Source organism: Microtus oregoni, unplaced genomic scaffold (genome assembly GCF_018167655.1).
Source record: "Microtus oregoni isolate MIOR12 unplaced genomic scaffold, Mior012 000024F_ref0000369, whole genome shotgun sequence".
NCBI classification, from domain to species: domain Eukaryota; kingdom Metazoa; phylum Chordata; class Mammalia; order Rodentia; family Cricetidae; genus Microtus; species Microtus oregoni.
Genome location: NW_024543083.1, coordinates 11,563,879 through 11,635,451, shown reverse-complemented (window position 1 = coordinate 11,635,451; position 71,573 = coordinate 11,563,879). Strand labels below are relative to the sequence as shown.

The 71,573-nt window shown below is 43.9% G+C and overlaps 2 protein-coding genes across 2 annotated transcripts; one reads left to right on the top strand and one right to left on the bottom strand.

The window, feature by feature from the left end:
* Positions 1-11,328: 11,328 nt before the first annotated feature.
* Slc25a15 (solute carrier family 25 member 15) lies at positions 11,329-33,256 on the bottom strand. The gene is made up of 7 exons (XM_041673888.1): positions 33,133-33,256; positions 30,386-30,500; positions 24,891-25,149; positions 19,325-19,462; positions 16,975-17,144; positions 15,512-15,670; positions 11,329-14,255 (listed from the first exon to the last, which is right to left on the bottom strand). The coding sequence occupies exons 2-7, from the start codon at positions 30,438-30,440 to the stop codon at positions 14,131-14,133; spliced, it is 906 nt and encodes a 301-aa protein (XP_041529822.1). The 5' UTR covers positions 30,441-30,500; positions 33,133-33,256; the 3' UTR covers positions 11,329-14,130.
* Positions 33,257-45,178: 11,922 nt separating this feature from the next.
* Positions 45,179-59,137, top strand: Mrps31 (mitochondrial ribosomal protein S31). The gene is made up of 7 exons (XM_041673825.1): positions 45,179-45,430; positions 47,360-47,647; positions 49,769-49,927; positions 51,196-51,336; positions 53,918-53,991; positions 56,912-57,055; positions 58,836-59,137. Exons 1-7 carry the CDS (start codon positions 45,306-45,308, stop codon positions 59,063-59,065), a joined length of 1,161 nt encoding a protein of 386 aa, XP_041529759.1. The 5' UTR covers positions 45,179-45,305; the 3' UTR covers positions 59,066-59,137.
* The last annotated feature ends 12,436 nt before the right edge of the window (positions 59,138-71,573 follow it).

Here is a 71,573-nt window from a genome sequence, read left to right as displayed (position 1 = left end):
GTTAGTAGCGGTAGAGATGATTCACCTCAACAATAATTTCATGACGGTTGCCAAGAATCCTCCTTCCGGCAACTGCTCATCATCGTTCTTTGCTTTGTTGGAATAAAGTAGGACTAACGCTGAGTAACGAGGCCATTCTGTGGTTCTCGAGTCGAGTTGAAGGAGTGTCTGTCGCAATCCATCCATTAGGCCCAGAGAAGTCACCGAGTTTAAAAATAAGTCAAAAGTTTAAAAATAAAAATAGCTTAAGTTTTAAACTTTAAGTCAAGGCCTTAAAATGAAAAAAAAATTTATTTTTTTCTATTTTTGAGACAGTTTCTCTGTGTAATCCTGGCTTCCCTGGAACACACTGTGTAGACCATTCTGGCCTCAAACTCACATAGATCTGCCTCCTGAAAGCTGGGATTAAAGGCGTGCACCACCACTGCCTGGCTAAAATTAAAAATCTAACTGTAAATATCCTTGTATTCTAGTAAATTTGCAAACCAGCAGAGCATCCGTGTACAGCCTTCCCCTGGCTCCCGCCAGCACTAACAGCTGCACAGCACGTTTGTCGACACTGACAGGATACTTTAAAACTGTAAACCTTATTTAATTGTGCAAGTGTCCCCCCTAGTGTCTTTCACCCACGTTGTTGGCTATCTTGATTTGTTTCATAATTTCCTAGTATTATAAATCCTGTCTAAGGAGATCCTGAAACCTGTCTTCATTAAAATTCCTAGGACTTTCCTTTTTTGGTTTTGTTTGTTTGTTTGTTTGGTTAGTTTTTTTTGTTTGGTTTCTTGGTTTTTTGGACACAGGCTTTTGTGTGTTTTTCAGTGATCTTGAATTCAGAGTGTGGCCAAAGGTAACCTTGCTCGCCTGCTCCTCTTGCCTTCACCTCCAGAGAGCTGAGAGTACAGCCGTGTGCTGTTGTGCCTTAATATGCAGAACTAGAGGTGCAGGGCTCTGTGCCCGTTACCTACTTAGTCTACCAACTGAACTTCATTTCTCCCCGAACTCTCTCTTTAATGACCTCGACACTTTAAATTCATTTAATTCTTTTATTTGTGCATATGAATGACCCACAGACTCATTAGAATTCAGGCCTTCTGGGCAGCATGAGAAGTGGCCATGCATTGGAGGACAAACATGGGAGGGTATGAGGGAGGAAAGGGGGGTAAGTGGTGTAATTATATTTTAATTAAACTTTAAAAAACTAATATTGAAGACTTACATTTAAATTTTTCTGTAACACTGACTTTAAATTCTGTAGACACTTATATACATCAGTGTTGGTGCATATATAATTATCAGTTTATTGCTGAGAATGTTGATGACCACATCTTTATCAAAGTTATATAAAAGCATTTATGCCAACTCTTATTTTCTAAAACTATTTCTAATTTCTAGAATTTTTAAGACAAGGCATTAAGGAATACATAGTTCAGAGCTGCTGCCTACATGTCCCTCAACTGGTGAACTGATGATAAAAATGTCGTGCATATACACTGTAGATTTCTACCCACTGTTAAGGACGATGAAATCATGAAATTCGCAAGTAAAAGGATGGAACTAGAAAACACACCGAGTGACTCAGAAAGACACGCACCTCATGTTCTCTGTCATTTGAAGATCCTAGTTTGACATCTTTAGATGTGAGTGCATAACCGGAAATCATCTGCAGAAGGCAGGAAAGTAAGAAGGAACCACAGTGTGCTAGAAGAGGCTCCAAAGGGGAGGATCGTGTGGCAAAGGTGTTATGGGAGGGGAAACAGGGAAAATGGGAGGGTGGAATTCATCTGGGGAGGGGAGAGTCGGGCAAGAGAGAGGCAGGAGGGGCAAGGACCACTAAGAATGATGGGGAAAGCCACAGGGGACCATTGTTCTATGTTTACTTAAAACAACACATGTAATTTTTTAATGTATGTATATTCACATGTAAATATTTACATGAGTCTGTGCTTTTTGGGGTGATCATGCTCCCCTCAGATGCTGCAGACTACCTAACAAAACCCCAGTGCCAGGTGTGGGAAACCTCTGACTTGTTGGTGGCGTTCAAGGTTTCCAGAACAATATAGGCTGTTGCTATTACCCTTGATTGCCTACCAGAGCTAGAAGGGAAGACCTCATTGTTGAGGTCTTCATCTAACATAAGAATTTGGAGGAATCAGGATGGAACCTGATGAGGAAGCCTCCTCCCTGGGGACCAGTTCTCACAGTATCTGTAGGTGCAATGAAAGCCGCCAAGGGAGAAAAGCAGACAATAGCTACCCAACTGTAATGCCTGAGCAAGGCAAGATACACTCAGCGGTGTGTAATAGTGGCACATGTATCTTGAGGGAAAACAACAGCCATCTAGTTGGACCTAAGGCCTGCTCAACAGGAAGGAATCCATGCTTGGTACTATTAAACAGAGCTAGCTAGCCATGGCTGGCGAGGTCTTGGTACTATTAAACAGAGCTAGCTAGCCGTGGCTGGCGAGGTCTTGGTACTATTAAACAGAGCTAGCTAGCCGTGGCTGGCGAGGTCTTGGTACTATTAAACAGAGCTAGCTAGCCGTGGCTGGCGAGGTCTTGGTACTATTAAACAGAGCTAGCTAGCCATGGCTGGTGAGGTCTTGGACTCCACTACTAAAACTCTCCTAAACCAGTATTATAATTCCCCGCTGTGTTCCCAAGATCACCCATTATCAAAGCAACCTCTTTTTGCAGGAGAAAGAGATTATCCAACATGGTCAAAATACAAAGAACAACTGATTCAACCACAGGACAAGGCTCAAGGAGCATCAGGGAAGAGTCTGGAAAGGTTGTAAAAGCCAGAAATCCAAGTTTTCTGCTGCAGGATACCATTTTTCGTATATGATGGGGGATGCCCTGTGAAATTTCAACCACCTTGTTCCCTAAACACGACCTGCACAATGGCAACACAAGTGGGCTTGCAGTGTGGACCAGGGAAGGAACTAATGGCTACTAAGAGAGGGAGAATCAGTATTTCTCTAAGGATAAGTCCGCTGATAAAATTTTCAATCCCAGGTGATCATCTCTAAACACATATACATATGAGTAATACTAAATGGACTCAGCAGTATGTGCATACATGCTTGCTGCTATCGTGTTCTTTCTGTATCTGGCAGAGTATGATGATTATGAGAAAGAACCCCACTGTATCTAGTATAGTGTGATTGTTTAATGGGAAAATCCCACTCCTCACTGAGCAATTTACGTGCAGATCATAATGTAGATGATTTTTATAAGAGCAATGATGCTTAGATAAATGATTTAATTGAACTCACTGAGTCAACCTGAAAGATACAGGTGGTTAAGACAGTGGAGATGATTAGGCTTAGGCTTAGGCTGCCATGCCAATTGCTACAATGAGAGATTAAAAAAAAGAGACAGAAATAAGAGTAGTAGCAGTTATCCTCCTCTTTGCTAGGTGTGAGATTTGCTAAGGATGGAAAATAAGAACAAGGAAGTTTCATGCATTATAGACTCATGAATTCTGCCTGTGGGGAAAAACCAGGATGATGATCAAAGAAGCCATTATGTCCCTACACCAAGGTTAGGTCTGAGTTCCTTGGTCACGTAGCTTACAGGAGTAATTAGGTTTTGGTATGTATCCTGAAAAAACAAAGTTGTGAAAGGAAATTAAATGACCCTATTGTGTGTAAAGAGTAAAGAAAAGAATAGATGGTTAGCTAGACCACTTGTTTACAGTTTTTTAGAGTAGAAATAGAATAGGAGTTTGCTAATCTGAAACAAGGAACTGGCTGAGATATATTTGGCTTGCTTAAAACGTTTTAAATCAACAATAAGAGAATCATTGTTTTGGGGTGAAGATGTTATGGTAGGAAAATTAATACAAAGGAAGATGTTCAACCACTTGTGGACTTCTAAGAAAAACATGTATCTCATGATCACAACGTGATTTCTTTCTGTGTAAAGGTTTTGTTTTTTCTTGCATAGAAATTTTTGTCTTAAGTGGTATAAAAGGGCTAAGAGGAAAAGAGTCAAAAGAGGAAAAGAAGAAAGAGAGAAATAAAATGAAGAAATAAGCTTTGCCCCTCAGATCAGTCTCCTGTGTGTTCAGCAGCACCGACTCCACACTTCCTCTCCAGTTTCTCTGACCTATTGAAGCTGGATGTCAGCAGCACCTTGAAAAAGAAAGCTTATAATATGGAGCTTATGGTGTCATAAGTTTGAGCCCATGGTGTTAAAGCAAAGGCATGACGGGAGGAACAGCCGAGAGCGTACATCTTCCTCAACAATCACAAGGCGGAGAGAGAACACTGGAAATGAGGAGTGTCTTTTGAAGTCTCAAAGCCCACCTCCAGCGACCTGTCTCCAACAAGGCCACACCTCTTAATCCTTACCAACAGTTGCAGCCATAGGATCCGAGTATTCAACTATATGGAGGTCTCATGGTCTGAGTTAATGAGGACGACTGGCCAGGTCTCTCTCTCTCTTCGCGTTATGAGAATGAATGATGGCAGATACCCGATGATAGCACTGCTTGGAGGAGTGCACAGGATAAGGCGAAGAGGAAGGCCCAAAAATCGCCGGGCAGACAGTCTAAAGGAAGACCATGGAGCCTTGGATGTGACAACAACACAAGCATCTAGGACTGCCCAGAACAGGAACAACTGGAGAGCCACCATAAACAGGCTGCCCGTACATGCTTAAGTGTGGCCAGGGCATCAATGATGGTGAATGATTCAAGTATACGAGTCTATGGGGACCATTCTCATTCAAACCACCTCAAGAAAAACATCCTGTTAGATTCAGAAGAAAAAATAGAAGCCAGATGATCACTGCTCTGAGATACTGTCCTGTGATCTTTGCTCTCCGTAGGTTCTTGACTCCTTTGCCTATGCTCTTTAAAGGGAACAGCATCTGTTCCTAATTTCCTGCTATATGGAACGAAGCTCATTTTATTTCCCAGTTCACAGCAATCTCAAGACAACCGGAATCTTTGTCTTAGGGTTGCCATAGCATGGAATTCTATTCACATATTGGCTTGTCTCTCCACAACAGATAAAGACCTTGGGGTGAGGGACTGAGCAAGAATCTTCCATTTCACTCTCTGGAGCAGTGTTGGCCTGTATTATTATCTCATTCTCAGGAAGAGAATTTGAAAAGTGAAAGTTGTTAGGGGAAGGTCTGGTGGGTGGGGCTGGGGAGCTGAGAGGGTTGACTCGAGGTGTTAGGGCAGGCACTTAAACAGAAAGGTTTGTCTTAGCTCAGCTGAAGAGAGAACCGACATGCCTCTTCCTTCCTCCAGGAACACCCAGAGCCTCGACCCTGGACACAAGAACCATTAGGTTGGCAGATGTAGTACTAACCTTATTCCTGGCCGTGAACTGACTGATTTCATTGACTTAACAAGCATAATTGGGGGAAATTAAGAAAAAAGAATGAAAAAGAAAAGTTGCTACCCTGAAGGGCAGCAGGAGGGAAGATTGGCATCAGGAACTGGAGGGGTCTTCCCCCTCGCAGGCCCCCGTAGATGGAGTGGCGGCTAAGCTGTGTAGTCTCTACAGTCACAACAAGGGAAAATGGAGCATGGCCTTTCAGGTCTTCCCTGTTTTTCATGGTTTTTCAGTCCTCCCTGTTGGTGTCTGTTTGGGGGCAGAGTTGACCACTGGCTGTTTTTACCTGCCTTATTCTTTAAGGTTTGAAGTATTTTCCAAGTTCAATCAGCGCTTTGTTATAACTGGATTGAGGTATGGTTTCTCAAAACAAGGATGTATGTAACAAATGTTCAGGGTCTGGGATCTGTCCCCAGCACCTCTCAGAAAGAAGAAAACAAGTTGCAGAAACTACCATAACATATGAACAAACTAGATATGAAAATATAGTTTAAACAAAAGTAACTAGTACCATTGCATCGATATCAGTAGAAAAGACAGTAGAAAAATTTATATAGAATAAGTTAAAAGTAACTAATACAAAAAAACCCCAAAGAAATAACACATAGGACCAGCACGATGGATGGGGGGTTCGAGGTGCTTTTGCCCCCTGTCTGATGCCTTGAGGTTGTTTTGAATGATCCACAGAATGGAAGGAGGGAGTCAGTTCTCAGAAGTTGTCCTCTCCCTTCCACACGCATGTCTTGATATGAGCATGCCTACATACACACATAACATGCACATACATGAAGAAGACAAAAAATTTAAAAGAAACCCATACACAGCATCGAAGGCTGACGGCTTTGCCCGCTCTTTTTAAGAGGTATTTCCCCAGCCTGTCTCACAGTGCGGAGTATTTTGATCATGGGTCACAGGAAGCACAGCCTGGAGTTTCCTTTCCAACTCGCAGCAATCATAACACTTCATTGTCATTTCTTGAAGCCAACAATTCCATTGTTTCTGTGGTTTGGGACAGAATGCTGCATGCAGTTTTATTTTTCATTTTGCTAGGAATCTATAATTATTCTAGGTTTCATAGGAGTTGTATTATTTTAATAAGAATATATATTGCAAAAAATTAAATACGTCTCTTTGAGTGGTTGCTACATAGCAATTTAAAATTATTAATCATTTGTTTATTTAATAGGATTATTCTTTGAGACTTTCATATGTTGTATTTTGTTTATTATTTCTCAAGGATATCATACAGAGGGTCCCCCTAGCTCTTTCCCGTGGGACCTCTCAGCTTTCCCTTCTAGCCCATATCCATTTCTTCCTGTCTGCCCCTGACCTGCAGCTCTTTCTACCAAGGACTCCTAGTGGCCACGCTGGGCAGAGAGGAAGGAAGAACCTATTCCCCATCCTCCTCTCTCCTCCATTTTGGTCTCTCCAGATGACTCTTAGTCCCACAGTAGCTTGCTGACCAAAAGATAGAAAACATATGGAGGACATTTAAACCTTATTGCCGACCTTTATCATCACTACGTCCTTCGATTTGCCATAAAAATGTGTTTCTTGGTCACAGAAGCTTCTTTTTGTAGTAAACTATGGTCAATGAACAGACATAACTGGTTGCTGATATTAAGTAACTATGAGCACATACACACACACTTATACACACACACACAAGAGAGTATGTGCATATACTTTTGTGAAAACAGCTCATGTTTTCACTCTGATAACCTGAGGACATGGCCTAACTTTCTGCCATGTGCCCCACAATTTATTGTATGTAATTCTTTGATATTGCCTAACTTTATTCTTTGTGTCTATTTTTTGTTTGTTCACAGAAATAAAAAGGAGTCTCTGAGCACTTGACAGTCCCTTAAACTAGATGGCAACATTTGGTGAGATGACTTTTTCCCCCTCTGAATGGAAAACCATTTTACTGTACTCATGACAATGCACAGCACACACGACAACCTTTCAGCATCTGTGTGGGATGTTTTTGATTGGGGACTAGATGCAAAATGACGGGCCCGATTAAAAGACACTTGATTATAGTCCGTTTGAGAACTTCAGAGTCCAGCAACCCTAACTCATAGCTAAACTGTTTGAATGCCTGTGTGTTTTGCTCACAATGATCCAGGAGATAAGAATCTTATTCAGAAGCAGAGAGGTGGGAGTAGTGGGCAGCAGAAGAACTCAGTAAAGAAGAGTACCCCAGAGTTTTGCTCTACGTAAGCCTGGCTCCCAACCCAGAATCATAGTGTGCCAGCAACAGAAGCAAAACTCGGGGTACTCTTCTTTATTGAGAGTCCTCTGCCGCCCTCTCCGCCCACCTCTCTGCTTCCGAATAAGACTTAATCTTCTTCTTTTTTTTTTTTTTTTTGATTTTTCGAGACAGGGTTTCTCCGTAGCTTTTGGTTCCTGTCCTGGAACTAGCTCTTGTAGACCAGGCTGGCCTCGAACTCACAGAGATCCGCCTGCCTCTGCCTCCCGAGTGCTGGGATTAAAGGCGTGCGCCACCACCGCCCGGCAAGACTTAATCTTCTATATCTAAATAAATCTTATACATTGTTCCTGAAAAGATAAGAAGCACAAATTGCCAAAGAAGGCTGGCTTTTCATGTAAATTGAGTTTAAAATAAATTCCATCACAAAAGACTTTTTTTGTATCACACTAGGTTTAGAACTGAAGTTCTTAAATCTTGATATATTAAAGTTTCTTTTGCAAGCCCATGTATTTCATTCACATGTATATTCATGTCTAGGAACAAAGGGCAATACTTCCCATGCCTAAATTCATGTCAGTTTTTATATAGTGTTTTTACTTATTCTTTGAGAATTGCATACATGCATACAACACACCCTCTTGGTTCTATATATTCTGATTTAACTATAATATACCACAGTAAGTTTCTTTTCTGGTCCTGTGTATGAGGCGAGCCACGTGCTTCTTGTATCTTCATGTGTGTGTTTTTCCTTAATTTGGGAAATTTTTCTTCTATGATCTCCATCTGTGCCTGTAACTCATAGTTTTGGTCTTTTTATGGAGTCCTAAAGTTCTTCATATTCCTTTAGGTTTTGAATTTTTTTATATTCTTTGCTTGAGTGATCCAGTTTGTCTACTTTACTCTCAAGTCTTGATATTCTATCCTCTCTTTGACCCATTTTACTAGTGTGGCTTTTCCTTAAGCTTTCCAACTGGGTTATTTAGGTTTTTTATTCCATCATTTCAGCTTGTGTTTTCTTCAATATTTCTATTTTTTTTTTACTCTGTTCACTTTTCCTTGTCATTTCATTCAGCCATGTTTGTGTTTTCTTAGCCTTCACTTGGGAGTTTAAGTTTATTGAGAAATTTATGACCTCTTTAACTTCCATGAGTTCCTTGCTCATGATCATTGTTATTTTAAAGCCTGTGTCCTGAGTCAGCCTAAGAAATTCCCCCTAGAGAACATATTTCTTTCATACTTGTTGTGTTTTTTGCAAGGTGACCTGGGCACATGGATTTCTTTCTTTGGTTGTTTATTAGATGCGGAATTCTAGTCTGCTCTATATAGTGGAAACTTAACTTTGTTGTTGCCACATGCTTGGACGATTTGACATCAGATATAAAGAGTTGGTCAGGTCAGCTCTCTGGTTCTCAGTGTTGATTTTTATTCTTTGTGTACAGGTGTTTTGCATGCCTGTATATGTGTACCATGTGCATGCAGTGCCCAGAGAAGCCAACAATTAATACTCTGTCATGTAGAGCTGGCAAAGATTCTCTCCTATCCTATGGCTTCCTCTTCACCTGGTTGACTATTTCTTTAGCTGTGCAGAAGCTTTTTTAGTTTCATGAGGTCCCATTTGTCAACCTTAATTTCTGGACAAACCATCATGTTCAGAAAGTTCTTTCCTACACTTAGATAATGTGGGGAACAGTCTGTTTTCTTCTAGTACTTGGAGCATTTTAGGCTTCATGTTTAAGTCTTTGATCCACTTGGTGTTAGTTTTGTGTAAGGTGATAATACAGGTCTAATTTCATTCTTCTCTATGTGGACATATAGTTTACCCAGCACCATTTGGTAAAGAAGCTTTTCTCCATAGTAAATGGCTGAAGTTACATACCGAGTCTTTGATCTTGTTACATTAGCCTACATGTCTGTACCATTTTTTTTATTACTACAGTTCTGTAATATATTTAAAATCTGGAATGTAACCCCTCTGCGTTGTTATCTTTCCCCAGAATGGTTTGACTATGCCAACTTTGTGATTCCATATGAATATTAGGGGTTTTTCTATTTCTGTGAAGAATGAGATGGGACTTTTGGTCAGGATTGCACTAAATCTATACATAGTTTTTGGTAAAATGGTCATTTTCCTAATATTAATTCTACCGATTCATAAGCACAAGATGTCTCTCCATTTTCTAGCGTTCTCTCTCTGAGTCTTAAATTTTTCATTGTAGAGGTCCTTTACTTCCTTGGTTAGGTTTGTTTGTAGATATTCCCTTTGAGGATTGCGGCTGGAAGTTAGTCTATTATCTCCTTTTCTCTGTATTTGCTGGTGATGCGTAGACAGGCTATTCACTTGTGCAGGTTGTTTCAGTACCCTGCCACATTGCTAAGTTTGTTTTCATCTTGCCCTATTTGTATCACCTTAATTTCCTTCTCTTGCCTTATTGCTCTAGCTAGTATTTCTAGCACAATATTGAAAGGGAGTGGGGGTAGTAAACATCATTTTCTCATTCCTGACTTTGGTGGGATTGTTTCTATCTTTTCTCCACTGTGTGTGGGAGTCTCGTATATAGCTTTTATTATGTTGAATTATGTTCCTTCTAGCCCTACATTCTCTAGGGCTTTTTTTTTTTTTTTTACCACGAATGCATGTTTTTGTCAAAGGCTTTTTCTGTATCTATTATGCCCATGTGATTTTTTTTCTTTTTAAGTCCATTTATATGGTTCATTGCATTTTTTTGACTTCATATTGAATCATCCTTGCGTTTCAGGGATAAAGCTAACTTGGTCATGGTAGATAGTATTTTCAATATGTGTATTCTGTTTGCCAGTATTTATTGAGCATTTTGAATCTATAGCTCTAATTCTCTTTTTTGCTGTCATTTCCTGGTTTTAGAATTACAGTGGAGTGCACCTTCTGTTTCTTTCTTGTCATATAGGAAGGACTGGCTATAGATCTTCTTTGAATATCTGGTAGAATTCTGATGTGTATCCTCTGGCCCTGGACTATTTTAAACTGGAATTTTTTATATTATTTCAATCTCATTTGTTATGGGTCCGATTAGGTTGTTGGCTGTTTGTTTTCACTTTGGTGGTTTAGCTGAATCTAGAAATTCATCCATTTCTTTTAGGTTTTCCACGTTAAGGGAATACAAGGTTTTAAAATATTTCTTATAAAATTTTGAATTTCTTTGGTTTCTCTTGTAATATATCCCTGTTCATTTCTGACTATGTTGGGTTTTATCTTTCTTTTAATTACTCGGGCCAAGCAAAGGTCTGCCAATCTTCTCAAATAAGCAGCTCTTAGATTAATTGATTCTGTGTATTGTTATATGGTATGTTTAGAATTAATTGATTCTGTGTATTGTTATGTGGTATGTTTAGAATTAATTGATTCTGTGTATATTGTTATATGGTATGTTTAGAATTTTTTTCATTTTTTAACAGTACAAATATCTGAAAAATACCTATAATACACATAAGTCACTATATATGTTATATTATGAATATGTGTACATATATAGATGGGAATATATGTGAGGATATATACTATATACATACATTATATATATTCTTTCTATATAAATACTATAGAAAGAATATATATGAGTTGTCCTTAAATTTTTTTAACACCAAGAGAAAGCAACATACTCTTGAAGCCGTCTTTGTGTCTTGACCATATCATTATAAACTGTAAAGTACTGCATATTTAATTGATGTGATTGCTTAATATGTTTCGACAGGAATAAGGGAAGAAATTTTAAACTCGCTGGAATCATTAGTTCTTTGTACCAGTTTTATTACAAAACTAACCTTTTTCTTTAACCCTGTCTTTTTAAGAATCTTCCTAAGTACTATGATGACTGCTCTTTTTTTCTTTTGGTTTCATACAGCTTTTATATGAACAAAACAGGTAGGGCTACATTGTAATCCAGCGGAAACAGCCTAATGTCCCATGTATGTATTATGACAAGGTTTATGCCAGCTGTGCTAAATTCAACTTACAGAAACAAAACAAAATCTTTGAGTCATCATTTCAATGCATCAGTCATCGTAATGCGGATTTAAAATCTTTTAGAATCTGTTTGCATTTATCATTAATATGAAATACACATACAATACACATTACAGTTTGAGGGCCTGCCTACATTTTCCAAGGGTGAGTCCATTATCCTCATAGCAGGAACACAGTGCCACGTAGGCAGGCATGACTATGGAGCCAAGAGCTTTGCATCCTGACCCACAGTCAGCAGGGAGAGTCACCGGGCCAGCCGGGAACGGGCTTTTGAAACCTCCCTTCCTCCAGAAAGGCCACACTTCCTAATCCTTCTAATCCCGTAGTGAAGAGCTCCCTCCCTGGTGACTAAGCATCAAATAGATGAGCCCCATGGGGGCCATTCTCATTCAACCACCACGCTTGCAGAGCACAGGAGCAATCTAGCTGGATGTTTCAAAACTACAGAGTACAACATTTGTCAACTGGCCTACAGTAAAATTATTTTACATCAGGAAACCTTGCTGGCAAGACAATACTTGTTCCAATGCAAATTGGTCCTTAATACAAATAAAATGTATTTAAATGAAGCTCACCATAGACTCAACGTTAGTTTTATTTAATAATGATAAAGTACTCATTTCTTTAAACAAACTATCTCAAGTTCTGGTTTTGTCTTAAATACAATTGTACCCAAACATTAAACCACAAATTAAACCATAATAATAATAATAATAAAAATTCTCCTTAGGTCTTCTTTTTCACTTCCCCTTGTTTCTATAGAAGAGGCCACAAATCTTTAATGGGCAGATTGCAAGAAGACATACAGGGATAACAGACCCCAGGCACCCAAAAGGAAGACCATGGCTTTGGTCAGTCCTCTTCCTGCAGGAAGCCAATCCTATTTTGCTTCAATCCAGACCTGTACAGATGAAGCACCACTCAGTGGCCACTGGTCACGCAAGAACAGAGGGAACTAAAGCAGAAAGGCGGTTTCTCATAAAAAGCCAGCCCAGGGATGCTGAGAGGCACCCCTCTCTTTTTGGGACACTTTGCTTCCCCAACCTTGTGCTCCTGGCACTGTGGCAAGGGAGCATTAGCAAACCTACCACCTTCACCTTTATAGGCAGAGCAGAGACAAATCCTACCGACAGCCCCTCTGCTCTTGGAGTATTGCAAACGATGTGATTTTGGTCGCTACATATATACTACCTAGTTTAATAAAAATGTCTTTATTATGTCCAACACTTTCCAAATTTACACATCATCTAGTCATTGCTGGGTGTGCATGGCTTCAATCCCAGCACTCAGGAGGCAAAGCCAGGCGGATTTCTGAGTTTGAGGTCAGCCTGGTCTACAGAGTGAGTTCCAGGACTGGCTCTATAGCTACTAAGAAACCCTGTCTCAAAAAAAAACCAAAAAAATTATTGACTGTCAGCTCTAAATGTAGAGGCAAATCAAGGAGTTCCGGGCCCCAAGGTAAACTTCAGGAGGGTGAGCACTGACATGGTTATGAGGTGGTGCCCAGTGAGCTCCTCTAGACTTCCTGTGAGTAGGATCAGGGATGAAAGCAGGGAGCCTAGACTGCTCTGCTTCCTTAAGGACCTCTGATTGGTGGAGCAGAAAGACAGTGGGTTTAGGGTGGCTTCATATCCAGGACCAAAAGAGCAGCCTGGCTGGGCGGTAGTGGTGCACGCCTTTAAAGCCAGCACAGAGGCAGGCAGGCGGATCTCTGTGAGTACAAGACCTAGCTCCAGGACAGGCTCCAAAGCTACAAAGAAACCCTGTCTTGAAAAAAAAAAGGAAAAAAAAGAGCAGCCTGGATTCCTGCTGAGAGCAGGTAAAAGCCGCTGTCAGTTTTCCTAAGAGCATGGCAGGGCTTCCCTTGTCTCTCAGGAGTCTTGTACAAGGAAGTGAGAAGGGAGGGGTGAGTACTCTGCTGCCCTCCAGGAGCTACACTCCAGGCCACTCCCACCAACCCCAGAGTGCATACTAAACCCGCCTAGAAAACTGAGTTGAGCATCATGAAAAAAAAAAAAAATCCAGGATATCCTCCCTGAAATTTCGTCAAGAATGTAGAAGCCACAAGTATGCATCTAAAAATATAGATGGATGTTTTAGCTTTGATGTAACCTCTTAGTGCACAGGCTCAGCGGCCTTTGGCCCCACATCTAGGATGGGTTAAGCAATCATTTACAACAATCTGCATAGAAATTGGTCTCCATTTACAACTAGACAGGGAACAAAACTGTGTTTTCCTCAACTTAGATACATCTAAATTGCCCGCGTACCTCTGATCTCTGCGGAAGTTCTGTCCTGAGAAGAACAGTCTGCATAAGGCCACCAGCTAGCTGCCCTGCACATTCCAAGGGCAAGAGCAGCGACTTTTTTCTTTTGGCACAATAATGGGCAGAAATTATACTGTATAGGGTCTTCCACAAAGTCTAAGACTTTGAACAGAAGAAGGGAAGACAAGGACAAAAGTCCCAATTAATCAACAATTCCACATTGTTCTTGTACTCGTGAAACCCTGAGTTAATAACAGTCGCTGAACGCCTGCCTCGAATCCAAGCCCACCAGGACACTTCAGTATGCTTCCAATTGGTTCATCATCAACTTCCTGCTATATTCATAGGCCAAAAACAGTGCCCCATTGGCAGGGAAGGCTCGAAGCATAGTGGGTTTTAGTCCAGAATACAAAGCTGTTATTCCTGGAAGACAAAAGGGCAATCAAAGATCATGACAGCACTTGCTTGAGGACACATGTGCAACTGCACAGAAATTGTCTGTGCCCACAAACTCGGACACAGTACTCAAACCCCTGTGATGAAGGGACTTGCTCTCAAGTTCCCCTCAACAGACTACAGGAACAAGGTAAGTAGCAAGCCCCTGGCAAAGCTGATTGATGCTCAAATAACAAACCAACTGCTTTGCCTGGAGGACTCCTCCAGAAAGGACAGAGCACAGCTAAGGACTAACATGGCCAGGTGGAGGCAATCGAAGAGCCAGAGGGACCAGCACGAGAAGCCAGAGATGTAGTCACCCTGCTCAGAATGGCCATGGGGGAGACCTAGATAAGGGACTGAACTAGAGTGTGCCAGGAGAAGTGGGGACACACAAGACACCTGCATTCTGGGTGGGCTGTGAGTTTAACATGTCTGTGTCACTGCGCTCTCTTAAAACCCAAGCACAGTTCATAACTCAAGGTACTTTTTGCTTTGATTTGCAGATAATGACATTTTTTACTTCATCTATTTCGCTTTTTAAATTTTTATCTCTAAAAATAATTTAAAAATTTTAGATTACAATTATAAATCATTTCTCTTCCCTTTCCCCCACTCAAGCCTTCTCATAACCCTAGTTTTAAGATGCCTATATGGTGGGATGATGTCATACGAACATGCCTTACAGTCTGTATCCTGCATAACTCTAAACCTGATGGCAAATCATCTCTAGGGGCTGCTCAGATCATTTCTTGTTCCAGAAGTCTTATGGCTAAAGAAGTTGTTGCATTCTTTTAAATGTAATAAGAATGTAATACACACACACACACACACACACACACACACACACATACATACAGGGTTTTTTGTGAAACAGCAGCCCTGGCTGTCCTGGAACTCACTCTGTAGTGGTCCTGTTGGTCTTTTCACATTTGGATTCCATAAATGAGGTGATGCTGCTCACTTCACAGCACCCTTCCCTCGAGACAAATGTTTGTATCTTAAAAATCCCCAAGGTATTTAGAATACAAAGAATCCTGCCAGATACCTGGCCCAGAAATTAAGAAAAAGAACTTTAAACATTTCTGAGAACAATACAAATAAGCTACAGCAAAAGGTTTGGAAATAGAAAACTAGCATCAGGAAAATGACGAGGCAAGAGAAAGGAGAAGTCACAGGTCTAATTAACCCTGGACAGATACACTTCAAAAAGATCAACCACTGTGCACACACCCCAGCCTCACCTTCGTTCTTCACAATACTCAGGAAGGTTCTGACTAACCCCGTCTGCTTTCCAGTCATAGAAAGAACTTGAATTCTAGATTTGATACAGTCGATCGGATAGACGGCAAGCCATAGGCAAACTCCACCAAATCCACCACTTAGCATCAATGGGACAGGACCTAGGGAGAGAAAGCATTTCCAGAAACACATAGACCAACTCCTTGAAAAATGTTCAAGGTTCTGGCTAAGAAGTTGGAATATCCCTGGGCTTCATCAAGACCAGCTGGGCATTCAGGTATTGAGCCCCCACCCCAACCTCGTCCTCCCGTTGGGGTTGGCCCACCCACAGCCAGCAGGTCTCATATAACAGAGATGAGAAAACAGCCACTGAGATAGAGTCCATGTCTTTTTCAACTTTAACCCAACAGCCCACATCTTTTTCCACTGTGACCAAAAAGGAAAAAATAAAGATCTTTGTATGTTCCTGAAACAACTGGTGATTTGTTATCACATTTTAAAATGTGCATCAAGCAGGTGCAACCGGGATTGCTCCCATTCATGACACTGATAAGTGCTGCAGGAGCTCCTTCCGCTCCTTCAGCCAATAGCAGTTGGGATACCAGCCCACTGGGGCGTGGTCTCTTTCTCTTTAAAAAGCAGCAGCAGCCATCCTCTCGCTGTCTTGCTCCCAACTCCAGTTCCCACAACTAGACTCCTTTCCTGGCTGTCGTGTAGGACAGTGTTCTGTAAATTTTTTCCCCTCAAATAAATAACCTTTTTAATAATAAGTCCAAACTGGTGTGAGATTGTTTCACACATTATCTGGCGCCCAACGTTTGGTTTTAGAACCACCCCATCACTCCCCTACCCCCCATCCCCCAGCTAGGCTGCCTGCTGCCAACTTGGCTTGGCACAAGCCCTCCCTCAGCCATGGCCCTTGCGTGGAGTCAGCAGTTAAAAACTCCACACCTCCCAGGATCCACGGGCTGGACAGTCTGAGTGGGTTTTAATGGATAATGAGGAAATAATGTTTAGGAAACAAACTTATTTGTGATTTGATGTCAGAACCAGGGTCTGGCAGACAGTCTTATTTTGTAATTGCAATGACAGGCAATTAATTAACCAATTAAAAAAGAAAACGAGTTTCTAAAGCTTATTGCGAGATTATTGATAGTGACAACCATTTCTTCCTCTAATGGACCCAGAACAGTTGGTGTCACCCAGAAGGGAAGGAGCTGCTCTAACAAGGCTAATGCGGCAAAGATGTTTGTGATGTAAAGCTTCAGGGCTTGTCTTTAAGGAAATTTCCCTCGGGAGAGGATGCTAGCCAACACCTGCTGCCATTACTTTCTAGTGTCCAGGAACTCCCGAGTGCTGGGTGGACTCCCGGGAAGTGCACACTGAACACATACCCCGTGGAAACGAGGAAACCCAGGAGGTTGACTCTACTAAACCCAAACGTCATCAATGCGAATACATTTACCTAGTTCATCTTTTGATTTCCCTGATGCGAAAAACGATCTGCTCAGTTCATAGCCACCGAAGAACAAGAAGTAGCCTGGTACTTCTCGAAGTAAAGTGCTTGAGAGTCCGTGGTAGAAGCCCAAGGGGCCATCCTTCCTAAAGATTTCCTTCACGACTGACCAAACTGTGCTGGGGGAGACAAAGCAGGAGGCACAGTCAGTGCAGGTGAGGAGGTGCGTGCATGCAATCAGATGTCTTTTCTAAGGATGACGTACGTGACCTGCCCAAACCAGCTGCTTCCTTACTTGTGCCTAACCAGGCCTGCTAACTAGGCCTGTAAGTTATACTGTCTGAGATGTAAAAGGGTTACTTCCTGTTTTTTCAACATAAGTAAAAACGAATTACAATAAGGAGCCATGCAGGCCTCGAAACAGCTAACAATACTATACTTGCTTAGTGCCTTGCCCCCTGGAGCCCCGCCTCTTCAACTTGTTGGTGTATTCGTTACTTGTTGTAATAAACACCTGGCAACGTGAAAACTGAAGGGAAACAGGGCTTGTTTTTGGCTCATGGTTCAGGGTACAGCCCATGGTGGGGGCAGAGTAGTGCAGCAGGAGCCTGGGGCAGCTGATCACAGCGCACCTGACATCAGGGGGCAGCGACAATGAGTGCTGGCACTCAGCTGGCTTCGTCCTGTTATGCAGGCTAGGACCCAGGCTCGGGTCATGCTGCCACCACTTTTTAGGTGTAGACGAGTCTTCCTACCTCAGCTGACTGAATAAAGGTGTGCCCAGGTACTTGCCTCCTAGGTAATCTAGGTGTCCCCATGCTGGCAGTCAACAGTGGCCATCACTGTGTGCTTAGGATAATTTGTTGAGGTGGTGTAGAGACATGAGTATCACTTGAAGGCAAGACACCTAGAACTAGTCTCTCAGGCCAAAGTGGTCCGGAGGAGCTAACTCCCTTTAGCAGGTGAGCTGCTGCTTGGAGCAGCCTCAGGGCCGACACCCTAGCCCCCCCATCTCCACTGTAGTGTGCCTGGTGGCAGGTTTTACACACTGAGAACAAGCAGAATGTCACATGATCAGTGTAACCACTAAATCGCTCCCTTTGTTTTTAGGGAGCAGAAGAGATGACGCCTCAAATCCTAGAGTGGCAAAGGCCGTAAACAACCCTCCTCCTCCTGAGACCTTTGTTCCTGCAGCACTGCCCCCCTGCACATGTGAGCACAACAGATGACTCCGGCTCAACACTGAGCTGCTGCGGCAAACCTGCATCCAGGCCTGGGTAGCGGTATCTGTTAGTGTTCGTCGTGTTACTCTAGGTACTAGTTACAAGGACACATCATTTTGTGACTATGGACAGAACTGTCACAGTACCATCGGTGGGTTCTAGTTCAGAAATCACCTTTTAAAGCAGTGATTCTCAACCTTCCTAATGCTGTGACCCTTCAATATAGTTCCTCATGTTGTGGTGACCCCCAACCATAAGATTATTCCATTGCTACCCCATAACTGTAATTTATTACTGTTATGAATCATAATGTAAGCATCTGATATGCAACCCTTGCGAAAAGATCATTGGACTCCGGGGCTCACAGCCCTCAGGTTGAGAACCATCGCTTTAAAGCATTAGGTAGACTCCTAGGAGGGAGGAAACTGACAACTGGTCAATCTCTTGACTGGTTCCCCAGAAGATTTACAGACCTTGGGTGACAGCAATACCCTTGCCTAGATCTTCAACCAGCCACACGTCAGGAGACATCATTTGGTGATTAATACGGTTAATCGTTTTTCAACTCTAGACACATGTGACATATATATCCATCCTCACAGTGGTGGCCAGCTGCTTCCATGCCTAAGCTGATCAGTGCCTGGACCATAGAGAGCAGCTCTACGTATGCAGGCCTTGATGAATGTTCTTAGAACCTGGACCCTTAACAAGGACATGTGAAGTTTTGGGAAGGGTGGGAGTTGGCACTAAATTGAGACAAAATGCCTGACTACTCATGTGAAATTTGAGAAAGGGCAGGAAATGTTCACCTCAGAATCCAAATCCACTTGGCTCAACTCTCAGACCCAGTTCAAAGCTGTCTCCCAAACATGGTGGAGGATCATGCCTTATGCAGTCAGGAGGACAAAGGGACATTCAGCTCCTTGGTATCTCCTTTTCTGCACTATTAAACAACTGCCTAAGACACCCTCTCTAGGATACGTAGTGTGTCCCAAACATAATAAACAGTCTTTCGGGAAATTATCCGACACAGTATTAGAATAGAACAGGGAAAACTGTTTCTACACTTGGTGCTTAATTTTAACAACATAAAACAAACAGAGTACACCCAGTGTCTGTGAACGAACAGTGCTTACTTCTGGCTTGCAGCTATCTTTCCCGACGATTCCATTTCATACATGGTCTGGAGCCGGCACTTCACAAGCTCTGTGGGGCAGAGGACCAATGCAGCAAAGGCAGAGGCAAAGGAACCAGCAGCTGCGTTCTGGAGGTCACTGCAAGGTCGAAAGGTGGAGCATCAGCTTAACGTCCCTCCGGCACTGACACCACAGAAGAGCAAGGATGGGAGAATGGGAACCTATGTGCACCGTCCATCTACGAATCCCGAGACCCTGGAGCAGACAGAAGTACTCCAGCACGCAGAGGTAAGACATGTCTCCAGAGCCACACATCTAGAAAGTGGAGTGCTAGTGATCAAAGTCAGTCTGCCTGGTTGCTACATCCGTGCTTATGAACCCATCCCCTCAGTCCATGTGTAGTAGTGTTTAAAGCAAGGGTTCTTTTTTTTTTTTTTTTTTTTTGTTTGTTTTTTCGAGACAGGGTTTCTCTGTGGCTTTGGAGCCTGTCCTGGAACTAGCTCTGTAAACCAGGCTGGTCTCGAACTCACAGAGATCCGCCTGCCTCTGCCTCCCAAGTGCTGGGATTAAAGGCGTGCGCCACCACCGCCCGGCTCGAAAGCAAGGGTTCTTAAGAGGCAATTAGGCCAGGTGGCAGTGGCACACGCCTTTAATTCCAGCACTCAAGGCAGAGGTGGTGGATCTCTGAGTTCAAGGCCACCCTGGTCAACAGAACAAGTTCCAGGACAGGTAGGGCTGTTTAAAACAGAACAACAACAAAAAAAGGCAATTAGGAATAGATTTGTTCCTGAGGATGAGATCTTCTTCATCATGTGATCCAGCCTCCACAATAAGAAATGTTTGTTTGGGGCTGGAGAGATGGCTCAGAGGTTAAGAGCATTGCCTGTTCTTCCAAAGGTCCTGAGTTCAATTGCCAGCAACCACATGGTGGCTCACAACCATCTATAATGGGGTCTGGTGCCCTCTTCTGGACTGCAGGCATACACACAGACAGAATGTTGTATACATAATAAATAAATATTAAAAAAAAGAAATGTTTGTTTAAGCTTCCTAATGGATGGTATTTTGTTTAGTAGCCCAAGCTAAGGCACATAAAGAAACAAAAAAGAAAGAATAAAAGGAAGGACCATAGGAGACAGGGAAACCACCTACGCTCTATTAATACCTTAGTGCATTTGTGACAATATTCCTTCTGGCCCCGAATCCAACCTGGAGTAACCAGACACGTAACTACTACAGATAAAAACCAGACTACATTTTGTGATCGCAAAGATTTACCAGTTCAGCTATGTCCTCTCATAAGATCTGATACGGTTCTCTTCCCCACTGCTCTCCTGAAGAGACAGGTGGGTCCTTGCATCTTCTTCCTTCTCTCTGTATTTATCTCTTCCCTCCCCCACTCCCTGTATCTCAATAAAACTCCCACATTAAAAAAAAAAGACTTGATATGGTTTGTGTATGTTCAAAACAACAGTTTGAAAAAAAAAAACAGTTTGTGTGACGGAAGCTGGGTCCCTCGTGTCTTATTGTTGAGGTGATGGGACATTTAAAAATTGGGGCCTGCCCATGAAAACGCCCAAACATCACACGTTATTGCCAACATTACTGGTTACTCTTCACAACTTGACTGGTAAAGCCCTACTACTGAAGACATTTACATAGGCCAAACACAGAGAAGCCAAGCTGGTGCCTCCCTAGAAGCTTCACCTCTACTGACTAGCATTCGTGGTACTGGAAGGTACTCTTGAATCTAGAGGAGAAACTCAGTCATCAATACCTTCCTGCTACAAACCCTGCGACCTACAGTGACTTCTTTGCAATACTGGTGCAATAGAGGCATAAATGTTAAGGAAATAATTGACCACTTCTGACCGGACCTAAGGCCTACTCCACAAGTTGGAAACCCATCCCTGATATGGCTAACGTGGCCAAGAACCTGAGACCAGGATAGGCTGAGACAGGCCACTAGCTTAGGGGAAACCCTGAAGCTGTAACTCTACTAACGGAATTGGTAATGCAATGATTCCTGATGGCATGTCCTTAGGAAAATTCACTAAACAGTGTCTCACTCAGCCCTCGTCTGCGAAGCTTCTTGCTTGATCCCAAAAAAATGGGACAAAGTGCTGAGTGAGAGACGTTGGGAGCACTCAGTCTAAAATGGGATGTCTTCATCAAATCCTTCCCCTTGGGGCTCAGGATCTACATGAAAAAGGTGGAGGGACTGTGAGAGCCGGAGAGGATGGATGTCTCCATGGAAACAGCGTCTTCCAGACAACAACAGGCTGGATGCATACATAACTCAGAGACTAGGGCAGCATGCACAAGACTTGCACAGGCTCCAGCCAGATGGGTCCCAGCACTGAGATAGGAGAAGTAGACACAGGCTCCCACCCCTAACCAGCTACCAAAGAAAGATTAGTTTTCTCCAGCAGAGTCTCAATGGGTACATTCGCCACACTTTCCCAAAGTAGTTGGGCAGCAAAACTCAACTCAGTGGCATTTCTGTAGACTTTCTCTTTCAGCTTGCTTTGTTCTTTTTTCTGCCTCCTTGGTTGTTTGCTTGTTTATTGTGACTTCCATTTTTATGGGGTTTTTTTTGTATGTGTTTGTTTTATTTGTTTTGGTTTTGTTTTAGAGGGGGAGGGAGAGAGTGAATATAAAATCTAGTGGGTAAAGAGGTAGAGGGGATATGGGAAGAACATGAACAAAATATATTGTATGAAGAAAGTTTCAATTACAAAATAAATGTGGCGCCTAGGGTACAGCCATCCTTACAGGGGATGAATACACTTCTCACAGGCTGCAGTAGATGCCCACAAGAGTAGAGCTTCCTGTAGTATCTGGTGACCTCTCCGTACATTCCCATGAATAGTCCATCTACAGTACTGTCATACAGCCAGAAGATGCCCTAGAAGAAGCAAGCAGACGCCAGCCCCACGCTCTTGTACCCCCAGACTATTGTAAACTAAACAAGCCTCTTTTCTTGCTTCCAGCTTTGGCCCTGGATTTCTGTAATCTCGCCTGATGTGGGATTCCCCTCTGTATGCTGTAAATGTTTTATTACCATTGGTTAATAAAGAAACTGCTCTGGCCTATGGCAGGACAGAATATAGTTAGGCAGAAAATCCAAACAGGATACAGGGAAAAAGAAGGCAGAGTCAGGAAGATGCCAGTGGCTGGAGGAGTAAGATGACTCCCATTTTGATGTTTTGGTGTGTTATGTATACTTCTTGTTTTCTTATTTTCAAGAGATAAAAAACAAAATTGGTGCGGAGGATCTAGGAGAGTGGGGGGAGGGGAAATATGATCAAAATATAGTGTATGAAATTTTCCCCACACACATGAAAAAGAAAGAATCCATTGTCTGACCTAAATGCCTCTGCTGCGTAAGATCTCATTCAACCAAAGGTCAAAGTAGAACAGCACGTCAGGTTCAAACCAGGACACACAAATATTTGTGATGTGGTTGCAGAAATCCACCGCAAATGCTTGCTTTAGCGGTTTCCCTTGGCCACTTTTGACAAGTGCTCCCTAGATCTGAAAGAGGTCTGAATGGAAGGGGAACAGTAAGCTCAGATGACACCGTCCTTGGCCCAGCAACTATGACTATTTCTCTATCTGAAAGACAGAAATGACAGCACCTCCACACGGTCATGGTAAGGGCCATAAAGACACAACCTACAGCCAGGTGGTGGTAGCCCCTGCCTTTAATCCCAGCACTCGGGAGGTAGAGGAAGGCGGATCTCTGAGAGTTTGAGGCCAGCTTGGTCTAAGAGCTAGTTTCAGGACAGGCTCCAAAGGCACAGAAAAATCCTGTCTCAAAGTAAAACAAAAGACACGACCTACATGTCAGAGTACAGCAGATTGTAGGCAGCGTTCTCTCAGCAGGTAAAACGTCTCCTAAGAGGGAAAAGAGGAAAGACTCTAAGCTCAGCAAAGATTAGTGCTGTGCTAGAGCGCCTTAACCATGCTGACTTGCACACTGAAGAACTTGTGTGGTAAAAAGCTACACACCATGGATATCACATGAAATAAATGTCCTCAGAGCTCCACACAAGAAACAGTGAGGCCTTTCCCAACCCTGTCTCGGTGACACTAACTCTTACTTCTGGAGAGGGTGTAAAACATTACTGTCCATCATCAGAAAAGACTAAGTGAATGGCAGTAATGCCCACCTGTCATCCCTGTGCAGGAGGCTGAGGCTGGAGGACGGTGAGCTTCAGGCCAGTCAAGGCTACACAGCGGGACCATGTTTCAAGGCAGTGTGCTCAAACCAGTCTCAGAAGCAGGGGAAGAGGGGAGGAACACCTAGGGCCAGAACCAGGTTTGCTCCCATCACCATTTCTGTCCTGCAGTCAAAGGTTGCCTTGCCCAAAGGGGAGCAAGGAGTCTTCTAGCAGAACCTTCTCTGGGTACCCACTGCTGCTTTGGCTCCTCTCCCATGTGGTCCTTTACTAGGGAAGCTGCCAGAGAGAGCCCGCTGCCTACTGCTTTGCTTGCCTGGTGTCCCTGTGGGATGCTAATCTCTTGGATCTTGGACTCTGTTTCTGTCTCCCTTGGCTCTGCTTCCTGACCTCCCTTAGCTGGAGGTCTTGAAGGATCACGTCCAGCCCTCCTCTGTCCTGTACCAATTCCTTGGGCTGTCTATCGAGCCCCCAGTTTTTAAACATAACTTCTACCATCATGATCAATTTTTTGTCTATAAAATAGCACATCTGAATCTTGTAGATATCACCAGAACACACTTCCAAGTACAAGGAATCTACTTCAGTTGTGTTCAGCCTGTGGCTACAGTAGAGGTTCTGACTCCTACTGACAGCCAGCAAGCCTGCCCTTTGCAAGTAGTGTGTGTGTGTGTGTGTGTGTGTGTAAAAATAACATATGATTTTATGTATTATGTATGGAGGTGTACATGTGTATATGGGTTTCTCAGGAGCTATACCTTTGTGTTTTGAGAAATGATCTCCCTGGGATCTAGGGCCCCAGATCTCCTAGCTCTTCCTGGAATTGGGATTATAAGCACACACCATGTGCAGCTTTTTCTGTGTGTGTGGTAAGGATCTAACTCAGTGCCTTGCAAGCACTTTAGTAATTAGGCTTTCTCCCCAGCCCTGCCTCCCCCAATATGATTTTAAATCATTTCAAATAAATCAACATTTGAAGGAAGGACAGCTGAGCATCCCTGTGGCTTATGAACTGTGTTTGGTCTCTGAACGATAGGTATCTAGGGAAGATCAAGTACAAATGAAGTCTGACGTGTAGGAGGGTTCGGGTTCATCTGTCCTGCCTAAACTCCACATTTCTTGTCTAGCAATGCTCTGGTACCTTTTGAATACTTTCCACTAAGCTTAAGTTCCATGTTCTATAGTTTTAATCCAGTATCTTCCCGTAGGGACCAAAGCACACAGTGGACTCTTGACACGATCCATTTGGCCTTCTCTGGTTTACACCAGGACAGTGTAGAACATCAGAATCATTTTTAAAAAGGAAACTTCTTTCGTATAAATGTCATTAAAATTAAGTGTTTACTTATATAAAAAAACCAAGTGTCGGAGTCCTGACTCACCTCAGTTTTGCCTGACTGTCCAGTCCGACCACTTTGCGGACCACCTGCTGGCAGAAGCCATAACACATGAAGAGCACCGAGTTTTCCGCAATATTGGCAATCAGTGCAGGACTGGTACCCTTGTAGAAGCCACGGAAGCCCACCTGGGAGTAGGTCTTCAGGCAACAGTCGGTGAGGCCCCGGTAGAGGCCTGGAAACGTCTGCATCTTCACCTTCATGGTGTCGAAGGGCTGCCCAGTCAGCACACATGCTGTGCCCCCTAGAGGTAGGATGTGAGTTGTTAGAATGGGCCTACAGCCACACACAGAAGGACAGGACCTCGCTGTCCATGGTTTACCAGTATTTTAGTTCCTGGTGACTCACTGCCTTTCCCAAATCCCCTAGCCAAGTTCAGTACAACTTCTGCAGGTGCCTAGGCTGGTCACCCAGAGGCCCATCCTAAAGGGAGTCACACTTACAGGGCAGGCGTCTACACGCCAAGGCCCAAGTACAAGAGATGGTCTATGTAGAGGGCAGAGGTGGGCTGGAACCCGGTCTACTGCGTCACCCCAGAGCACCTCTGAACCTCTGTTCTTCATCTACACCATTTCAGAGTGTTAACTTGGCACAAACCTGACACACAAGCGGTTACTAATCAGCAGCCACTATAGTCATGAGGGAGGAGCAATGCATGCAGGGACAGTGGGCGGGACAGTGGGACAGTGGCAGAGACAAGCATTTCTTCTCGTAAGGCCCGGCTGTATGATGACTATGAGAAAAACATCAGAGCCGAGCACAGACAAGGAAAACAAGACGCCTGCTAATTAATCCCGAGGGCAAATGCTGGACCCTGAACAGAGAGCTTCCATCTTAGTGCTATCAATTAATGATTTGTATGCAGGGAAGAGACTACAATTACCTTTGCTTAGTGTGAATCAACGGCCTCAAGTCTGCCTCGCATGTGCTTTCTTGCTGTGAGAATATCTAATGTACTTAAGTCTAAATTGCACTAGATTACTTCAGAAAGAGTTCTGAGCACAGGGATAAGAACAAACTGTGATTGCCCATAATGTCTGTAGACCCTGGACTAGGACCAAAGTTTTAGGACAAGCTGCTGGTTAATATTTACCTCCCTCACGAGGCTCAGAAGGCCCCGCATTTCTGGCACCCTCTGCTTAGGTCAGGAAACAAAGCGCCTGTGTGATGAGGCCACTATCACACCATCAAAATGGAAGGCTTACCCAGAATATTTAAGAAAGGCAATGTTAACAACTCAGCTACCACACATCGCCATTCCACCTGTGTCGTGGCGATGGAGGGCAGTGAGGACGACTCATTTATTTACTGGTGGACAAGGTTAACATCAAGGGATCGGAGAACGGCTTGGCCTAGGAAACAACCACCATGTTTTCTGTGATTTTCTTGCTGCTGTTTGCTTCTTCCAGGAGGGTAACCGCAGAGCGTCACCCGATTGTCCAGAATTCTGGACCACTGGAAGATCACTCAGCAAGGTGACATAGCAGAGTGAGCGGTATGTGCCTGTCATCCCAGGACCCAGGAGGTGGAAGCAGGAGGACTCAAGAGTCCCGGGCTAGCCTGTGCTAGTCAGTGAGAACAGAGCGACAACAACACATCAAGATGATGTTCCTATAATCAGAACTGTTCTCTCCTGCATCCTGCTGGGCTAGTCTATGTGGTCCCCAACATAGCAAGGTCACCGAATTATCCAAAGCAGCAGGTGACTGTTAGGACTTTTAGAGTGCCCACTTTGGATAAACAGAGTAAAGCCTGTAGTTCAGCACGTTAACCTTCGAACTGAACCGTTTGCATGTTAACGCTCAGCCTGGATGTGCAGAAAGACAGCAGTTACTACGACAGACTTTGTTGCATCTTCGTGACGGTTCTGTGTCCGTTCCAGAAGGTAGGAAGCTGAATGCTGTGAATATAAAGAAGCTGCAGCTTCGGCTCCTCATGAAAATGGACCTAAGTCCCAACGATGTTCACCACAGAACTCAGACTAGTGCCCACCCCCAGCTCCAGCCGGCAAGCACAGCACCAAGCCGGCTCTCAGATTTACACATAAGTAACGCCAGCATTGCAGGGTTTCTTCACTTGCGTAGAAGTCTTATGTCTGATTTTCTCCTTCAAGGACTAACGAAAGAGCCTCTGTCTTCAGGGGCTACCACAGGCAGCTCTCCACTCGCTCTCCAGGAGAGGTACCAAGACCAGAGCATGCTCAATACTTCATGAATAGTCACTGTGGTGGGTAATTCTCACTGTCAGCTTGACTGCCTTTGAGAGGCACCTAAGAGACCAATAAAGCAGACCTCCGGGCACCTGTCAATTTCCTGAGAGCATTGACTAAGGAAGAAAGACCCCTCTGAAGCACCTCACCACCTGGTGTCCACATGTAATGTAAATGAAAAGTACAAAGAAAAGGGACAAGAGCAGAGTCGGGCCCCCCCCCCTGTTTTCTACCTCTCCCCCGCCATGGGTGTGGGTGTACGTATAGTATAGACGTGTGTGCTTTCTGGCTGCCAAGATCTGAACTTCTCTGGTCCACCACACACACACACACACACACCAAGAGGGAATAAAACACCTGAAAACTACCAGCCAAAATGAACGCCCTCCCTGAGGCTGACCCCCTTCTCCTCCCTTAGGTTGACTTCCCCTCCCTTCCTTAGATACTTTATCATAGCCACAAAGACTCTGTCCACGGACTGTCAGTTTTCCATATACAAGCAGCAAATCACAAGCCACTGAGGCCATTTATCAAGGAAGGGACAACTTAGAGCAGGACATACAGGCAAACCCTAACCCCCCAGTGGGCGGCAGTGCCGCTTTACAGGACTGGGAAGCAGGACATTAAGATATCCCTTCAGAATGGTTTTTGGGGTGCTTGTAATTTTGACACTGAGAAGATAAACCTCAAGGCTGTAAAATTCCTCCTCCCCAGCCAGTGAATGAGGCACCCTGCGAGGACCACCAGGGACGATTTTCCCCTGGTGTAGGGAGGAGATACAAACTAACTCAAAGCATTCTCCAGATTCCCACGACTGGCTTTTGTAGTACATGCTGCCTTGTTCTGGTAACTAGTCAATGCTCTAATGCTGCTTTAACTCTCATCCCAGCTGCCCAGGATCCTTTCCTGAGACCTCGCCTACAGAAAGCACAGGTCAGGCCAAAGATGGCTGCCCAGCACTTTAACAGCAATGGTTGGGAAACTTGTCTGGTGGGAGCAGCTTTGCTTAAACTCAAAAGGAGACAGAAAGAACTGGTTTACATCTCATCATGACCCTTGACCACAGCTGACTCTGTTCTTACAGATAAACCACCTGACCAATGAGGGGGTGATCATGGAACGAGGGGTTCTCTGTGCAAGTGGAAAAAAAAAATCTCAAAACCTAGCAATTTGCCAGTGCAGACAGTTAGGGTGGCCAAGAGTTCAAACTACCTCTGACCTCAGAGAAGGTTGCTGCCCTAGTAGGCACTAGAGCAAAGATGTCAACCAAACAAGAAGCCAAGATCTGAGAGTTTCTACGTACATGGTGAACACTGATCCCCAGTTCTGGAAGGCATGCTATACCAACTAAACTTTGGGACCCTCAAAAGTAAGACTGCTCCTCCTAGTTGCATCCCAGGTACCTCCCAATAGAATGTGTCTTACGTCACCAATGAGCATCTTCTCTGACCAGCCCCGCAAAGCCCCTACCCCTGCCAGGAAACCTGTACTCAGAAATCTCGAAACCCAGCAGCTCTGGGGATAGCCTTGTGTTCCCAAGCACAGGGACAGATCCCAGCCACAGGCAGCAGAACCATTTAAAGTCAATATATAGACATGCTGTTATTGTTTTAAATAGAAAAGGCCCACCAGCAACTGTCGGCTATACAAGGCTCCCAACAATATTGCACAATCTACATAAAGACTATAATCTGAAAGTGCTCCTCAAATATCCGAATACATGCTCAGAGAAGAGGGAAACTTTTTTAAAAGTATTGCAACAAAGCCTTGCTTGCTCTCAGACTAATGGGAGAGCAGAGACGGCCTGCAGTTGAGATTCTCAAGCAACGACACACCTTCTTACGGAAGAAGCAAGAGCTGTGGTGCTCGCCACTAGCCAGAGCTGACGGATGTTTGTCTGTTACAGCCAGCATCTCCACAGCATGCCATGAGGACTAATCCTTTGTCCTCCAGCCTCTCTTCCACAGAATACGGGGCACTGACCTGAAGGCCCACAGTGGCTATTAACACACTGGGGTACAACCTTGCTAGCTACTGGACCTGCTCACCACACTGGAACAGTCCTTGTCCCTAGGCTGGAGAGATGTCCTTGGCTGGGGATCCTTATCAGCCTTCCTTCTGAACCAACTTTGACCTTTGATTCATGAATGGGGGTGGAAGAGCTGGGGGGGGGGGAGTTGTTCTCTGTACAAGGATTTTTTTTTTTTTTACAGCTGAACAAAGGACAGAGTGAGAGGTGGTAGTCCCCTGACCACACTTGATCTGCTGACCCAAGAGGTCATACAGGGTAAGAGAACATCAGGCTCTTGCCTCAGTGGTGCTCTTGCTTCCCGATTTACAAGAATTAATATGTGGGGGGGGGGGGGCAGGGTAGATGAAAGGTTCCCCTTGGGAAACATGTGCCTTCCAGTGTCCCTCAGCCCATAAGATGACACGGAACTCTGGAAACAAAATGACTATCATGGGCACCCAGGTCTTTTAGCCCCAGCCTAAGCTTCTCCCTATTTCTGAACATTAAAAGTGATCTTTTTACAGTGGCCTCAAGTCACCAGCCCTGGCTCCAGTCTGTCCTTAGGCCCAGGATCTAAGGGTCAGCCTCAACCACCCATTCTCAAAAGTTCTGCATCATCTTCCCTTCCGCACCAGGAGACTCTGAGGACTGTCAGCCTCATTGCTAGAGAGCCTTCCTTTCTTTCCTGTCACCAGCGAGAACAGGAATGGGAGCTGGAGAAACGGCTCAGCGGATAAGAGGGCTTACTGTTTTCCATGTGGGTTCCCAGCACCCACATGAGGGGCCCACAACTGCCTATGACTCCAGCTCTGGGGGATGGGGTCACTCTTCCAAGTCACCTCAGGCGCCTGCTCACCTGGGCAGATGCTCACACAGACGTGCGCGCGCGCGCGTACACACACACACACACACGAATAAAAATAAAGTAGATATTATAAAAGAACAGTAACTGGCATTTTGTACTACAAAACATCTGAAGCCTGCCCGGCAGGGACCCACTGCCACTTGCCTGTTCTAGCACGTGAGTTAGTTCATTTTGGAACTAAGATGCTTTCTGCCAATACCAAGGACATCCTTCATTGTCTGGTAAAGCTTTAATAAAATTAAACACTATTGTGTATGTACTTGCTGCCACACTCTGAACAAAATCACATTCCCATTATACTGATTCATATTACCTATGGGGTAACAATTTCCAACCCTCTCTGAGGAACTACTTGAGGAATCTGGGCACCCGGGGTGGGTGGGGGTGAGGCTTACCTGCGGCCCCTGCCGTGAGGTCAATGGCAGCTTGAATGGCAGGATTGGACTTCATGGTGCCACTGGGTTCTGTGGAAGGCAATTCTCTACAGTGTAGGCTGTGTACCACATATCCCTGGGAAGAAGGAAAGGTTCAGTTAGCCTCTGCAGCCCCCCATTCTCTAAGCCCGCTAGGTTACTGCACCTTAACTTCTGAGAGGGGGAAAACGGGTTCCTAAGGAGGCTGAATGTATGTATCAACACAGCCAAGTGCTCCTCTTCCTTTCCAACACTGCTCACACACCAAACCTTCCCTGAGTGAAAACCTCAACAGCAGCAGATAAGGAACCAATCACAAATGGCCCAGACCTCACCAGATTAGTGTTTCAGCGGCCCATGGTGAAAGTCCAGACCACCAAGCTCAGCCTTAAGTTCAGACAGCAGCCTGTGCCTCAGAATGTCAGAGCCTAGGTACTCCATCGAGTCACAAGATTCCTAGACCTGGAGGTCTTCATCTAAGACAAGGTGGATTATAGAATTACCACGCACAGGCAGTCATAAATGCCACAAGGTCCAGAATAAAGCCCTGACCCTGCTCTTGTCACGACTTCATTACGTTTCAGCAGTAAATGTGTAGATCTACCTAAGGTCGTGCTACAATTCAGATTCTGGTTCAACAGGCCTCAAGGTAGGACCAGAGATCCTCACAGTCCAAGCTCCAGGGTAAGGCTGATAATGTGGGCCAGCCCCACTTTGGCACAACGTCTGAACTACTGGGTTCCAGTTTGACTTGATCAGAATCCCAGGAGTGAGTCTCAGAGAGTCTAGTCACCATTGTTCTCTACAGCAAAACTTGAAATGTTTGTGTTGAAGGCTAGAGTTTCGGGAAACAACGAAGTCTTCTACCTTTGGAGAAAAAAACCAACTTGCCGAGACATGAACTTAATATTAACTAGAAAAAAAAATGGAGGAGGCCTTAACATACAGGATCAAAGTTGCCCATCAATCAAACTGTTCTGTATGTTCTCAAAACACAGGATGGACTTACACAGAACAGAGGACAGTTTCGTTCCTCGTCACACTGAGGAGTTTAGTGTATTAGGCCAAGGTTCTCAAATGCCAAGGCTAGCCAGACAGTGGTGGTGCACGCCTTTAATCCTGGCACTGAGCTGGCAGAGTAGGGTGATCTCTGCAAGTTCAAGGCTAGCCTGGTCAACAGAGAGAGTTCCAGGACAGGCTCCAAAGCTACAGAGAAACCCTGCCTCAAAACAAAACAAAAAATACCAAAGCCAGCCTGAAAGTCAAGAAAACAATGCCAGAAACCAAGAACTTGAAAAAAAAAAGTTTCTTTTTAAATTAGCAATGTGGTAGTAGTTACAGAATAACCCAGTCCTACATTTCTGCAGGGCAAGTAAGACTGGCTTCAGGGGTAGCATTCAAAGTGGCCTCAGATAAACTTCAGTGTTGCCATTTCTTTTTACCCGAATGATTCTTCACTAACTTGGAAGGCACAGAAAAGTGTATCTAAGTACACAGTCACTATGAACGCGACCCCTTGACATAAGCCAACCGCAAACACTTCAAATTCAGGGAATTCGCTGTGAGTTTGGACCTCCTAGAAACGTCAGAAAGACTACACCCCAGTCTCAACGACTTGGAAACCTAAGCAAGACCTACACAAGGCTGACACCAATAAACACACGAACAAGGATGGAGTAAATCTCGGGCGGCTCAAAGAGCTACAGGTGCTACAGGAGGCCGCAATCCAGGCAACTAAGAAATGTGGGGGGAGGGAAGAGTCCCTCAATTGGCTACATACAAGTAGCATTTATATGGACTGAAAAAGTTGTATTTATATATTTATGACTGTGTGTGTGTGTGTGTGTGTGTGTGTGTGTGACTGTGTAATAACAAAGAAAAAGAGGCCATGAATTTGAGCCGGGGAGTTAAGGGAGTTACATAGTCTGGGTTAGCGGTAGAAAAGGGGAGGGAGGAAATGATGTTAATTACAATTTCAAAAACAATTACATATAAAAAAGCTTTTCTGTGCTGGAGATTAAACCTGACTTCCTGCGTACAAGTCAAACAGTCTACCACTTAGTCTCCTCAGGGGTACCTGTCAAATTGTAAGAAACAGAAATGGTACTAACAGATGAACCAAGAAAGTATGCTGAATGAACTCAGTACAAACTGTGGCTTGGAGAGTATGAACAGGACTCGCACAAACCAGACTGGTCCGCACGGATTTAAACTGACTTAGAGGAGCTTGTTGTACAATTTGGAGTAGAAAACCGGAATCTCTGGAGGGTCCCCCACCCTCTTCCTTCAAACGACCCAGCAGTCGCAGGAACAACGCCAACACTACTACGGGTTCCCAGAGGAAAACAACTTTGGTGGTCGAACCAGGTGAGGCTGCATTTTGTCTCCGGCTGCAGCTGGGTGGCAGGAGGCCGCATGCCACCACCACCACCACCGAAACCATCGGCCGATCGCCGGCACCTGGTGCCAACTACTGCCGCAGCCGCGGAGCGCGGCACCCAGCCTGCACCGGATCCCCCCACCCCCGCTGCGCGCACCCTGCGCACCCCGCGCACCCCGAACGGCACCACTTGGGTCAGAGCCCGCCCGAGCCCCAGCGCCTCCCGGGACCCGGCCGCCAGCCCGGTCCGTGCCGGTATGGCAGCACGTGTACGGCAGGGCGGGGACTGTCAGGCCGCGTCCCCCTAGCCCGGCTGCCCGCCCGCTCCCTTCTGCAGCTGCCGCCTCACCGCCGCGCCAGGCTGCAGCTGCTTGCACTCCGTCGTCCGCGCTCCGCTGGCGGCCGCCGCCCCGGGACACTCTTAAGGTCGCAGTGTGGGTACGGCCCTCCTGCCCGCCCTCCCGAGACCCTCCACTGGCCCTTCTCCCCGGCCCCGAAGCCCCGCCTCCCCTCCGCCCCTCCGCCCCTCCCTCTCGAAACCCCTCCACTGCCCCCCCCAAAGCCCCGCCTCCTTAGGTCCTGCCCTCCAGAAGCCCCTCCCTCCCGAGTCCCGGAAGTCTGCTCTCTTGTCTGGCAAGAGGCTTGTCTGGAGGGCCCTGGAGGTTGGTGGCAGCTTCCTGGAGGACTCACCTTGGGGTCTCCTGGAGGCTGTGGCTTTAACGGGAATTGAAAAGTACTAGAATGGTAGTGGTGAAATATAGATTCACTTAAGGCCATCTTTTACAATTACCTGTTTGTTTAGAGATAGGGACTCACATAGCCCAAGGAATGATGGGCTGGGTCCTCCGGCATCAATCACCAATCAAGACATTCTGGCACAGTCACATCCTTGGACCAACTGTTCTAAGCAATTTCAATACTGTTACATTTCCTCTTCATTCTAGGTTTGAGTGAAGTTGACAAGCAGCAATAGTTCCGTACCTCTGAACCATCGTGCCAACTCCCAAATAAGGTGTCACAGGAATGTGTTAAGTTGCTAAGGATGGCCATGAACTTTCTGGTCTTCCTGACTCCACCTCCCAAGTGCACAGAGGCTTGGTTTTATGAGGTGGTTGGAATCAAACCCAGGGCTTCTTGCATAGCACTCATCACGCTACATCCCTAGCCCATCTGATTTTATTTGCTTGTTCGTTTGCTTTACAATGCTTTAACTTTCCATCTTCTTCTCCCAAGGAAATCCATCCCCAGGAACATTATGGAAAGGACACCCATGTAAACTGCCGCTATGAGGCAGCCTCCCTGGTTTTCAGGTTCCAAGTGACATATTCCTGAACCCATACCTGGTAGCTCACAAGTACAGCTCTGGTGGACCCAGCTCTGTCTCTCCCTCTTCTGGTTTCTGCATGCGTGTACATGGAGTCCACACACACACACACCTACACACATGTTTACACATAAACATAATGTGTTTTTGTTGTTGTTGTTGTTTTTCAAGTCAGGGTTTCTCTGTAGCTTTGGAGTCTGTACTGGAACTCACTCTGTAAACCAGGCAGGTGTCAAACTCACAAGGATCTGTCTGCCTCTGGCTCCCCAAGTGCTGGGATTAAAGGTGTGCGACACCACCACCCAGCTAATAAAAAAATCTTTAAAAATATAATAAAATCGGGCTGGAGAGATGGTTCAATGGTTAAGAGCACTGGCTTCTCTTTCAGAGGCTCCGAGTTCAATCCCAGCAACCACATGGTGACTCACAACCATCTCTAGTGAGATCCTGTGCCCTCTTCTGGTGTATAGTGTATTCATACAGGCAGAACTCTGTATACATAATGTATAAAAATAACAATAAAATCAAAAAAAGCAGCGTGGCTCACGTCTTTACTCCCATTTACTTCCAGCACTTGGGAGGCAGAGACAGGCAGATCTCTGTCAGTTTGAGGCCAGCCTGACAGAGTGAGTTCCAGGACAGTCTTCAAAGCTACACATTGAGACCCTGTCTCAAAAAGAAAAACATAAAAAGAAGCAGCTGAGAATACTTGAGGAAGGTGTGGTTCACAGGACTGATAAAATGACCTTTAGCTCTAGCCCTTACTTAGAAGATTCCTGTGCTTCCTCTGACACTTAGCTACCACCTCCCACTCGGCTTCAGCCTCCCTATAATTATTTCCATTTTCTTTCTTTCTTTTTGTGGGGGCAGGGAGTGAGATAGGGTTTTCTCTGTGTAACAGCCCTGGCTGTCCTGGAACTCGTTTGTAGACCAGGCTGGCTTCAAACTCAATGAGATTCACTTGGCTCTGCCTCCCAAGTGCTGGAATTAAAGGCATGCACCACCACTGCCTGGCAGTATTTCCATTTTTTATATTGTAGTTTCTTTATTTTTTTCCTTTCTTATTTTTCTTTTTTCTTTCTTTTGAGACAGCCTCTCATTCTGTTTCTCAAGGTAACTACCCAATCCCCTGCCTTACCCTCCCTAGTAAGCCTGGTGGGATGGTCTAAATTGTCAGTCCAGTCTTCAGGAGGCTTGGGCAGGAAGATGGAGAAATGGGCTCTATAATGAGACCTTATGAAAGAAAGAAAGACAGAAAGAAAGAAAGAAAGAAAGAAAGAAGAAAAACAAGAGAAAAACCAACACTTTATCATTTGGCTATGGTATTGAATTATTATAAGTTAAATTAAGTAATTGGTAATGGGTGTCACATACTTAAATATTTTGGCATGTTATATTTTGGTGTGTAACAGGAGTGAACAAGGGTCACCTTCCTGGCCATAGTGTATGCTTTAACAGTGTCAGAAAATCCAGTATGTGGGGCACTGGTCAGCATCAGCCCCTTAGACCTGGCGCTTACAGAGCACAATGTAACTACAGAAACAAGCCAGGGAGCTTGGCTGAGTTGTTCAAAGTAGCACATAGCCTAACAAGTCGGAACCTTTGGCAGCTGTGTTCTATGGAGCCACCATGTATGTGGACATGGCTACTCCAGATGGTGACTTGGCAACCTTGATGAGCCCCTGGTCCCCAAGCTAAGGCCTTGTTTGTCCCAGTCGGCTTCCTTCCTCTTCTTTTCTTCCAGCTCTGTTCCCAATACTCCCAAACCACTTCTGTGTTTCTCCTTCCCACAATATCCTCTTGACAGCTCTCAGCTTTAATTTGTTCTGTAACTAAGACACAACTGAGATTGTGCTTAAAAAAGAATTTAAGCCTCTAATCTGTAAAATTACCCTTTCTGTACAAATACGTGTCCATTTATCCTCTGGTTACAGACCAACCAGAGGAGTCCCTGCGTGGGACACACTAGCTGGTGCAAGGGAAGATCTCAAAGAAATAGAGGAATGGGTCATTTACCCAGTGTGATGCTAGAACTACAGGGACATTTGGGTTCAGCAGAGGCCTGTCCAGAGGTGCTCTTAATCTCCGTGAAGTTCCACCTCTGGGAAGGTGCAGCCCTCCCGTGACTTTGGTCACCAGATGCCTCAGGCACATCTTGTATTACTGTGTATGGCAAACGATACATAATAAAGGACTAGAGTCAGGGACCAGTAAGACACGCAAATTAGATTAGAAACCTTGGTATGAGGAAATACTTCGTGTAACTTTCAATAAATGCGTCTTTGTATGGCTCTTTGGGGGTTCAGTTCATCAGAAGAGGCTGGACCTTCCTGCTGCCACAAAGGCCTTAAAATTTTATCTAGGATTGCCTTCTTTCTTTAACTGACCTGCACTGCACAGTGTACCCCAACAGGAAGGCTTCTTTTCCAAGATAAGGGAGTTACAGCGACCAGTTCCTAGAAGAGCTTAAAAATCCCCTTTCCTTCCATCCTCCCTCTCATCTTTGTTCTGGGAAATGAGAAGCAAGCCAATGTATTGCTACTTCAGAAAGAACTGATTGGAAGGCTATGGGTTTCCACTAAACAAAGTGCCCATGCAACTCCGTTCAGTGAGTCCCCAGAAATAACGGGGCCTCTTTTTCTTAAAATTTATTTGATTTTTAAATGTATGTGTATGTGTGAAGACATGCATGCTGGTACCTGTGAGGCTGGAAGGGAAAAGTATAGTCCCTAACTAGAGTTACAGGTGATTTGAGCTACCTTATTTGTGTTCTGGGTCCCCTAAGAGCAGCAAGTGCTCCCTCTTAACAGCTGGACCATCTGTCTCCCTCTCCTCTTGAAAACAGCATGTCACAAGCATGGACCACTGCTCTCGCAGAACAGCAGACTATATTTCCGAGCTGAATTCCATGAGCAAACACAGTCACACGCTGGCCTCTCTGCTCAAGGTGGTGGCTGGCTCCCTTCGGATTGTGCAAGACAGCACTGTGGCTGACCTGTAATGGAAGCAGGTCTGACGCAGGTGGCAGCACAGACAGACTGACCACAGGAATCAAGCTCTTGTCAGAGCACCAGAATTTCACAATGTGCAGGCTAATGACATCACAGGGGGACACATAACAAAGTGTAACTGGCGTTGCTAACATCACAAACACGGAACGTCCCGGATTCCAATGTGTACTTGGTCGGTGAGGAAAAAGAAAACAATGCTTCAGTTGCACAGTTTCAGTGCCCACTACATGGGACTTGGGTCGAGAACTCCCTCAAGTCTTGTTTGGAGTCAGTACAACCAATATTTGAAGTTGAAAAAAGCAAACACAGATTTGGATTTCTGTGAAACTGTGTGAAATGACATGGGAAATTTGCATCAGTGAAGTACTTGTTAGAACAGTGTTTGAAAGGAGGCAATTTCTATTACATATCTTTGGAACCTTTTATGGTATTGCAAAAATGAAGGAAGGCCAGGCGGTGCTGGTGCATGCCTTTAATCCCAGCACTCGGGAGGCAGAGGCAGATGATCTCTGTGAGTTCGAGTTCCAGAACAGGCTCTAAAGCTACAGAGAAACCTGTCTTGGAAAAAAAAAAAAAAAAGAAAGGGAAGAAAGTCAGATCTCATGTATATTTTATGAGCCTTAAACTTACACACTTTTAAAGATAAAAATAATGGGGGGTTGGAAAGATGGCTCAGAGGTTAAGAGCATTGTCTGCTCTTCCAAAGGTTCTGAGTTCAATTCCCAGCAACCACATGGTGGCTCACAACCATCTGTAATGGGGTCTGATGCCCTCTTCTGGCCATCAGGCATACACACAGACAGAATATTGTATACATAATAAATAAATAAATATTTTAAAAGGATAAAAATAATGGCAGCATAATTACCGATGATGCTCATAACTGCTCACCGTTTTGTGAATCATCAATAATAGGAAACATGCCATAACTGAGAGAAATTCCTCTCCTCCTATATTTTAGGAAAAACTTGGCAACACGTGACATAATCCCCAAGCTATGATATAATCATTTTGTCTATGAAAAGCTATCTAGAAGTAGGAAGGGCTGGAGTTGGCTAACAGCTCAGCCAGGTCTGGGTCACATTTTCCATGACAGATTTCCACGGCCCACGGCTGTCTAGTGATTGTGAGACAGCGGGCACAGCTCTGTGTGTAGCAGCCTCACATGCTTTGTCCAAGTCAGGAGGAAACATTCTCACGCGTCTTCTTGTCGGAGGAAAACATCTCTCCTCCCTGACAGTGTTCAGCCAGGCTTCACCTTGGAGTCCACTGGCCCATAACTGGCTTTCATTCCCTCTCTCAACAATAATAATGGTAACAAGAGACTAGAATTACCCATAATTCATGTGGAACAGGGCCCAGGAAACTCCTGAAAAGGACCAGCTAGCAAACCCTGGCGACTTTCCAGGACACGCTATCTCTGCCATGTGTATTTGGCTTTGCCACCAAGAGCCATGGACACTGCAGATAATTAAGTGGGGTTGTTTTTCAACAAGACTTCATTTTTCTTTGCACATGGAAATTTCATCTCATACGAGTAAGATTGCTTCTTTGGTTTGCTGTGATGAAACATGACCAAAAGCAATCCAGCTGCTTTAACAGATTAGAGTCCATGTCTAATTGACAAAAGCAATGACAATATCTAATTTTAAATTCTCACATTATATCATTCTTGCATTTTTCAACTCTTTGAAGCCAAGTTTTTTAAAGCATTTGGAACAGCTGAAGGAGTAGACTTGTCAACCAGGTTTAGTATGAGTGTTTTGCTCCCTTAGAACCGTAGGAGGGGCCCACATTTTCTGCGATTAAAACACCCCTTCTTGAAAAGAGGAGAAAGCAGTGGCTCCCCAAATTTTCTAGCGGCAATCTTCTTCACTCAAAAATTTTTATGTGACCTCAGGTATTTAGGGAGCCAAAATAGATATACAAATCAAACATTCATTTATAATAAACCCTAAATTTGCTTTAAAATAATTCTTTGGTATACATATCTTGTTTGTTTGTTTGTTTGTTTGTTTGAGACAGGGTTTCTCTGTGTAACAGCCCTAGCTGTCCTGGAAGTCACTCTGTAAACCAGGCTAACCTCGAACTCACAGTGATCCACCTGCCTCTGCCTCAAAATGCTAGGATGAGAGGAAAGTGTCTCCACCTCTGGCAAGTTCTCATATCTTTGTCAAGTCATTGAAATAGCCTTTGGTAGGGAGAACTACACCCTCAGTGCGTTCTCATAGCAATTCCACATGGGGAAGAAGTTGCAGAGGCTGGAACTGAATTGTGTTGTGATGGCATGTCCCGTGGACACTTTCTGAGAGTTGGTGATGTCTTCTGAATGTGACGGCAGCGTGGCTCTGAGTCCTGCCTGAATCCCAAGAACCATTTCACAGGCAGGGTTCTGAACTGTGTAAGAGCAAGAAGAAAAAAACTAGCTGAACGATAAGCAGAAGCAAGCAAGCGGCGTGGCTGCATTTGTTTTTCTGTTCTGTTGACCACAGATGTAGTCTGAGCAGCTGTCCTAAATCTCCTGCCTCTGTGACTTGCCCATATGATGGACTATAACCTGAAGCCAAATAAACCCTTTTCTCCCCTAAGCTGCTTTTCGCCATCGTATTTGTCTTAGTTTTATTCTGTGATGTGGTAAAATATTGTTTTAGCTTAAGAGCCTCAATTTCAGAGGTCTCAGTGCATGGTCCTTTAGCTTTGTCCTTTCAGGGCTGTGTGGCACTGAAGCCATCACAACAGGGTAGATTGTAGAGTAAAATAAAGCGCCTCACCTCATGGTGGCCAGAAAGCAATGAGAGAAAACATTCCCTTCAAGATCATACCCCTAGTGGGCTGGAAAGATATCTCAAGAATTAAGAGCATTTATGATTCCTGCAGAGGACCTGAGTTTGATTTCCAGAATCCACGTGGTGGCTCACAACAACCCATAACTCCAGTTTCAGTGGAAACAGTGCCCTCTTCTGGAATCTGCGGGCACCAGGAATGCATGTTTTATGCACAGACATACATGCAAGCAAAATACATAATACCTATACCTATATATATATGTGTGTGTATGTGTGTGTATCACACCCCAATGGACTTAACTTCCTCTCCCTTAGTCCTACTTCCCAAATGGTCCACCATGTCCCAATATACAATCATCTTGGACAAAGAAAACCTTCAACACATATGCCTAGGAAGACATTTGGGATTCAAATCATAGCTAATATTGTAAGATACGGTATGGTGCGAGAGGGACCTTTGTGGTATATCCCATAGCAAGTTGAGACCAAAACAAGGTGGAACGGAATACGCCATGCAGAGAGAGCTTGAGTGTGGAGTTTGAAATAAAGGGAGTGGGGGAGGGAGGGAAGGAAAGGGAAGGGAGGAGAGGATTGGAGAGGGAGGCAGAGGCCTGCTTGCCTATGTGGGGGGGGTGGGAGGGAGAGAATAGGAGGGGGATCGGGAGTGGGCAGAGTTTGTCTCTTAAAGGGACCTTTGCACTGTGTACAGTGGAACTGCTCGCCTTAAGCCAATGGGTGACTGGGCCCAAGAGGCAGAGCCAAGGTATGCCTGGATACTAAAAAATATGGTAGCACATACTTGTAATCTCAGTGTGCCAATATAGGAAAATCTTAGCCAGCTTCAACTACAAAGTGAGACTTTATGACAAAAAGTAGCACAAAACAAAAACCTCTTGAAGGTAGCATCCTCAGGAGGGTGTGAATTGAGGATGCATAAGCCCTGTGTCAGAGGAACCACAAACAGGGTGTGTTTTCCAAGGAATACGCCCTTTTTCGGGGGAGTGGTCTTAATTAAACTCAACAGAAGTTAACTCTCTTTGCTGAGGTACAATGGGCAGTTGAATAAAGGGATAGTTTGGCTTTTCTACGACTATATGAAGAGTCAGGATTCCACGAACACCTTCCTTACACAAAACCCTTCTCCATCCCACCACAGAGCTGGTCTCCCCTGGAAGCCCCTGCTGAAGCCCCGTAGAGCTCTGGTGGCCTGTGCCACTGCCCCTTCTGCGTGTCTGTTCTTCCAAAGCTAAGCTGATCCTCACCAGGCTTGCATGACAAATCATCCCATGCCCTGTCCCGGCCTGCTTTTGCTCATTTCCAAATGACAGGTCTTGAGTGGCAGCCAATGGATGTCAATGGCCCTGGTCTCTAGCCTTCGCCATGTCTACATGGGAGCAAGCAAGGTGGGGTTCTGCTTGCTGCCCTGAAAGTCACTTTAGTGTTAAGAGAGTTCCCCAAAACAGACAAGGAGTTCAAACCATGCTAACCATGCATAGCTAAACCATACTAAACTATAAGCAAACTCTAGACTGGTAAAGGAAATGGACAAGAAAAAAGGCAGGGATCTGTGACATATCAGGGTGCCTCTGTAGATTCCCTAGAGTGTGGCTTGAGCAGATGTCTCAGTGTGACTTGTCTGAAGGCCACTGCAGGGAGCGTGGGATCTAGGGTTACATCACTGAGCAGAAGCCACCTGTCCCTACTCTATGTCCTTGCACAGCTCAGGAGCTGTGGTGTGTCCCTTGGCCTTAGTACACTTTCATCTCTTCTGTCATAAGGAATAGTGGTAGTTTGATAGATGACATCATTGTAGGCTACCAGGATTTACAGAGCTCTCTCTGGCTCCATCTGAGTCCCTCTCCACCTCTATGACCTCTCATCTTGATTTATAGCTGGGGATATCTTCACTGGATTATTCTTTAGCAGCTGTATCCAATTGAGACCCATAGGCTACATGCATCCCAGGAGAGCTATGCACGTGACCCCAAATTTGAAGGTGAAAACATTGTGTCACAGTGGCAAAAGGCTGGATGCCCCCTTACAAGTCTCCTTGCTTAGAAAACAAAAAGCACTCAATTGCTATTCACTGAGCCACATCCACACCGTATGATGATGCTTTTACTCACATTTAACATCAAGACTCTTTTGAATAGGTTAGTTAGTGCTGTGTGAGAAAGAGAGTGAACCAGACTGGCCTGGTGATGGCACACACCTGTCCTCGGAATACAGGAGATGATGTGGCAGAAGGGTTGTATGCACTACCAAGTTAGTCATTAAAAATAAGTTTTATAGACAAATTTATAAGTTCTCAAAAAAGGAATATTCATAAAACAAAATTAGAAGATGAAAAAATTTACTTATAGTTGATCCTATTGTATTAGAAATGGTTGTGAGACTATCATAGAAATCTGTTGTCTCCTTTGGGTTTCCCTTGCCATTATTATTTTTTATCTGTTTGTCTATTTGTTTGTTTATTATTTATTTATTTATTTATTTTGGTTTTTGGAGACAGAGTCTCTCTTTGTAGCTTTGGAGCCTGTCCTGGAACTAGCTCTGGCTGGCCTCAAACTCACAGAGATCTGCCTGCCTCTGCCTCCCAAGTGATGGGATTAAAGGCGTGCGCCAACATCGCCCAGTACATTTTTTTTTGTTTAATAGAAAAATATGTAGGAATCTGTTGAGTGTATTTGCCAATTCTCTCTCTAGAGGACCAAAACTGATATATATGGGGTTTATTAGAGCGGATTACCTGCTGTGGTCTGGCCAGCAGCAGAGAGGGTAGGGATCTGGTTGTTGTTCAATCCACAAGGCTGGATGTCTCAGCAGTCCCAGTCTGGTGCTGGAGTCCCAGGGAAGTCCAGGAAAGCTTCTGCTCTTTATATACAATAGAAATCTGGAGAAGTGGTTGTGCGCCTAGATGTGCTGTTTGCAGAAGCCTATGCATTGCATGCAATGCCTGCAGTTTCTATGAATGCCAGAAGAGGACATTAGACCTCCCTGCCCCCATGAGCTGGAGTTACAAATGGTTGTGAGTTAGAGTCAAACCTGGGTTCTCTGGAAGAGCAGCCAGTGCTGTTAACCACTGAGCCATCGCTCCAGCCCCGCGAAACCCTATTTTAAAATATTATCCGTCTCCTTGCTGTCTACTCTACCTTTATATTTCTGCAGCACTCAGCATTCATCTCCTCAGTTGCCTATTGCTGGCATCAGCACCCCACTGCTGGTGCAGCTGCAGTTGGAAACCAGCAAGAGCGAGGACTTACTGCTTTTAACTGACGTTTCTCTACTTTCGGGCAGCTCTCGGCTGTGTGTAACTGCTTGATTTCCATACAATGGAATGAACTTTCAAGTTCAGACTCTCTCTTGCACTAGTCATGTTTCAAGAGCTCAGTAGCAGCTTATGGATTGTGGTTTGTGGCTTGTGGGCAGGACACACAGGGCAATTTCATCATCTCCATAACTTGTATTAAATCAGCAGCTAGTACACTGTGGCATTCAGGAAACAATGGCAGCCAGTGCTCTTAACCTCTGAGCCATCTCTCCAGTCCTGCAAAGAGATTTTTGTCTGTTGTGGATTTTGTTTTATTTTTGTTGTGGGTTTTTGTTTGTCTGTTTGTTTTTTGCTTTTGTTTGCTTGATTGCTTACTTTGATTTGTTTCCTTATGTGGGGATGGAGGTGGCAGCAATGAGGGAAGGGGGAGGATGGGGACCAGGAGGAAAAGCTCCAAAGAATCAACAAAGAAGTAACTAAGAAAAAAAAAAAGAATACAATGGACAACATAAATTGACCTGATAGCATTGATTTATAATAAAAATATTGCACTATTCAAAAAATGAATTTAAAAGGGGAACTGAAGTGGCCACGGTTTGTTAAATAAAAACTTTTTTGCACAAAAAACATGAAAAAAACCAAAAATGTTGGAAACAATAAGCGCAGACACATGATACAATGAAATTAAGAGTACCCAGTTGAGAGAAAAAAAGGTAGAAAATTTCTCTATTTCTTTAGGATGTGAGGAATGCTTAGTAACACAAAAGATCTTAAACAAAATATGACATTTGCCATGTAAATTTAAGCTGGTACTATTCTGCTCTGTGTCTATATGCTCCTTTTTCTCTAAATGACCAAAGGAAGAGTGGTTTGCTCCTTCTTCTTCCCTACCAACCGTCTTTCCAGATTTCTTTTTAACAGGTAACTTGGGTGTTCCAATTTGTGCCAAGTCAGGTCTGGCCACCCTTCCACAACAAGCCTATGAAAAGAACCAAATTAATCGTGGAAAGCAGGGGGAAAAAGATGTATTTAATGTGCTCACATTGGGAAGGGAGGCCAGAGATCCAGCAAACCTCTCAAGTCCACCGTTGGGGTCCTGAAGTAAGGCCAAAGTTTAAATAGGACCAACAATGTGCACATCAACCAGTCCCTCCCAAGGTGCAGTCATGTTTAGGGATTTAGCAGTCACTGGGGTAAGCATTAGAACGAACAGCTGTTTTCTAGTAGTAATTTGACCTTGAAGAATCCTTATGGAAAAGTGATTGTTTTCTGATCTGTGATTTGCACAATTATTTTACTGAAGGAGCATTGTAAGCACCCCAAGACTTTGGTCACAAGATTCCTCAGGCACACCTGAGGTTCTTGTATTATCGTGTATTGTAACAAAATAAGGAACTAATTATGTATCATGAGGCCCTGTGATGCTTTTTTTGTAAGACATGTAAATTAGATTAGAGACCTTGGTATGAGGAAATACTTTGTGACAATCAATAAATACAAGACATAAGAATACCATTTGGGTGCTGGGGATTGAAGTTAGGACCTCTGGAAGAGCAGCCAATGTGCTTACCCTCTGAGCCATCTCCCCAGCCCCGGCATATCGCTCTTTAATTTGCACTATCATTTGACTCCAAACAAAATCAACTTGCTTATTTTGTAAATTCTGTGGGATCCCATATTTTCAATTCATTGGAAAAGAGGAGAAGAAAGAACTTGGAAACACCTAGCCCAGACCTTGACAGGAAGTTTCCTTAAAAGCCGAGTGCGGGGAGCTCGCCCCGTCACTCATGGGAGGGCGGGACAGGCAGTACGATCAGTTCTCTATGGCCCCCGATCAGTTTTTGTTTAATTGATCATCCGATTCACTCTCTCCGACCCTGGCGGAACCTTGGCGTGGACTACGCCCAGACAGCAGAATCTGAGAGCGAAGAAAGGGCTGGATCAAGGCAGTCAAAGACCCCGGAACACAATTAACAGACCTCTGTGGCCAGCCGGAATCCCAAAGGCGAGGAAGCATGCAGGCGGAAACCATGTCGGGGGACATATTTGGGGAAGGGATGAACTAGTTCGCTTATGCCCTTGCTTGAGTGTGCTTCCGGTTGTGCTCTTGCTTGAGTTTATTTTTACACGATGCTTCGTAGAATCCCGGCGTTTATACGTACTCGCCCCTTCTCGGGCCTCCCTCTGTCCCCTGGAAACTGGGATGCCTTGATGACTGTGAGTGCGCTACCCGCGGCTCGGTCCGGAACTGTCTGGTAAGGTGTTCAGGGGTTTTTGGTCCCGCCGGTCTACCGTGGCTCCCCGGTTCCTTTATTTGCAGTCCTAGTTTCTCAAGTCGCCTGGGGTTGATACTGCAACCGTAGGCTTAGAAGCGGTTGTTTTAAATGTAGGCAAAGTGAAATCGTACAAGGCAGCTTGCCCAGGGTCGCGGTGGGTGCGGCAAACAGCTATGACAACCTGTCTTGTCTCCTGTCCTGGGTACTTTCTGCTGCACGCCTGCCCCTCATCTTGCTTGCCGCTACAAATCGTTGTACAGTCTCCAAAAAAGAGGTCTTTTTCTTGTATTCTGTGCGTCCCAAGATCTCTTGATGGCCTCATTAATGCTTCCCACTTTATTCCTTACTGCATTATTTAAAGTGCCTACGATGTGCAGTCCTGCTATTCTGGACAGTTATTTACTTCCACTAAAGAGGTAATTCAAGTACAGTAACAATAGCTTGGGTAAACACAGATTACTTCACTCTCTCAGCACATAACTATAGGAGAGCAAATAGGGACGCCTAGAGGTTGTAAGCGGTTCATGGCATCCTCCCTGGGCACCCCTGTTCTATCTAATATCGCGCTGAAGCAAGCTAACAATGGAGGAGAGGAACAACTCCACGGGAGTTAACAAAGTAGAGTTAACGGGATGTGATGTGATGAAGTAACGGAGTGGCCAAAGAGACCAGCTCTTTCAGCTGATGGTCCTAGAGAATCCACAGAAGGAGAAGGATGTTTGAGAAAGAGTTTTAACTATGTCATCATTTTTAAAATGTTGGCAGAGCTAACTTTTATCTTAGGAGCCTACATTATGAAGGATGAAGAATGTAAAATCAGCCTCTGAAGGGAACAATGTGGGGGTCTTTAATTTGGTGCCGGAGATCACATTCAGGGTTTCCTGCTTGCTAGGCAAATGATCTATTACTCACACCCCCAGAAAACTATGGGAAGCTCATGAGATATTTTCAAAGAAAGTAAGTTCAGATGAGAGATTAGGAGCATAGTTTTGTCTATTTATTTTTATTGGCTTTTCGAGACAGGGTTTCTCTGTGTCTCTCTGGCTGTTCTGGACCTCAGTCTGTACACCAGGCTGGCCTCGAACTCACAGAGATTCACCTGCCTCTGCCTCTCTCAGTGCTGGGATTAAAGGCGTGTTATGCTAGGGATCTTGAATTATTTTGCTATAACACAGGTTTTTTTTTTTTTTGAAGTCCTAGAGCACTCTGGGAAAGAAACACTGTGGTAACCTGATTTCCACTTGTCGGTTAGAGTACCTTCAACATTAACTTTCAAATGCAAAATAACAATAATTATCAGAGGGTTTTCCTAATGAATTGTACCACATTGATGCTATGTATTGGTCATGGCAAAACTACCTTTGTAACTGAGTTTTCACTAATTCTCAAGTGACTGGTGAAGTAGCCTCTGGCGTTTTTTTTTTTTTCTTCGCCTCTGGCGTTTTTATAAGCAAATTACTTTGTTTTGGAGTTTGGGAGAGCTAGGTGATTGGCGTCTCAACAAATGGACTGTTCTCTGGAATCATAAGGCCAAAAAAGCTCCTTTTCCCATTAGTGGCTTTTAGGCATGGTATTTTATCTTAGTCACAGGAGAATAATAAAGACGCCCTGTACAGTTACTGCTATGGTTTTCTGTTTCCTTCTCTGTAAGAGGAGGCTGGTGCTGACCTTTGGAGTTGAGGTGGGGGTGAAAACTGTACACAAGTCTTGCTGTGTAAGTGAGGCCCAGGGTCTGTACTAACACATGATAAATTGCTTCCATTACGGTTGTTTATAATAATAGAAAGTAAAAGAAAACGGAAAGGGCTCAAATTGAAATTCTTTTCAGTGTAAAGCAGGTTCTTTTCAGTTACTACTTTAATATTTTGGCATTGTATTTTTCTATTATTCTTTAATATGTCATTCCAGGACAGAAAATAATATCCAAAGACATTTTGGCACTGGCAGCTCCATCTATAGCAAGAAGGATAGCCAGTCTGTTCCAACTGGTGAAATTTCCCAGATGGCAGCAAAGAAGCAAGACAAAGGAGAGGAGACTTCAAAAAAAGACCTGCTAGACATTATTAAGGACATGAAAGTTGAACGGAGCACAGTAAACGTACAAACAGCAAAGCCTCGTGGCAGAAAACCTTCTACCATTTTGGAGGCTACAGTTGGCAGGCATCCCAGAGCTCCAGAAGATCCTCCAGAGAAGAGGTAAATAGTTCCAAATCAATGCTCTTGGAGACCAATCTGTGGTGTCCCAATAAGCCTTTTCTTATAGTAAACAAGCTATTAAATTATAGTACTCGAGACATTGAAATAACGAAGCAGTAGAGGATCTCTAATAGTTACTTCAGGGGTGTGTGTGTGTGTGTGTGTGTGCGTGCGCGCGCGCATGTGTGTGTATTTAAGGGACAAGCAGATATTTGTAGCCAGGTATGGTGGTGGCACTTGGCTATAATCCCAGCGCTTGGGAGCAAGAAACAGAGTATTGTGAATTTGAGGCCAACCTGAGTTACATAGACTTTATCTCAGAAAAACAATAATAATAATAATAAAATACACATACATATCTAAGTACTCATTCTGGACTACATTTTGGCAGGGCACACATCTGTATTCCCAGCACTCAGATTAGACCATGCATACTACAGGATTACTTTGTTCTCCTGGACTCTTGTCTTTGCTTCCTGAAGGACAGGCACAGGCACTGTACTTAATCACAGCACTGCTCTAAAGGAACTGAGATTAGAAATGTTGGTCTGTGCAGCAGTGATGTGGTAGATAGATATAAAAAAAATCTTGAAACCATCTGATTTGGTCCAAGAACAGGCAGTGGACAAGATCAGTGAATGGAATACATTTGTTCTGAGTTTGAAGAAAAGTTTTTTGTAATAATTTTATTTAACCATCTAGGCATCAGATGGTATCCCCAACCATGTTCTTACTTTTTATTTTGAGAGAGAGTTTCACTAAGTTGCACAGGCTAGCCCTGGACTCACTTTGTCCCCAAACACAGCACGCTCTTGTGGTCCTGCTGTCTCAGCTTCCTGAGGAGTTGAGATTACAGGCCTGGGCCCAACCAGATCCCTCCCATCTTTCTCTTAGAATCCAGTGTCTGCAAATTTGATATAGTCATAGTATTTGCCTCACGATTGCAGTGTAACAATTACTCCACACATGACCGGCCTTCCCTCCCTCCCTTCCTCCTTTCTGGTCATAATCAAAGCTCACTAATATGACTACAATGGCTGCATTATAGATTGCCCTAAACACACTCTTATAAAATGACCATTTTTATACTCACAGAGAAGACAACGTCTGAGGCCTCAGCTAGAGGCTGTGAGAATCTCTGAGATCACCTGAAGTTTGCTCCCTCGCTACCAGCTGAGCCCTTAGCTGGGCTACTAGCAGAAGCAGCCACATGAGCTGTTAGGTTGCTCTGGCGTTTTCACAGGCTGGTGCCTGGGTACCAGGGATGAGTGTCAAGAGAATGTGAGGGAAGATGTATTTTTTTAATGACCTGGCTTTGGAGTTAGGTTGAATGACTGCTGTCAGTTCACATTGATGTATGTGGGTCTGCTTTATTTTTAAACCCACAGAAACTGCTTTAGAGAGAGAGGGAAAGAAAGAGAGAAAAAGAAAGAAAAAAGTCTTTACCTGAGAATCATGCTGTTAAGCTTGCGGGGCAAATGCTTTCCCAAATAGTAAGTGACCTCACTGGTCCGCACCCAGCTTTTTCACACGTTCTGGGGATCGAACTCAGATCCCCATGGCAAGCACCTCACTGACTGAATCATCTCCATAGCCCTCAATTCCCCCTTTCTCCCAAGACAGGATCTCCTTACATAGCCTGGGTTAGCCCTGAACTTGTGATCCTCTTGCTGTAGCTTCTGAGTACAGGAATTGCAGGCGTGAACCACCATACACGGCTGCCCGTGGTGTGTGGCCACAAGTATTTATTAACTTAGAGTATCGTGTTTCAGAGTTTCTGTGTTCCCAGCACTGAAGCAGTACATATGTGTTGTGTTTAACGGGTATACGTAAGAATATAGTAGTTCTGTGGCTGAGGTAGGCAATTGTGAGTTACAGACCAGCCTAGTGAGATCCAGTCTCAACACAGACAAACAAGCAACAAAGCCACCTAGAAAACCATGTTGAATATTTGAGAATTCTTGCTTTTGTGGAAATTGAATACTTTTTTTCATGAGTTTTCTTCCCCACTTTACTTTTGGTAAAACTAGTGATGTACTAACTTACTCTGGTTTCCTTTTGATTAAAGAGTGATGTCCTAACTTACTCTGGTTTTTCTTTCCTATTTCATTTTCCGTTTAGAAGTGAGTTCCTGAGTCCTGAGCTGGTGGCAGCTGCATCTGCTGTTGCAGATTCTCTACCTTTCGACAAGCAGACAACCAAGTCGGACCTGCTCAAGCAGCTTCAGCAACACGAGGAGGAGTCGAGGGCTCAGAAAGCCAGAGAGAAGCGCAAGATTAGGTCAGTGGTCAGATGTCATGCCTGTCATGCTTAGGTCTCCCAGTGCCCGGTGCATGGTTCACATCCATGTTACATACAAAATCCACCTCATGGGCCAGCGAGGTGACTCAGTAGGTAAAGGTGCCTACTGCCATGCCTGGTGGCGTTCTGTCTCCAAGCCCTGACATCTGGCGGAGAGCAGTGATGCCGACTGTCTGCCGACTCTGCATATGTCCTGGGTTGCGCTCTGCCTACACACATGCCCACCCCACATAACAATAAAACTTAGAACATTTGCTTTGTAAGAGCAAGGACTTCCAGCTCCTGAGCCACCTCTCCAGCTGCTGTTTGTTGTACTTAATTGAGTGGCTAAGCTATTCCTTTAGGAACTTACAAACAAATAAGATAGTTTCTCTGAGAAATTAAACATTCCATTGGTTTTGCTCACACTGTGATGTCAGACACAGTCCCTCCCCATTTCCTTATGTTTGAGCTCAGCTTTTCAACATATTCTGTTTTAAAAACTGTTCTAGCCGGGCGGTGGTGGCGCACGCCTTTAATCCCAGCACTCGGGAGGCAGAGGCAGGCGGATCTCTGTGAGTTCGAGACCAGCCTGGTCTACAAGAGCTAGTTCCAGGACAGGCTCCAAAGCCACAGAGAAACCCTGTCTCGAAAAAACCAAAAAAAAAAAAAAAAACTGTTCTATGTGTGTGTGTCTAAGTGTGTGTATCTACGTTGTGTGCGTGCAGGAACCTGTGGAATCAGAAGAGGGTGTTGGTCCCTGGAACTGGAGTTGAAGGAATTGCCATGTGGGTCCTGGGACCAAAGAATCTTGGTCTCCTTCTTTCCTTCCTTCCTTCCTTTCTTTCTTCCTTTCTTCCTTTCTTCCTAAGATTTATTTATTATGTATAGTGTTCTGCCTGCATGTCTGCCTGCAGGCCAGAAGAGCTGGCATTACAGATCTCATTACAGATGGTTGTGAGCCACCATGTGGGTGCTGGGAATTGAACTCAGGACCTCTGGAGGAGCACTCAGTGCTCTTAACCTCTGAGCCATCTCTCCAGCCCCTCAAATAAAAATTTCTTAATAAGAGTATATTTTAAAAATTGGAGACATGCATCTTAATGTCTATGTCATGTGAGTATAAGCATGTGACTTATTTACTCATAATCTTCACTCTCCTCGGGCGTAAGAGTGAGGTAAGAACGAAACGGTATGTCTCCTCTGGAGAAAAGTGTGCTGCTCCGCTGCAGCTAAGACTCCTAATGCACTGGACCTTTTTATTTCAGTTTCCGTCACATAATATCAGATATGAAAATTGCCAGATCCACTTCTACAAGAGTTAGTACCAGACCACAGCACCAGATTCAGTTTGATGAAGAAATGGACAACTCTCTTGACCAGGTGAAGCTCACTGATGTAAAAAACAGGTATTGGAGCTCTGTAGTCTACTGGATTTTGTTTGTGTAGTTTTCTACTCCAATTGTCATCTTAATTTATTCTGCATATCATCACTGATAGACCCAAGGTCATTGTGGATACCTAGTTAGGGTTTCTATTGCTGTGATCAAGCATCATGACCAACCTGGGAAGGAAAGGGTTTATTTCATCTTCCAGTTCCAGGTGACAGAACAAGAGAAGTCAGGGCAGGAACTCAAGGCAGAAGCCTAGCGGCAGGAACTGAAGCAGAGGCCATGGAAGAGCACTGCTTCCTGACATGGTCACACTGCCTCTTTCCGTTTGCTGTGATCTACAACTCAGGACCACTTGCCCAGGGAGCTGGGCCCTCCCACATCAATCATCCACTGAAAAAATCATCAATTAAAAAAATAGGCCACAGGTTTGGCCACAGGCCATGTAGTGAGGGTTTATCTTCTCGAGAATAGAAGTCCTAGCATGCTGGGGTCGCGCATCCAACACAAAGGCAAAGGTGGCTAATGGCCACCCCCAAGAAAGGCTCGCAGGCTTTTTCATACAACTAAAGGAGTTCTAACCACAGTGTGCTCATTCTATCTAGGACTGGCTTACCAAGTGGAATCGTATTAGTACGTTTCTATTGGTTAGGGCTAACGGATTGGCTAAGGCTATAGCTTTTACATTCTTGGGCAAGTCTGGACAAGTCCCAGGCTTTGTCCTTATTTGGTTATAAGGTAATGGGGGGGGTTGGCCCAGGCTGAGGACGCAGTTCCCCTTGTCCTCACTGTCAGGGGCCTTGTGATTCATGTCTTCCTCAGACACTGTCTTGTTCTGTTTCAAGAGGCAGGAACTGAGGCCTAGTTCTTAGCTGAGTTATTAGGACCTGTCATGATATTTGCCTGGCCCTCTCATAAAACGGAACAGTTTGGGGAAAGGTTTCCAGGCAACAATCAGTCCATTTCCAGGTGCACAGTGAAGCTGAAGGTGTGACAACCTAGAAACTCTTGTCCAAATTACATGTGACCATGGATGGGCGTGGGTCCCATAGCCTGAAAGGCCTAGAACCTAGTGTGGTCTCTGACTGAGGTAGCACAGAGGTCAGCAGCCATAGAGCACATGAGACGTCTTCCCTAAGGAGGGGGGGGGGAGAATCTGGGATAATCATTCTGGGGAGTTAGGGTGAGATCACCAGGTCATTAACCAAATCCACTGTCGGCTCTGCAATGATAATATTTAGTAGGGAAAAGAACCTGAGGCCTCGGGGGCACTTCTGGAGAGAAAGGCATGTTTCGTTGTCATTGATTTTAGGGTCAGGGCCTTACTATGTAAGCCAGATGGCCAGGGTGGCTTGGAATTCCATCCTCCTGCCTCTGCCTCCTGAGTGCTAGGATTGCTGGCAGCAGAACTCCAGCAAGGCCAGTGTTTACAGCCACACGGCGACCTAATGGAGCAAACCCTTGACGTGGATGAGGTCTCTTGTTTCTTTTAATTTGCAACTTTTCCCACTCTTTTGATTGTTTTTGTTTTTCAAGTCAGGGTTTCTCTGTAACTTTGGAGACTGTCCTGGAACTCACTTTGTAGATCAGGCTGGACTCAAACTCAAGGGATCTGCCTGCCTCTGCCTCTCAAGTGCTGGGATTACAGGCGTACGCCACCACCGCCTGGCCTGAACTGGTTTTTTTAATCTGTTAGTAGTTTTATTCAAGTAAATAAGTAAATTGAAAAAAAAAGTCTTTCTTTCTGTTGAAAGAGTGAACTGTTGATAAAGCAGTCTGTCCTGGTTTCCTTTCTGTGCTGTGATCGAATGCCCTGAGGTTTTTGCCTACAGCCCTGGGGGCTGGGAAGTCAAAGCAGGGACCAGAAGCCATGATCCTGTCACGTCCACAGTCAAGAGCATGGAGACATGTGTGTTCTCTATACTTACAAAGCCCAGGATCTTCTTGGGCTTGATGCTACCAAATCAACTAAGGCGATCCCTCACTGAGAGGTCCTGCCCAGCTTGATGTAGGCAATGCCTCATTGAGATTTCTTCCTGGTGACTGTAGGTTGTGCCAAGTTGACAAACATCATAATTAATTAGAGTATATCAGAAGTTGCATATTAACTCTCTGACATTAATTTCAGCAGTTTGTAAAAATGGCTATGTAAAGAAAGTTAAGAATTACTTTTAAATTACAGATTGATTGCTTTATAAAATAGCATGTTTTATCTGTGCCTTCTACCACTATAATTTATAGCTAAACCTTTCACTGCTTTCTGTCTCAAGGACAAATGTTTACTTTACTGGTTTCTATTTTTGCAGATTTTTATCGATTTACGTAACACCAAGTTTTCTAGAACTTTCAGTTGAGTATTTTGAAAATTAAACTTAGCTGGTTTGTTATATTATAAAGTAGAAATCCAAGTGCATATGTTCTTTTTTCACTCATGAGTCCTAAAATGATGGTGATTTAGCTACAATGTCAATGGGGGTCAATGTGATTGTCTTTAATTACTACATAGATTGTTTCATGTAATCTTTTCCTGAAACATTTTTGTTGACATTTTATAAATATATCTTACTAAGATTTTCTTTTTCCAAATTTTTTATCTTAGGAAAGGTTTATTCAAGGGGAAAAGACTTTCCATTTTTGACGTGAAGGCGTTTGCTGATGAAGCACCTGAGGCAGGTTTGTTCAGAATAAGACTTCTCCAGGTGGAGACGCACTCTGTCTTTCTAAGATGGCCTTGGTGTTTTGATTGTAACAGTTGGGTGTTTGCGGTTTCTTATTTCTTGCTGTCGTTGACCTAGGTCTTGCCTGTGAATATAGGTGTTGATCTGCTTATTGGGTCATGCTCCCCCTTAAAATATTGCATCCTTTGGGATCTTGAGAGATCGGTGCTACCAGATAAATAATCCAGAGCTATGAATTGGCTGCTATTTTTGGTTAGAAAGTGTTATTCACCCACCATTTGCCTTACAGCACTCTGTTTTTACCTGAAGATAACTAATCCTTAGTTCCTGATTTTGAGCAGCTCACTACCCAGAATAGGAGAGCATGCATACACACACACACAATTGAATACTTTTCAATTTGGTTAATTTGGCTGCTTGACAATCTTTTCAAAAAACTAACTTTTCATTTCATTAATTCTTTGTTTGTTTCTGAAATATTAATATTAGTTCTGATTTTGATTATCTTTTACCATCTGTTTTTTGGGATATTGTTATTGTTTTTCCAATGCCTTCAGGTACTTCATTAAGTTATTAATTTGAGACCTCAAAAATTTTTATGTAGGTACTTGATTCTATATTTTTCTTAGGAATTGCTTCAGTATGTCCCAAATTTTTGTATGTATGTTTTCAATTATAAGAATTATTTAATTTTGTTTTTTATTTCTTCCTTGACCCAATTATCATTCAGCAGCATGTTGTTTAGTCTTCCATCTGTTTGTGTAATTTCTGCAATTATACAGCTTTATCCCATTGTGGTCAGACAGAATGCAGGATGTGATCTCAATTTTCTGAATTTTTTGAGGTTTGTTTTGTGTTCTAATACATATTAGGACAAAAACACGATCTAATTTGAAGAAATTGCTGCTGAGAACAGGATGCATATTCCTTAGTATTTGCGTGAAATATTCGGTAGATATCTTGTTGGCCCATTTTATATATGATGTCATCAAACTCCAGAGTTTCTCCATTTTTTTTTTTTTTTCGGGATGACCAGTCTGGGTGAGAATAGACTATTGAACTCACACGCCTTTGCTGTGTGGTTCTAGATCTAACTAACGATGTTTCTTTTATGAAATTGGATGTTCCTGTATTTGGTGAATATATATTTAAGATTGTACTAATCTCCTGGTTCATTTTTTTTCCTTTGATGAGTTTGATATGTCTTTCTTTCTCTGTTCTTACTCGTTTGGTTTCATGTCTTACTTTGTCAAGTATTAGAATAGTTATGCCTGCTTTTTTCAAGTTCCTTTGCTTGGAATACTTTTACCCCAGGTGGTGCTTGCCGGTAATGGTGAGGTGTGTTTCTTGGACTAGGGCTGTCAGAATGTGGGGAGCTAATATGGGGAACATGGATAGCCTACCTGGGTCTCTGGAGTGACCTATCCTGGTTAGTTTTTGTCAACTTGACAACAATTTAGAATAATTTGCAAAGATGGGATGTCAATTGAGGACACGTCCCTACAAGATTGACCTGTGAGCAAGCTGTGGGGGTGTTTTTGTTGTTGTTGTTGTTGTTGTTGTTGTTTAATGTTTGATGTGGAGGGTCCAGTACACTATACCAGTCCTGGGCAGGTGGTCCTATGGCATATAAAAAGGTAGACCAAGTAAGCCATGAGGAGCAAGCCAGTAAGCAATGTTCTTCCGCCAGTTCCTGCCCTCACTTCCCTGGATGTTAGATTACAATCTGTAAGATGGGATAAATCCTTTCCTCCCAAGTTGCTTTTGGTCATAGTGTTTTCTCATGGCAGTGGAACCCTAACTGAGGCAGGACCAGTCTGGGATATAGTGAGACCCAGAGGGTTGGCAATGCAAGAAGAAGTGGTAGTCCCCAGCTAGCAGCACACTTCCAAAGGATGGAGAGGCCAGGAGGTGGTGGCAGTTCTTGGCACGCAACCGTAGGACTCTGGGGTGATCGAATGAAGGCGTAATGTGAAGTGGAGGACAGTTACCAAGCCTGTGTCTCCACACCGTGGGGGGTATGTAGCTGGAGAGTTCCTGGTAGCTTATAGTCTTGTTTTTAACTTTTTAATTAACTCAAATTGTTTTGCCAAAGTGCTTCTACCATTTTATATCACCATTGGCAATGGCTGGTGAGAGTGTGACTCATTCTTTTTATTTATTTATTTATTTATTTATGATTTCTGTCTCTTCCCCGCCACCGCCTCCCATTTCCCTCCCCCTCCCCCAGTTAAGTCCCCCTCCTTCATCAGCCCAAAGAGCAATCAGGGTTCCCTGCCCTGTGGGAAGTTCAAGGACCACCCACCTCCATCCAGGTCTAGTAAGGTGAGCATCCAAACTGCCTAGGCTCCCACAAAGCCAGTACGTGCAGTAGGATCAAAAACCCATTGCCATTGTTCTTGAGTTCTCAGTAGTCCTCATTGTCCGCTATGTTCAGCGAGTCCGGTTTTATCCCAGGCTTTTTCAGACCCAGGCCAGCTGGCCTTGGTGAGTTCCCGATAGAACATCCCCATTGTCTCAGTGTGTGGGTGCACCCCTCGCTGTCCTGAGTTCCTTTGCTCGTGCTCTCTCTCCTTCTGCTCCTGATTTGGACCTTGAGATTTCTGTCCGGTGCTCCAATGTGGGTCTCTGTCTGACTCATTCTTGAAAGATGATTTAAGTTTCAAAAGGAAATAAATGATTAAAGCATAGAAGGTGCCATCTCTTTATTACCTTACTCCTGGGGCTGATTGTCGAGATTAAATTAAATGTGTTTAAAAACATTTTTCATAGACGGAATGCTCAGAATTTATTAGTATTTTTTTCCTTTTTCTTGACAGGCCCTCCTGTAGGATGTGATATATGAGAGAATAATAAAAATTAATAACAAAAATAAAAAAGACATTTACATTTTCCTGTTTTTTTCAATCACACAGCTGCACCCCCTTCTCTCTGGGAGATAGAATTTGCTAAGCAGCTGGCCACAGTCAACGAACAGCCTTTGGGGAATGGGTTTGAGGAGATGATCCAGTGGACGAAAGAGGGGAAGCTGTGGGAGTTTCCAATTAACAACGAAGCAGGTCAGTGTTACTTCAGACTCCTGACAGTTATCAGCTAGAGCTTGCTCTGAAGGGTTCCATCTTAGTGTGCAGCTAGGTGCATGTGGATCTTAGAGCACTGGTGTCTGAGAAGAAGCCTAGCAAAGTTGTTTTAAATTGTTGTTTACAGATGGTTGGAATTTTATTTAATTCTAGATATTTGATAATGACAATAAAGGAGTAAAATTTATTTATTTATTAAGGATTTCTGCCTCGTCCCCACAACCGCTTCCCATTTCCCTCCCCCTCGCCCGATCAAGTCCCCCTCCCTCATCTGCTCGAAGAGCAATCAGGGTTCCCTGACCTGTGGGAAGCCCAAGGACTGCCCACCTCTATCCAGGTCTCGTAAGGTGAGCATCCAAACTGCCTAGGCTCCCACAAAGCCAGTACGTGCAGTAGGATCAAAAACCCACTGCAATTGTTCTTGAATTCTCAGTATTCCTCATTGTCCGCTATGTTCAGCTAGTCCGGATTTATCCCATGCTTTTTCAGACCTAGGCCAGCTGGCCTTGGTGGAAATCCTTAATAAATAAATAAATTAAAAAAAAAAAAAGAATTTTTACGGTTTTATACCTGTCAAGTTTGAGCCTTAAAAAAATGAAATTGGAGATTTAATCGAAGACTTTTTTTTAAGCATCAAAATAAAACTTTAAACCATAAAAATAAAAAAATAAAAAAATAATAATAAAGGAGTAAAATTATATGTCAGAATGTATCATGGGATGGGTGTACTTGAGCAGTGGAGTGCTTGCCTAGTACACCTGAGGTCCTGGGTCGCATCCCATGACCATAAACTGGGCATGGTAGCCCACTGGTTTAGTCCTGCTTATGGGAGGTTGGGACAGGAGAATCAGAAGTTCAAGGTCATCCTCAGCTTTAGGACAGATGTTTGAGGACAACCTTGGAAGTCAGTTTTCCCCTTTACCATGTTCTGAGCAGATTCTCTCTTGCTTACTGCTGGTCCTGCCTGCCGACCCAGAGGATTCCCACAATTCTCCTGTCTTGCCTCCCATTTCTAGTAGGGGCTACACGGGGAGTGCAGAGGTGTGTCCTACTGCATCTGGCTTTCTCACATGGGTTCTGAGGATCAACTAGAGTCATCAGACTTGGGCGGAAAGCCATCTCCCCAGTCAGTCCCCATCTTATTTTTATGGCTTGGCGTGTATTTGGACCATTTACGTTTAAAGTAATTGTTGAGCCAGGTGTGGTGCTCCACAGCCCATAACAGCTGCACTCTAGCGTTTGGGGTGTGGAGGCAGGAGCGTCAGGACCAGGCTGGGTGAGGTGAGAGCCTGTCTGAAAAGTAAAACAAAAATGAGAGTTTACTGAATTGCTGGAATATAACCCTGCGCCTTTCGTTATTTATATTTTTGTACTTATCATTTGTGTTTTCTTCTTTTGAACTACTTGAAAATCTTTTCTATGAGTCTGTCTTGTTTTACATTGAAATACTTACACACTGTATAACTTTCATCATAGTTTCTCAGATGTTAGCAATATTCGTGAGCAATAGCTGTTTCTTCTATAGGTGGGAGAGCCCCTGTATCTCAGCTGCTTCTATTTAGTCTCTGCAGCATCCCTAGGAGGGCGTCCTCTTAGTCCTCATGCTGTGTCTGGAGAAACTGATGCTCACAGTCACATTTAAGTTGGTGGTTAAACTAGAACAATTTGTGCTTCTCACTACCTCTGATGCATCATTAGTGTTATTTTATGATGCGGGCTTTACACTCATAATCATGTTACTGTCAATTTTATTTCCCAGGTTTTGATGATGATGGCTCAGAATTCCATGAACATATATTTTTGGATAAGTACCTGGAGGGTTTCCCCAAGCAAGGACCAATTCGCAACTTCATGGAGCTGGTGACAAATGGCCTTTCGAGAAACCCGTATCTAAGCGTTAAACAGAAGGTGGAGCACATAGAGTGGTTTAGAAAGTACTTCAACGAAAAGAGGGACGTTCTCAAGGAAAGTAACATAGCGTTCGCTTGACATCATGAAGAAAATTTTTATTTAAACCTTTGAAGATGTGTATTATAGCTAAATAAAAATTTTATTAAAGTTTTTCTGTGTTGATTATTGTATCTGATTTGACTAATATAGATGTGAAATGACTTTTAACCTGATATGTGTTTTTGTATAGCAACAGTGAGGTACAGAGGAATATCTGGGAATTAGTAATACACCGAAGACAATCTCCTAGGGTTTTCAGTAGGTGACTGACTGCTTCTTTGAGGTATATGATGGTCAGCCATAAAGCTGACAGCATCGAAATCCTGTGTAATTAGACCCTTTACCACAACAAAGTATCCAACTCAGACTAATGTTAGAACTAATACAGCGTAATACAAGCTTGGGTAAGGCTTCATCACAAACGCAAAAGCACCAGTGGGAAGAAGCCATCACACCTCACAACAATCTGGAAGTGAAGCCCCATGGCCCCTTGTGATGCCATAGTCCCAGTGACTCGGGACCCTCCAGCCAAGCCACTTCCTTCATTTTAACTGAGATTTTTTTTTTTTTTTTTTTTTTTTGATTTTTCGAGACAGGGTTTCTCCGTAGCTTTTTGGTTTATTATTTGACGATTTTGTACATACATGCAATGTGTTCTGATCTATCCCAGCCCCCTCTGCCACTGCTTCCGGACCCTCTCAACCTGTTCCCCTCCAACCTTCAGGTCCTCCTCTTCCTTTTCATGACTTGCTGAGTCTAAATAATCCTGGCTGCAGGTGAATACATCCCCACTTGTAAGGACCCATGCCTCCTACGTGATGTAGGATCAACACAGTACATAGAAGGCAGGAAGTAGACATCTGATTCGTCAGCCCTAGCTGATCAGCATCCGTTATCCCAGGAAAGCAAAGGTTCACATTAGTGGTTTTGTATTGTGTTACTCAAATGGATTCTTCAGCCCCAACTAACCAGAACCACAGACTCTTAACTCAAAAGGTCTGGTAGGATGTCTGCTTCCCTCTGAAATGTTACAAGTCAGCCCTTAGTCGTTAGCATTGCTCTCAACATTCCTACCTCCCAGCTCCTACAGAACAGCTCAACACTCAGTGGCTTCTCTAGCCCCAAATTCCAAAGTCCTTCCACAATCCCCAAAACAACACGATCAGGTCTGCCACAGCGACACCCACTCCCAATATCAACTTGTCTTAGTTAGGTTTTCGATTGCTGTGATGAACCAGGACCAAAGCAAGTGGGCGAGGAAAAGGTTTATTTGGCTTACACTTCCACTTCACTGTTCATCATTGAAGGAAGTCAGGACAGGAACTTGGAGGCAGGAGCTGATGCAGAGACTATGGAGGGGTGCCGCATATTGGCTTGCTCAGCCTGTAATAGAATTTATGACCAACAGTCCAGGTGTGGTACCACCTAGAATGGGTTGGGCCCCCCCCCCTCCATCAATCACTAAGAAAATGCCCCCATGGGCTTGCCTACAGCTCTGTTTTTATGGAGGCATTTTCTCAATTGAGGTTCCCTCATAGATGACTGTAGACTGTGTCAAATTGACATAAAATTACCCGCCAGTCCCCTGGAACAATGGTGCTTCTGCACTAGCAAATGCTACATGGTTCAAGACAGACCAAAGACACGTCATGGACAAACCTCCTCTCTTTGGTGGGCTTGTGGCTCCCTTCCACTCTGGCCCCTCTCCCTCATCGTCATTTTTATTTTTTATTTTTTCCAAGACAAGGTTTCTCTCTGTAGCCCTGGCTGTCCTGGGAACTCGTTTTACAGACCAGGCTCACTTGAACTCATAGAGATCCCCTGCCTCTGCCTCCCTGGGCAGTGTTGGGATTAAAGGCCTGTGCCACCACACCCAGCTTTCTTTGTCTTTTAAATGTTTTACCAAGATCAAACCATTGCCATCATTAGTTCCCCATTAAGACAATGGGTGTCCTAGCTGGAACCCCAAGTGGCCCCCCAATCTGTGGTCTCCTCTAACTCAGTACAGCCCCCCTCTAATTAATTGCTCTCACAATGCTTCTCCAAGAGCTCAAGATGGGCAGTTACACAATGCATGGCTGACAGGTTCAAAGTCTCCTCCCACCTGAACCTGACCCATGCCCCCTTAGATCCTGGGGACAGAGTCTAGCAGGAAGTTACCAACGAATGAAGTCATCACACACACACACACACCCCTTTTTTTTTAAATCTCTCCTCAGGGTCTGGAGTGGAGGGTTAGTGTTCTCCAGGCCTCAGGTGGGCTGAGAAACTCCAGACAGGAAAGTCGGCTTGACTGATAACACCTGTGGACTGGCAGGGTTCTGGGAGTCGTTGATAAGGTGATCACCATCCCAGCCCTGCTGGCGGATCTAGCACTTGAGACCTCAGGGTGACTGACCTGAAGATGGAATCTCCCATCCCCAAAGTTCTTTTTCCCACCCTATAGGACCCCCAAACCCCCTATGCCACATGTTCAGTCTCCACTTCAAACTACTAGAGGTTTATTCTAGTAATGGTGAAACAGGAGGATGGGTTGGGTGTCCCGGGAAGGTGAGAACAAACATCTGTTCAACCCTGATAGGACACCAGCAACAGAGGAAAGTAGGGTTCTCCTCAAGTCCAGCTTGGGAAACCAAGGAATGTGTTAGGCTTACTCACCGAGCATGGGTAAGGAGTTCCAGGAGAGTAGATGACATTCCATAGGTTCATCATGCTGCTGCGGTAGCCTTAGACACATTGGAGATGGGCTCCTTCTTCGTGGATTTTGGACCCCACCTCTTGATTCTCTGGTAACGCAAGAAAGAGAAGTCCATTTTGTTGGTGTTTATTTTTGAGATTTTTATACATATAATAACACACACACTCACGTTTGTTTGTTTTGTTGTTTAAGACAGGGTTTTTCTGTGTATCCCTGACTGTCCCAGAACTCTTGCTATAGACCAGGCTGGCCCATTTCCCAAGTGCTGAGATTAAAAGTATGTGTCACCACCACCCGGTTGGGATTACAATTTACTAACAATATTTCCCCCTTTTCCTCCCTCCAAACCTTCCAAACTTTCCCATGTGCCCCACCCTGCTCTCATTCAAATCCATGGCTTCTTTATTCACTGATTAGTAATGTATGCATATATATACATATACATATATGTTCATACATATGTATTACTAAACATAACCTGTTGAGACCATCTAATGTTACCTGTACGTGTGTTTTCAGGGTTGACGAACCTGAGTTACCGGGGACGCAGTGTGGGTGTGAACAAGCGAGCCTGTGCTGCCTCACGGTGGTGCTGGCTCACAGCTGACATGTGACTAGGCTAGTGCACACTGGGCTAAGGCTCATGTGGGAAGAGGTGAGCCCAGACCACCACACTGTGTTGTGGGAAGTGGGGGCATAGCCCATGAGGAACAGGCATTTCTACACTACGTGGGCATTCTGGAACACAGCAGGTGTGAGGTAGTAGTGCCGGGGCACAGCACGTGTGTAAATACACAGCATGGTTACCTGGTGGCCTAGGCACGCCTGTTAGCACTCCTTCACACTGCCCCAGGGCTGCCAGGTGGCAGCCTAACCAGTCCTTTTTGCCAGCCTATCACATCCCGGAGCAGGTATTGCCCCGCCCCTTTAGATGCCTGTCATGTCCCAGATTTGCCACACGGTGGGGCAGGATTGCCTGTGAGCCTGTGAGCCTGTCCCAGCACCAACTCTTACCAGCTTTATTTTTTTTGCTTTCTTTTTGCTTTATTTGCCTGGTAACATCTGTTCACACCTGCTGGCATGCCTGCCATGTTACAGCGCCACCACCTCCTGCCCTGGGCACCTGTTGGCACACTTGCCAACAGGCTCCAACACCACCATACCGGCAGCCTGGGCCTGCTTGTTTGCATGTTTTCCATGGCTGGGCAATGGCACCTGCTGGGCTTGTCTGTATGCATGATTGTCACGTCTCTGGACCTCCAAGTGGTGACCTGGCCACACCAGTTCACAAATCTGCTGTGTCCCAGAGCCACTGTGTGGTGACCTGAACTCTCCTATGTCCAGTGACAATATGGGGCTCATCTGTTTGTACTCCAGCTGTGTCCCAGTGCCACCAACTAGTGGTCTGGGCACATCTGCTTTCATGCCCACCTATTTCAGGGCCATCTCACGGCAGAATGAACATATCTGCTTGTGTACCTGTCATGTACCAAGCACTGCCATTTAGCAACGTCAGTATAGCTGTTCATACATGTGCCATCTGGAGCCACTATGTGGTGATTGGGCATGTCTGTTCTCACTTCTGCCGTGTCCCAGTAGCACACTGTGGCAGCACCAGCACCTAAAGTTGCAAGACTACACTGTCCCAGCACTGCCAGAGTTGGGATTTATGAGAGTGGCTTACAGGCTATGGGTCACATAGTCCAACAATAACATCTCCTAATGGACAAGGTCAAGGATCCTGCAGCTGTTCAGTCCACAAGACTGGACGTCTCAGCTGGTTTTTCGGTCCACACTGGAGTCCCAGTATCAAGACAGATGGACTTGACAATGACAGCAAGGACAAGCAAGCAAGAAAAAGGAAAGCTTTCTCCTTTGCATCCTTTGATGTAGGCTGCTACCAGAAGGCGTGGCCTAGATTTCAGGTGGGTCTTTGACCTAAAATAATCCAGATTTTCCCATGAGTTTCTCACCTCAAGTGATCCATCAAGAAAGGCTGCTGGGTGTTAGCTGATTCCAGATGTAGCCAGGCTGACTACTAGCAGCACTAGCAGGGCTACTATTAAGGACACTAACCTTCAAAATGTATGTGTGCAATACTGGCTAGCACAGCATGTGCATGCATGAGTCTAGACATTTGTACCTACTTAAGACAGGGCTAGGAACTGTGTGTGTAAACCGGTACCTACACACCTACCTAAGACATATCCTGGAAACTCAAGCGTGCCAATCTGCACATACACACCTAGCAATGACTGCTGTATGAAATACATGTAAGTAAACTTGCACATGTACATCTAACTATGTCAGGGATAGGATATTATAGTTGTATGTGAAATTGCAAGTCTACAATCACCTATGGGAGAGGTAGGACATACATGGGTGTGAGCATTCACATATATAACCATCTTTTGCAACGATAGGAAATATGTGTTTGAAAAGCTGCATATACACCTACTAAGACAGAGTGTGTCTTAGAGATGACAGGGAAGCTATACCCACGATACTCCGATCATATGGCTGTCTTAGTGAGACATGAACAAGGACAATACCAATAGACAAGATAATGTGGAAGGGGTCCATTTCAGGTGGCCTCACCTCTAGACGGAACAGCTGAGGAGTGCCAAGATCAGGAGAATCGGATTTCCACATGATCCTATGCGGATGGTCCCCCTAATTGACTGTCCAATATCAAAAGTGGTCAGCCCTGAAATCATATATGTACAAGCAACACTAAATGGGATCCATGATGTGTATATGCATGTATATGTATGTGAGAATATGTATGTATGTATGTATGTGTATATGTGTGTGCCTGTGTGTGCACACACATTTATATAAGTAACAGTAACAAAAAGAGAGGTCATGAATTTGAGAGGGAGTAAGTTGGAGAGGCCACGGGGAGTGGTTAGGAGGACAGGGAAAGGGGGAAATGTATAGCTTCATTTTAAAAATAAAATCGAAGAAAAAGAAAAACTGTGACTCAGTGGGTTGTGACGAAGGTACACATCTCCTTGGGAATGAGTTTTCGGAGAAATGCTGCTTAAAGCTCGCTTTTACAAATTAAACATTGATTCAGCCCGTAATCAAGTTAATAATGTGGTTTGACATTGCTCATAATAATTCAGCTCATTCGGTCAGCTTCAGTACTATACATGCAGTCTATGTAAAATTAACTGACCTTTAAAAAAACCAGCCTCATCAATCTTACTACACTTTGGACTCCCAATATAATTAAGTCCTACCAGATTAGTTGACTACATAGTTTGGTTTTTACCAAGTTCTTTATTCACCCTTTATAATCCATTCACACTCCTAAATTGGAAAAATGAATGTATGTGTAAGACGTGGACACACACACAAAATATTGAAAACGACACATGAGCACAGATTGATAACATCTGACTATGACTTCCTGTGTTCTTCCAAGCACGTAAGAAAAAAACAATTTCGTTCCTCGTGAGATGCCTGGAAAGGATTGATTAGGACAAAAAGTTTCCTTATTTCATTTCAGAGCTGTGTTTGTTGCTCTCTGCCGCAAACACAGAGGATGATTTTTTTTTTTTAAAGAGATTAGATTGCCGGGGGCTGGAGAGATGGCTCAGAGGTTAGGAGAACTGACTGCTGTTCCGGAGGTCCTGAGTTCAATTCCCAGCAACCACATGATGGCACACACCCATCTATAATGAGATCTGGTGCCCAGAACACTATATACATAATAAATAAATTAAAAAAAATATTAGATTGCCAATGGCAGTGTCAGAGTAGCAAGTGGCAATTGACTTTGGGAGAGTAGCCCACCAGGAGTCAAGGCACTGATGGGTGAATCTCAGACAGGCAAGGACCCGAGGGCTTCTGCCTCAGAAAGTCTCTTGCTACTGCTGAGTCTTTACACGCTGTTTGCTACCGATAGTTTTCTCTGGTATCTGGCTTGGTGTGAATGGGCAAGGGGAGATCCTTTAATGTAGGGTGATTACCTCATGGAAATTACCTGTTCTACTGGGCACTTTTACCTGTGGATTATTATGATGATGATTTCCTCCTAAGCTGTACTGTTTAACTGAAGCAATGATTTTATACAATAATAGTGCTAGTTTAAATAGGATTTTAATGATTGAGGGCCTTTAATAAATATAGGAAGGGATTATGAGAGTGGTTAGTTTAGTGGGAAAACAAACGAAGGCAAAGGCAAGATATGGTGTTGCCCTCACCCCTGAAAAAGCAGGGGCTTCAGAGGCTAGAAAATGAGAACAAGGAAATGTCCCATGGCTAGTTTCTCTTGAGAAGCCACACAGACTGTGGCATAGGTTAATGATTAAGAGAAACAACTGAGTCCCAGAAGCTAAATTAGCTCAAGTTCTTTTAATCTTGGTGTTGAGAGATGCGTTCACAGGTTTCCATGTGCATCACAGCTAACAGAGCTTTAAATGTGACTTAAGGTTAAGATGTTTTCCATTCATAGCTTTGAGGTGAGAAACCCAAGGAAACAACCTAAAGTTTAGAAGGCGCATAGTCGAGTGAGGAACTCACTGAGGCCGAAGAACAAGAACGAAGCCGCTCAGCTGTTTTTAGCTGACAGGCCTTTCTTGTTAGGAGCGGCTGGCGATCAAAGACAATGATTAATTCCTTGTGCCCATTTCTGCTTCCCAATATAAAACACTGTTGACAAATGGGTTTGCACTCTGAGGACTTAAAGTAGAGCTGACTGATAGCTTTTCATATATAAAAATTTAGGGTAGGGCGGTGGTGGCACACGCCTTTAATCCCAGCACTCGGGAGGCAGAGACAGGCAGATCTCTGTGAGTTTGAGGCCAGCCTGGTCTACAAGAGCTAGTTCCAGGACAGGAACCAAAAAGCTACGAGAAACCCTGTCTCGAAAAAAAAAAAATTAGGTTTGTGATTTTTTTTTTTAAGTTTTTCAAGATAGGGTTTCTCTGTGTAGCTTTGGAGCCTGTCCTGGAATTTGCTCCTCAAACCCACAGAGATCTGCCTGCCTCTGCCTCCCGAGTGCTGGGATTAAAGACATGTGCCACCACCGCCAGACAGGTTTGTGAGTCTTTTAAGATTCCATATAAGACTACCTTTTGAGATAAGTAAAAAGTGATGTTTTTTTTCTTACCGACCACAAGACACAGCTGTCAGTAAAAGAACTGGCTGAGAAAACTACCTGGCTTGTTTATACTCTATTAATATATAACAAGTTACTTGGGTATTAATGTATGTGGGTTCTTGGGATAATTTGTTTTTCATCTATACTTCATGGGATGTTCAGTTATGTAAGGGAAATGGGAAACATGTTTTTTTTTTTAACCAGTATTCATTGTAATCATTCACTTGAAAAATAGAAAATGTAATCACATTGTAGTTTTTATATTGTCTGAAAGATTTTGTTGGAACATATAAGCTGTAAAGGAAAAATAAAGACAGAGACAAAGACAGAAGATGACAGGAGGGCCCTAAGAGTGTGTGTGTGTGCGTGCGTGCGTGTGTGTGCATGTGTATTTCCTTATTTGTGCCCCAGAGAATTAAGTTTTACTCCCTCAGATAGAAGAATCAAGTTGAGCGATTAGTCAACTGACTCCATAACTCTCCTCCAGTCGCTGATCACTAGAGGCTGGTCACAAGCCAACAATGTTAGATCGGAACTCTTCAGAGCAAGTCAGGCTCACTCTTGGGTAAATGACATCAAGAATTAATCTCTTTTATTTGGAATTGCCTCATGTCATCACCATAGTCCACATACAGGATATTTTCACTGCCAACAAAGCATTCTCTCAGGGATGCTGCAATGCACACCCTTCCTTGTGTACACCAATCCGCTGTTTGTTACCAAAAACTGGCACTGTCTTTTCTCACCTTTCATGTAAGTGGATCTACGCAGTCCGTAGTCTGTTGCCTCTAGAGTATTTAACTCAGCATACTTGTTTTAGGACCCATCAATGGTCTGCATGCACTTTACTCTTTCAGGGATTTCTATTGCTTGTTGCATCCCATGTATGGATCCACCACAATACACATCCACTGGCTGATTGACATTTGGAATGTTTCCAGTTTTTAGTTGTTAAGAATAAAACAAAACAACTCTGTGCTTGGAGTGTGTCTTTGTATTATTACAAATCATTTTAGATGAGAAAATGATCTGGCTTCTCAAATGAAGGGAAGGGGGAAGGAAGGGAGGGAGAGAGAGAAAGAGGAAGGGAGAAAAGAAGGAAGGGAAGAGGAAGGGAGGGAGGTGAAATAGTAAAAGATCAGTCTTCAGAGACAGACAGGGATGGATTTGAAGCCTGGCTCTGCTTCTAGTTATCGTCTTCCAGGATAAGTGAATATGTTTTCTTTTTTTATGCTTAAGTTCTTTTTTGTTTTTAAATGAGAAGACTCCCACGGGGTAATTGAGAGGATTGACTTCTACGACATCATCAATGTAAGTCGCACAGCAAGCATATAACAAGTGGTACCTTTCCAATTGCCTCACCTGGAGGAGAGAAGAACGTCTCGCAGAGGAGGATGCTCGGTAGACCAGATGTCTGTGTAATTTCCAATGAGTGCCACTGAGGGCTGCCTGCAAGCTAAGGATGCTTTAGTCCAAGTGTATGCTGTCTACACCAAGCCATGTTCTGCAAGTGTTTTGGCCATGTTGAATCATGCTCTAAATAACCCTTTAAGAATTATTGGCCTCCCAAAGCCATCAAATATTCAAGTTCATCTTTGAGGGAGATGTTAAGTAATAGGAAAAGAGCTTTGAGTCTGAAGATTGGTTAACAACAGAAAGTTGCTACCAGCTGACATCTAGATGCTTCTAGATAAGCAGGCTCACTAGGTTGAGAAGCAGAGTTTGTGAGATTTCCATACAGTAGACAGCTTCAGAAAGAGCAGCTTGTGTGAGCCCTGAGCTTCAGGTCTTAAAGACCAGTCCTCTCAATCATTCCTTTGTGGGAGTCCCAGGACAAGAGATACTGAAACAAGTCACAGCGTGGACACATTGTCCAATCACTGGAGCACACGGGAAAACAAAGGGGCTTGGAAAGATCACCTCATGACCAACAAGGATGTCTCAGCCAAGGACTGAGAAGACAGGAATCTTATGATTGCCTCTTTCTGCGCAAATCCCTTTCTGGGCTTGGTTTCTTTATCTTAATGAGTGGGGTTAAACACGGTTGCTTCAGCTCTGACATCCTATAATTTTGTAATACCGATTAATCCGTGGATGTTGGGTGCTGGAAACATGACTACCTGGCCAAATTTCTGCTGCTCACCAGCAGAAATGGGGACTGAAAAGAGCACTGAAGGGAGAGAAAACAACACAAGAAAAATGAGGCAAGGATGAAGGGGAGAAGCCAGGAAGGAGGAGGGAGGAGGGGAGCGGAGGGAGCATCATTATCAGTGCCGGAGAGTAGGCACACAGAGTTTCCGTACCAAAAACATCTACTCACACTAAACCAGATGCTTGACTGTACAACAAAAAAACAATTTCAAGACAAGTGAGAATAAAGCAAACCTAGCAGTTTACTGAGCACAAAACAGAGATAGCACAAGTTCAAATTTACGTGCAGGCATATAGAAAGGGAGAAAAGAGACCCTTGTGTGTCTTCATAACGGATACATACACACATATAAGTATATATTCAAGAAAATGTATATATGGGGAAAGAAATTATATTTCTAAAGTAACATACTTTATAACAAAGTATAAAGGCAAAACATAACCTAAAAATTAAGTACAAAGGTACATAAATTAAAAAGTACAAAAAAAAAACGATTTACTTTTCTCTTAAAGAATTTTCTTTTGGGCTATACATTGAACCAGGACACATCCTGCACACCACCCCAGTCTCCTATGTCTGTCAGGTTTTACTCCACTGAAGGCATGTCCAGCCTCTAGGCCCAACCTGCCCACACATTCTCTCTTCTGCCCCAACCTGCTCTGCTCATATGAGACACAAAACTAACAAAAGGAGTCCGTATGTCCAGAGCTTGTCACAAAGATCCAAACGATAGGAAAGGTCAAGCCACTATTTTCTCTCCAAAACCTACAAGTCCTGTAGGAAAGTTTTCCAATGAGGATTATCCAGGTGAACCCCAAGACCCAGAAGTTAAAAGTCATAAACGTCATCAAAATAGTCAAGGAATTTAAAGAAGACCCTAAGAAACAACTCAATGAGATTAAGCAGAAAGAATTTAAAGAAGACAAATGCCAGAGTGATTCCCAAGAAAACAACAACATAAGCTTGATGGCAATGATGAACACCATCCAGGGTTTGAAAATGGAATTCATAAAGAGACAGAAGCATTGAGACCCCAGTCTGAAATGAAGATGGACTGACTCACTCGCTCAACTAGCAAACTCAAAGCAAAGCCTTCTGAGTACAATGAAGCCAGCAGAAGATAGAACGTCAGGACTGGAAGATAGAGAACCTATGCAAAAATACACAAAGGAAAAAAAATGTAAAAACACAAGAAAGGAACTTACAGGGAAGTGTGGGACACTAAGAAAAGACCAAACAACTGTAGGCATAGACGAAGGAGAAGAATCCAAAGTCAATGGCATAGATAGAGCTTCACAAAGACCATGATAAAAAAATATCCCCAAACTAAGGAAAGACACATCCATGCAGATATAAGGAACGTGCAGGACACCAAATAGACAAGCCCAGGACAGAAAAACCCCAAGGCACATCATAGTTTAAACACTAAGTATACAAAATGAAGAAAATGTATTGACGACTGCAAGAAAAAAAATACATAATCTACATCTTTAATTTCAGTAGCATATTTTTTTATTGAATTGGGCACTTCTGGGCTTGATGTGTATATGTTTAGGATAGTAAAGCTTTCTTGTTAACTGTTCTCCTGATTAGAAGGAAATATCCCTCTTTATCACTTCAGAGTAGTTTTAGTTTGAAGTCCGTTTTGTCTGATATTAGGATAACATCGGCTTGCCTACTGATCCGATTTCATTGAATTTATTTTATTCTTCCTTTTACTCTAAGGTGGTGCCTATCTTTAGAGCTATGATGTGTTTCTTGTAGGCAGCAGATAGACGAATTTTATTTATTAATCCATTTGCTCAGTATATGTCTTTTGATTGGAGAATTGATGCTATTGATATCTAAAGTTGTTATTGGATTGTGTGTATTAGTTGTGTTGTTGATTGTTGGTGATGTTGTGCTCTAATATTTTTATGTTTTAATAATTATAGCTTTAATATTTCTTTCCAAAATCTCTCTGCTATGTTCATTTCTCTCCAGCCACCCCCATATTCTTATATTTTCCTTAGGAGTGGTTTGGTAGGTATAAAATTTTTAGGCTGTTTGTCATGGAATATTTTTCTTTCTTATTTAATCATGGCACATAGCTTTGCTGGGTATATTATTTTAGGCTGCCTGTCTGTCATAGCATTTTAGGAACTGGCGTACTTTGCTCCAGACTCTTCTGACTTGTAAGGTTTCCACTGAGAAATCAGCTCTTATTCTGATGGGTTTTCCTTTTATATGTGACTTGGTTTTTTTTTAATTATTTATTTATTATTACACAGTATTCGGTCTGCATGCCAGAAGAGGGAACCAGATCAAATTACAGATGGTTGCTGGGAATTGAACTCAGGACCTCTGGAAGAGCAGCCAGTGCTCTTAACCTCTGAGCTATCTCTCCAGCCCCCTTGGTTTTGTTTTATTTTGCAGTTTTCAATATACTTCCTTTGTTATGTATATTTAGTGTTTTAACTATGATATATTGCAGGAATTTTCTTTTCTGGTCTTGTCTATTTTACGTTTTTTCTGTGTGCTTCTTGTTTTTTGTTTGTTTGTTTTGTTTTGTTTTGTTTGTCTTTCGAGACAGAATTTCTCCGTGTAA

What these genes read in the sequence shown, in the direction of transcription:
- Slc25a15 (XM_041673888.1), bottom strand. Translation starts at nt 30,440, where the DNA reads ATGAAGTCCAATCCTGCCATTCAAGCTGCCATTGACCTCACGGCAGGG. An exon ending in CCTCACGGCAGGGGCCGCAG is followed by an intron (nt 25,150 to 30,385) that starts GTAAGCCTCACC and finishes TCCTACCTCTAG; the next exon opens with GGGGCACAGCATGTGTGCTG. An exon ending in GACAGTCAGGCAAAACTGAG is followed by an intron (nt 19,463 to 24,890) that starts GTGAGTCAGGAC and finishes TCGACCTTGCAG; the next exon opens with TGACCTCCAGAACGCAGCTG.
- Mrps31 (XM_041673825.1), top strand. Translation starts at nt 45,306, where the DNA reads ATGCTTCGTAGAATCCCGGCGTTTATACGTACTCGCCCCTTCTCGGGC. An exon ending in GAAGATCCTCCAGAGAAGAG is followed by an intron (nt 47,648 to 49,768) that starts GTAAATAGTTCC and finishes TTTTCCGTTTAG; the next exon opens with AAGTGAGTTCCTGAGTCCTG. An exon ending in TGATGAAGCACCTGAGGCAG is followed by an intron (nt 53,992 to 56,911) that starts GTTTGTTCAGAA and finishes TCAATCACACAG; the next exon opens with CTGCACCCCCTTCTCTCTGG.